Raw genomic sequence first — 72,089 nt, 5'->3', positions numbered from 1 at the left:
AGAAGGAGCCATGCAAGTGTCCAAACCTTAATAAGAAATTACAGGGATCGAGGAAGTGGGGAAAACAATGCTAGATGTAGACGACCACCAAAATTATCTAACAGGAAGCGCCGACACATCATTAGACAAGTGAATGCGGCCCCTAGAATTACAGCTACGGAGTTGGCATTAGATGACGCAAATACTAGTAGATATAATGTTCATCCCTTAAAAGTATGGAGTAGAACAGCAAGTGAGAAACCGTTCATAAGCAGAGTAAATTAACAGAAGCACCTAGAATTTGCAACTCTGCAACGAAATAAAAATTCCACATTTTGGAATACAGTATTTTCACGGATGAAAGTAAGTTTAACATCTCCCGGTGTGATGGACAGCAAAAGGTGGAGCGAAAAAGGAATGAAAGTTGGAAGAAGAGAAAGCTTGTCCCATCAGTGAGTCTGGTGGTGGAAATATTCTTGTGTGGGGTTGCATGTCTCGTGCTGGTGCTGGGAATTTAATACTTATTGAAGGTATTATGGATAAATGGAAGTATCTCATCATCTTAAAGGAGAATCTGGAGGAATCTGCAGAGGTGTTTCAGCAAAACAGCATACGGCCATTGTTGTAAAAGAATGGCTACTTTAAAAAGGTACCAAAACAGTTGCATTCGCCTCCCCAGTCACTAGACATTAACCCAATTGAACATCTTTGGGCAGAACTAAAGAGTAGCATGAAAAAATACAACAGCAAAAGCAAAGATGATTTAAAAGCAGCCTTAGTGAAATAGTGGAATAACTTTACACCTGCGTACACACAAAAATTGGTACAATCAGAGATGTCGGGTGACCAATGGCCAGGTGTTGCCTCTGTATGGTTGGGTCCGGGGGAGTATATCGGTCGGCGACTTTTCATGGCGTATATCTTCAGCCTTGGTTAATGAACTGGCCGTTAATCTAATTATGGGGTGTGATTTCATCAATAAAACTGGTTTGGTCTTGGATTATTCCGGACACACTCTCTTCTCTGAATTCGATCCTGGAGAGAAATTTGGCCTTGGCGAATGCAGGAGACCTAGTGTTCATCGAACTGTTGGGGCGTTGGCCGTTGAGGCCGTAGCTAACGAGTTTGATCTGGTCCATCTCTTGCCCCATCAGGCTTCTCAGTTATGCGATTTGTTTAATAGTTTACCCCAGCTCCTTAGTGATAACCTGAGTGTTACTAACGTTCTTGATTATCATATCCATCTGTCCGACAATGTTCCGGTTAGGCAGTCCCCATACCGCCTCTCACTCCCTTAGGTGAAGATATTCAAGGCTAAGATATCTCAGATGCCCCAACAAGGAGTGATTAGGCCCTCTACACCTTCTTATGCTTTTCCAATATTTCTTGTACCTAAAGATCAAGGGCGTGATTTCAGACCTGTAGTTGACTACCGCCGTTTAAACGCTAAGGTTGTCCTTGAATACCCCTACCTGATCTGCATAATTCTTTTTCTTGGTTTGCCGGCGCTAATTGGTTTACGGTCATTGATTTGAGTCAGGCCTATTATCAGATGCCGTTGGTTGAAGAATGTAAACACGTTACCGCATTTTGTACTAAATGGGACTTGTTTGAATTCAACAGAGTTCCTTTTGGACTAGCAACTGTAGCGACCGTGCTTACTTGTTTGTTGGATAATATCCTTGGCGACTTGAAGTCAGTCTGTGTGTATAATTATTTGGACGACTTTGTTATCTATAGTCGTTCGTGTGAGATTCATTTGGAGCATATTCAGCAAGCTCTTTTGACATTACAGGGAGCCGGGCTGAACGTCAAGCCTAGTAAGATGACAACAGCCAAGCAGCAGGTATCTTTCTTAGGTCATATAGTGTCGGGTCAGAGTATTCGCATAGACCAAGAGCGAACTAAAGTCTTACGGGCTTTGCATCCACCTACTGATAAGCGGGGAATTGCTAAATTCATGGGCATGGAAAATTATTTTAGGCGTTTCGTTCCCAATTTTGCTCAGTTGGCGGCACTCTTAAATCAGTTACACCGGAAGGGCGCGCATTGTGAATGGGGACCCGCCCAGGAGGCTGCCTTTGAGCACATTAAGGCAGCAGTAGCTAGTCCTCCGGTTTTTGGAGTACCCGATTTCAATAAAAGGTTTGTTGTTCAAACTGACGCTTCTAATGCTGGTATTGCAGCTGCTCTCCTCCAGGAGTTTGAGTGACAGAGACAGCCATTAGCCTACGCGTCTCGTCGGTTAACTGATGCCGAACTCAAGTACTCCGTCTACGAATGCGAGGCTTTGGCCGTTTTATTTGCACGAGAGAAGTACCGCTTCTACCTTGGACATCGGGTTTTCCAGTTAGAAACCGACAATCAGGCTTTCAGGTGGGTATTCGCCAGGCCACGTAAAACTGGCCGTATTGCCAGATGGGCGATACGTATTTCGGCATTTCAGTTTGAAGTTAAAGCATGTGAGAGGCTCTGAAAATATCCTTGCGGATGTCCTCAGCCGGATGTTCGCCGAAACTACACCTAGTGAGAAAAACCAGCTGGTAGAAGGAGACAGTCTTAACTGTATGGTGTTGGGTGAAATTCCCCTCTTGTTTGAAGATGTGGCTCAGCATCAGGAACAGGACCCTGTCTGGGCCCCCATTAAGCAACGTGTGTTGGCAGGAGAGTTGTCGGGTGAGTATACTGTTAAGAGTGGTATTCTCTGTAAGAGGGTGGGCGAGGCTAAGCAGTGCAAGATCTGTTTGTGTGAAACTTTGGTGCGCCCAGTTTTTCGTTATCTTCATGATTCGTTGGTGGGTGGCCATGTGGGTACTTATAAGACTCTCCAAAAAATAACGGAGCATTTAACTTGGCCCTCCACGGACCGGGATGTGAGAGAGATGATATCCCAATGCCGCTTGTACAATGTAATACATTATACATCTATACCTATACCTATGTACATCTTACTAGGCCTAATTTAAGGAACTGTTTTAAGTAACACCTTCGCTTTTTTTTTAATTTAATTTTGTTGAGTCTTAAGTGATGGGCCTTCGGCCAATTTTTAAATTAAATTTGTTTTGCTCTTAAGGTGGCAGATTGTTCGGGCCTTCAGCCTAATTAAATAACTGTTTTAGGATAAGGCCTTTTAAAAATTCTGATTTTGGTTTGAGTCTTAAGTTATTGGCTTTCAGCCGATTTTAAATTAAAGTGGTCTTGCCGTTAAAGCATGAGATTGTATGGCGTATTCATCCGGTAATTAAGTTCCAAAAATTAATAATGTGTTTTTTAAATAATTTTCTTGGCTCTTGTAATGTTTGATCAAACAAAGTTATATGTCCGAGTGTAACTGAGAGCCGCTTATTTTGGCCCCTTTCCACAATTTAAACCACCTGTCCTGTCCTGCGGGTTTAGCAGGGCGTCTCATCAAATTTGTCTGTTTTTTGGTTTCTAGAGTTCACTTCAGAGAGAAATTTACAACCTAATCTTACTCTATTCCGCTATCAGTTTTCCAATAAGTATCGAAAGCGAAACCTAAAAGCGGAAAAACAAACAGTCAATGGAGCTTTGTTCGAACATATAATCTTATATTACCTCTATGTGTTGCATTAATCAGTTCTGGATTCTTTAAAAATGAAACAGTGGCTCATTTCTTGCGTCTCTGTCGCTATATTCTTCTCACGAGGTGTCCCACAAACGCCTGCAGCCTTAAAATTTCTCCAGAAACTCTGTCATCAGAATTTCCTCCCCTTTGCACTCTGCCACGCTTGCCAATTTGAACAGTGTTTAATCCTGCGCTCAGTGGCAGAATACGAACTTCAGTCGTGCGACTGTGACGACAGCGCTGGCAACCTGGCAACGGCACAGTGTGTCGCGAGAAGCGGTGGTGTGTGTGTGTGTGTGTGTGTGTGTGTGTGTGTGTGTGTGTGTGTGTGTGTGTGTGTGTGTGTGTGTGTGTGGAGCGGTAGTGGTTGGAGGGGGGGGGGCGGGGGAAGACTGACATGTAGTCATATCCAAACGTTCTTGGTTGACAAAACGCCTATACGCGACTAGTTCGCCGGTCGGACGATTGGTGCGTGTGTAGAGCCTTTAAGGCCCGTATCATATTATATCTTTGCCAAATATCCTTTGCAAAACACGTTTTATAAAACTTTTGACGGTTTAATGGTGTATTTTATCTTATCTTCTATGAAACAGCGCTGTCCTACTCTACATACAAGATTTGTCAAAATACTCTGGCCCAGTAACAGCGGCCTATGGGAAATTGGGTATGGGCATGTCATGGACAACTGTCAAGTGATATGAGACTCAAGCTGGAAATGGAAAAGGTGTGATTGGGTAATGGGCGTGGTCGTTTGAAAAGAATCCTTTTAGTAATAACTCGACTGAATTTTGGAAACGAAAATTCTAGTAGGCTTATGCGGAGTACGATAACCGCTCCCATCGAACGCACGTCCGGTTGTAATACGAGATATTAGTACAGCGGAGCAAAAGGTAATTCCTGTGCCTACATAAAATGTACTAAGGCGGTGCCCATCGTGTTATGTTTGTTACACTGCTCTCAGGGCATAGTATACCGGTCGTACAAATGACGCCTCTAGTACCCTAACAGTGAATACTTTCATTTATTTACCAGCCAAAAATGTTCAACGAATGAGCCACAATAGCTAAATAGTTCCTTCAACAGAGAAAATATCATACAGACGTTGGAATCAACAGGACACCCACAAGGGATGCTAACTCGGAAAAGCTAATTCTGTTGACGCGAAACTAAAAATCAAATTGAATACTCATGTTAGCAATCTTGTTAGAGGTTGGGTTGTTTTGAGGGACGATACCAGACAGCGAGGTCATCGGTGTCATCGGATTAGTGAAGGACGGTGAAAGAAGTCGGCCGTGCCCTTTCAAAGGAACCATCCACGCATTGGCCTGGAGCGATTTAAGGGAATCACGGAAAACCTAAATCAAGATGGTCGTACGCGGGATTGAACCGTCGTCCTCCCGAATGCGAGTCCAGTGTGCTAACCACTGTGCCACCTCACTCGGTAAACTCGTTAGAGGCCACTGGGACTCAAAAGGAAGCGTCATTATTTAATTTTCCGCAAGTTAAAAAAGATCTTGCGTATCATATTACATTGATGCATTTACCATGCAACATTTCGAATCGTGTGTTTCCGTTGTCGCTGGTATAGACAATAACGTATATATTTATAAACATTGCCGGCAAGTCTGTAAACGTAATCGTTTTTAGGGTTTTATCATTTATGGTTTCAAAAAACTTAGAACACTTAAAGAAACCGCACAGTATTTTATATTGGGTGGATGCGATTAGAAAATGGAGAATTATTAAAACCAGTTTTGCTAACGCTGAGAACTATTCTTTTCTGGGTATATTTTTCTTCGTCCTTTTCAACCCCAATGGGAGCTCTGTGACATGCCCAGCTGTGTTTGCTCAAGCCAATTGCAAAGTTGCACAGGATGAATTCCGCCAGTGACAGGTAAGTTCTTAATCTTTTGGGACAAGTTGCGTGGACTTGCTTGGTGTTCTGTTTGGTTTCTACGTTAACGCCTCCACGTTCCACGCTAGTAGTTTCAACATTTAAAGAACAGGTTACCCAGCTCGTTATGAAAAAACTGACGCCGTGGGAGAGAGACCCGAAAACTGCCAGTAAAGACATTCTCAACAGATGGTCGCCATGTGTTGTCACGGTGTCCCTCTGGACCAGTCTGCTTTAGAAACGTGACCCAACATGACTCTTATTGCGAACATCAGATACCTCTGTTGTCAAGGTGACCAATAATGCGTGTATAATCTTGTCACACGAACCCATTCCTAAAAGCTCGATAACTATCCCCATACCCTCGAAAGTACTTTTAACCGTGCAATACTGCAAAATTATATCAAATTGCGGCTGCAGCAGCCGAAAAGGCGATGTTTCCACTCAATGAAATGTAAAGCTCTTGCAGTGTATTATTGTTCTGGAACGCAGATGACTATGGAAGACAAGGCATTGTGCTTTCTATGCTAGTGATACATTTCGTGGGACACATGACTGTGAAGCGTTTTCTATTTTCCACAGTATGCACAAATTTTACTTTTACATTAAATCATGGACTCACTGGTTTAATGAAACATTTCAGCTATCGATCTTTTGGAGTTGATGCTCAGGTGATTACAGATAAGGGAAAACATCCTCACGACACCGGTTTTGGCTATAAACTGAAACTATACACAATATAAAACTTTTAGATAGAATTTAATGAGTGATTACACACTTTTGTGTATTCTACCATGCTACTATGCAAATTCACCATTGTTGCACATATATTAAGTAAAGGTGTGTGTTCTGTGACTATTTCTTTAACCATTTGCAGTCTGATCGATTTAAACTCGTATAAAAGGGTATAAACAGTCATGTTATAAGCGTCGCTTAACAGTTCATGGCTTTACCTAGCTACTAAAGTAGTTTTTTTTTTAACAGTACGTTGCATAGAAAGTAAGGGGGTTGCCGGGAGATCATCCCAGTACCATAAAATATCAGGGAAGCTAATTTGATAATTATTTTCTGTTAAAGTGTTAAATTGTTATTAAATTATTAAGAGAAATTATTTTATGCCCCTCTGGTGATAAATGATTTATCTCAATAAGCAATTCCAATCCGATGGGACTGAATGCTTCGCTAGTTGATTTCTTCACACTACCACCGGGTGGACAATAGTATGATTTACTACCTGCACGCCTTGACTCTTGGCGGGTACTTCAACTACGTCTTGTCGATCTGTGTTCGACTGAGTCGTAACAACAGTTCCTCGCGGCAGTTCCTCTTATGTAAGTTAGTCGGGTTAGCAGTGATTACTGGAACATGATATTGCCCACTCGGCTCTTTTTTAACGATACTGACAGTTCTCATTACATAGCAATGTACGTATATTGCTTAGCAAGTCATCGTTTGATTATCTATTCTGTTAACAATAAATCTACTTCTCCTGTAGGCAGGTGTCTTCACGTTGACGAATATAGTTTATCCTTTTCTCGGGAGATACGCTCACATTCAGTAAAATGACTACTCGCAACTGCTTAAAAGCGTCGCTGTTCGAACTGAGCGATACCTCGGCGACACTAAGGGTTCTGTGAGTCTGGCCTGTAGAGTTTCCATTGACCAGTAATTTCTCTTTATGTCAAACTGATGTTAACGTGGTTAGCTATCTGGAAATATCACCCCAGTACAACTAGGTAGCGTTTTTCTCTGCTCTTTATGAAATGAGTTTCTGCCATATACTCGTCTTGCCTAGTCAAGAAGCAAATCACAAATTGTAAACAGTCTTCACGAGTTTTCCGCCGGATCACATTGTGCAAATTCCACAATATTTCCTCGGAGCAACTGTCTGACATCTTCAGGTGGCTCAACCTTTCTGGTGGCTAGGTCCGACTGATGGTATCCTCACGTCAACGCCCCGTTTCTGGAATTCGCGCGCGAAGAATGCGCAGGCAAGGAAATCGCGCATGCCCAATAATTTGCAGCTGGTGCCATAATCAAACTCCCTCTGCCGGAAATCGCCGAGGGGTTCTACTGCGCGTGCGCTGTACGCTGCGTTTGCCATCAGTGCGGCCAAACATTACTCACCAACGGACGTACTAGACCAATGTTATGAAGGGTCTGTTATCGAAGAATCTTGATTTTCGCGTCGTGGTTTAATAACAGCCAATGTATGGTTCCTGGCTGTGCTCAGCTGAAATCCCTCATCCTTGTTGGTGTGATTATCGGCTGAACGGATATATATTGCTTCCTTAATGACGCAGTCCCAGAAAGATGATGCTGGGGATAAAACTTCCGTGACGTGATCCGGCGGCAAACCAACATAACCGTCGGGGAAACTTTACGAGTCACAAATCACAAATTCTCCGTAATTGTACTCCCAGTTTGCGATTTAACTGTAATTGTACAGCATGACTGCTGACATCTTTTTTCCTTGATACACTGCAGCACACCGAAGAAAAAATAAGTCACCAGCTTCAGGTGGAGTCCCAGTTCCGTGTTACAGAGAGTGCTCTTCGGTTTTGGCCCTCTACTCAGCTTGCATTTATCACTTATCTCTCACCCAGTGAGAAGTCACAAGCCACTAGGAAAGAAGCGAAGAAGAGAAAATGATTTGGACAGCAAAATTACAGAACAATATCGTAAATATCCGGTTACTGCATTGTTCTTGAGTATGTTTTGAGTTCGTAAGTCACAAATTTCCTTGAGAGAAAAGCTTCCATCTACAAATGACTGATTTACGAACCTCAGCTCTCCCTCCTCTCGCACGATATCTAGTGAACCATGGATGAAAACAAGACAGGTATATACGAGGGTTGGAACTTAAATAGTCGCAACTGTTTATTCACAACCGATACAAAAGAGTTACATGTTTCCACCTGTTACTGTCCTTCAAAGTAGTCACCTGCATTGTGTAGAACCAATTGCCAGCGAAGTGGAAGGCGTAGTATACCGTTAGCACAGCCGGTTCTGCCGATGGTGCGAATGGAGCGATCTGTTGCTTGTCGAATCTATGGAACACTTCTGAAGCGAATGCCATCAAGTGGTTCCTTCAACTTCGGAATCAAATCAAAGTCACAAGGACTGAAGTCGGGGAGTATGGTGGATGGTACAGTACTTGCCAGTCCCGTCGACCGAACAGAGCAGCCACAGCTTGCGCTGTATGCGTCCGCTCATTGTCGTGGAAAATGATGGGTGGGTTTCGGAAAAAGTGTCGCCGCTTCTTTCGCAAAACAGGCCGCAGGTGATGCTCCAAAAGCGAACAGTAATACCGTGCATTGGCGGTCTGCCGTGGAGGAAGGTAATGCGTTAGGACAACACCATCACAGTCGTACACGAGAATCACCATAACTTAAGACTGATCCATTCGTGCCATCAACAGAACAGGCTCTGCTATCGGTGTACTACGCCTTCCACATGGCTGGCAACGGGTTCTACACAACGCTGGTGACTACTTTGAAGGACAGTGACAGGTGCAAACATGTAACTCTTTTGTATCGGTTGTGAATAAATAGTTGCCACTATTTAAGTTCCAACCCTCGTAATATAGTCCAAGATTTCCGAAAAGCGTTTGACACAATGCTACACGCTAGACTATTACCAAGGTGCAAGCACACGGAATAAGACATATAACTCGGAGACTTCTCAAGTAACACATCCCAGTGCACTGTCCTGGATTGGAATGTTCATAGGAGATAAAGGCATCATGGGGGGCGCTCCTGGAAGGTGTGATAAGACCTATCTTGTTCTCTATACACAGAAACGATCTGACGGATATGTTGAGGAGCATCTTGCTAGTGTTTGCTGATGACGATGCAGTGTACACGAAAGTGTTTTCGTTGAGTGATGGTCGGGGGATAGAGATTGACTTGGATAGAATTCCTCTTTGGTGTGATGAATGGCAACTTACCCTGTAAGTAAAAAATTGTAGATAAGTAGGAAAAAATCTTATAATATTGGAATACAGTATTTGTGGTTTGCTGCCAGACACAGTCACTACGATTAAGTACGTAGGCGCAACGTTACAAAGTGACATGAAATGAAACGATCACGTGAAGTCGGTTGTGGGAAAGCCAAATGATCGACTTCGATTTATTGAGAGAATTGTAGAAAAGGGTGGTTCACTTATAAAGGGAGACTGCATGCAAAGCACTTGTGCGCTACAGCCTTGAGTGCTTGCGATCCCCAGCAGGTCGGATTATAAGAAGACATCGAGGGAAGTCAGAAGCGTGCTGCTAACGTTGTTACCGGTAGGTCCGATCATCACGCGAATGTTACAGAAATGATGCGTCGCGTAAGACCCCTGAAGACAACGTAAGAGAAATAAAGACTCGTGCGGAAGCTCACTCCATTTGCGGGTAGAACAAGAAACGGAATGACTAACAGTAGTACAAGGTACGCTCCGTCACGGTTCGTATGGTGGCTCACATAGTATGTACGTGGGGTGGACAAAAATACTGAAACAATGTGAGAAATGCATTTGTGAACATAAAAGCAGGTTCTAGCCAAGCCTGCAGGTTGCCCTGTCCCGTCTGACCACGAACGGTACCTGCGCAGTGTCCACAGTAGGTTGCAAGTGTCTGTCGTGATGAGAAGAGTGTTTTATGCAGTTGTGAGTGCTTTATGTTGGAGCAAGTGAATTCTAACGTGGGAAAATTGTTGGTGCCCGTCTGGTGGTTCCATAGCCAAGGCAGCCGAAGAGTTTGGCGTTTCGAGAGTCACCGTATGGAAGATTTATATCGTATACAAGGAAAGCGGAAAAACGTCATTCGCTAAGCCACAGTGTTGACGAAAGTGTGCATTAAGTGGTAGTGACGGATGGTCACTGGAGAGGAATGTAGAGAATTATAAGGACGACAGCTGCAAAAAGCCAATGCAGAAGTGAATGTCGAACTCGCGAAGTGTGTCAGCATTAAAACTATACGAAGGGAGTTCCATAAGCAGGGAATTGAAGGGCAATCTGGAATTGCAAGACAGATAATCCGAGATGGAAATGCCCGTAACTGTAAAACGTGATGTTGAGGGCATAAAATTTGGGCTTTGGAGCAATGGATGAAAGTCATTTGGTCGGATGGGTCTTGCTTCCCATTGTTTTCAACTTTTGGCCAAGTATGGCCCCAAGAATGAAACACAGTGGGAGTTCGGTGATGATTTGGCAGACATATCGTGGCATTACATGGGCCCATGTTTACTCTGAAAGATCACATTACCGCCGAAGGATTATGTGACCAGTCTGGCTGATCAGACCCATCCCATGGTACAATTTGGCGGTGCTGTATTACAGAATGACATGGCTCCTGTTGACACAGCTCGCGTCGTCCAGGGCTGAATTTGTGACCTGGACACCGCAATGACGATACCTCTAATTAAGGGTTTGTCGTCTACTTATAAGAGAGGAGTACGTGATCGGTATGCACCTCCATCATTGTTACCTCAACTTGCCACTATTTTGCGTCGCTTGAAACCCACACCTGACCTGTGTTTATCCGTTCCGTGACGACTGGAAGCAATTTCAAAGGCAAACGGGTCTTCTACACGGTATTACGTAAGATAATATGTTGTGTTCCTGGTGTTTCCATATTTTTGTCCGCTCTCCGGGTGTAGATGCAGAAATTTGAGTGCCTGTGTCTGCTAGGACACTGTCTTTCCACAAGCAGTAAATTGCGTTAAACAGCAGAACTTTGGAGCTGTAGTAAGTGGAGCTCGCAGCAATTACTTTCCTTGGGGGAAAGAGTAGCGGCTGGCGTTCTGTCGCTTCTGCCGTCTTACGTATTCCTCCGAAAGCTCTCCACTCTCGGCTTTGTGCTGCCCTTCTTGCAGTTTCACGTCGATTGTTCAAGTCCGCAGGTAAAACATTTTAACTTTCACTTATAAAACTTCTTGTCTGTTGTCTGTTCCCACGATAGCTTGTTCCCGAGCAACCTTCGAACAAGTGGTGGTCCGATTTACGTCTAACCTGAGGTCTCTGTATCTGGTGTGCCTTTTTTAATCAGTTTTTTTTAGGTATATCGCAATATGCCAGTACACTTTCACCGCCAACTTCACCAAGAAGGCGGTTCAAAAATGTATCTGATGCCCTTTCTAACAGTTTCAAACAATTCTGCTTCGTTCTATGAACTGTGCTGGCTAAGCCCATATTAATTACCCTAACTCGGTCTGCAAAATGTGCAGTGGATCTTCTGTTCAAAATACACAATCTTTAGAACTGCATGCTATGAAGCCTTGCTGTGTTTTACCTTTCGTATCGTCGCAAATGAGACTGATTAAATTCGTTGCAGGTACCTGAAATTTAATTCAGTGGCAGCTAAGAGTGGAAATGCCACTGACAGCAAAACTGTCCACCAGAAGGCCTAAAACTGCCCTTCATCCAGGAGAAACTCCCTAGATTTCACCAGCGTCGGGCAGTTTTAACTACTCTAAACGATATTCGAATGGCCTTGGAAGACATTCTCCAGGTGTCGAAGAAACGTTTATCACCATCTTGTGACTGTAGTTCCGAGCGACAGAGATGCTCACCTTGTATCAACATGTTGTGCATGTGCCTGCAAACGTCTCTTAGAAGATATCTTGACATTGACGAGTGGAGATATTAACTACATAAAAGACCTTGATATGCTTCCGTAACTATGGTCATTTGTAAAACATTATAGCGGCGAGCGGTGTTGAAGTGTTGTGCGTAGTAGTTTAGCAATGTTATACAGGGTGTGCACAAAGTCTTGCCCTGGTCATAATTTATTACAGATTAACCGTTTGACATAATAATTTACATTTGATGTCGTTACATAAGTTAGTGTTACTAGTTTTTTTTTAAGACCACTTACGTTATTAAACCTCAGCATGTGCCCGGAGAATGTCGACCGTATTCCAGTTTCCGCCAGGTGTCTCGTGACATGTGCTCTGTCACAGCACCCACAGCGGTTTGTATCCTAGCCTTCAGCAACTAGTTTGACGAAGACTCTGACCTTGATATAGGCCCAGGAAAAAAGTCAAGGGGCGTAATGTCTGGAGAGCGGGGTCGCCAGGATGTTGGACCCTTTCTTCCAATCCACCGATCCGGATATGTTTCATCTAGGAAATCACGCACTATCAAATCCCAGTGTGTGTGTGTCGGGGGGGGGGGGGGGGGGAGGTGGAAGGGGAGGCAGGGGTGGGGGGGGAGAGGGGGATGGTGTTGCTCTATCTTGCTCCAAAATTATTCATGGTTGATACTCTTCCAACTGTGGGTCAATTAACTGTTGCAAAACGTCTAAGTAAATGTTAGCGGTAACGGAATTTTTCGCGAAGAAAATCGGTCTAAAAACCTTGTTATGCATGAGGCTGCACCAGCCATTCACTTTTTCACTGTCTCGCTGTAACTTTACTGTTTATTTGTTTATTTAATCATATGGTCTAGGAGTAGCGTCTATGATTCATAATCAAAACTTCTTCGGTCCCGGGTTCGATCCCCGCCACTGCCTAAATTTTGATAAATAATCAGCATTGGCGGCCGAAGACTTGCGGCGTAAGAAGTCAGCCTCAATCTGCCAACGGTCTTGTCAAAGAGGGCGGAGGAGCCGATAGAAGTTCAGGGCACTCTGTTGTCCTAGGGGTGGGAAATTGCCCCTAAAGGCGGAAGAATCAGCAATGATCAACGACATGAGGATCCAGAAGGCAATGGAAACCACTGCATTAAAGACACGTAACGTGTATCCACAGGACATGTGGCCTGTAATTGAATAAGTGTCATGATGATCTCTCCATTGGCAAAAGATTCCGGAATAGTCCCCCATTCGGATCTCCGGGAGGTGACTGCCAATGGGGAGGTTACCATGAGAAAAAGATTGAATAATCAACGAAAGGATAACGTTCTACGAGTCGGGGCGTGGAACGTCGGAAGCTTGAACGTGGTAGGGAAACTAGAAAATTAGAAAAGGGAAATGCAAAGGCTCAATCTAGATATAGTAGCGGTCAGTGAAGTGAAGTGGAAGGAAGACAAGGATTTCTGGTCAGATGAGTATCGGGTAATATCAACAGCAGCAGAAAATGGTATAACAGGTGTAGGATTCGTTATGAATAGGAAGGTAGGGCAGAGGGTGTGTTACTGTGAACAGTTCAGTGACCGGGTTGTTCTAATCACAATCGATAGCAGACCAACACCGACAACGATAGTTCAGGTATACATGCCGACGTCGCAAGATGAAGATGAACAGATAGAGAAAGTGTATGAGGATATTGAAAGGGTAATGCAGTATGTAAAGGGGGACGAAAATGTAATAGTCATGGGCGACTGGAATGCAGTTGCAGGGGAAGGAGTAGAAGAAAAGGTTACGGGAGAATATGGGCTTGGGACAAGGAATGAAAGAGGAGAAAGACTAATTGGGTTCTGTAACAAGTTTCAGCTAGTAATAGCGAATACCCTGTTCAAGAATCACAAGAGGAGGAGGTATACTTGGAAAAGGCCGGGAGATACGGGAAGATTTCAATTAGATTACATCATGGTCAGACAGAGATTCCGAAATCAGATAATGGATTGTAAGGCGTACCCAGGAGCAGATATAGACTCAGATCACAATATAGTAGTGATGAAGAGTAGGCTGAAGTTAAAGACATTAGTCAGGAAGAATCAATACTCAAAGAAGTGGGATACGGAAGTACTAAGGAATGACGAGATACGTTTGAAGTTCTCTAACGCTATAGATACAGCAATAAGGAATAGCGCAGTAGGCAGTACAGTTGAAGAGCAATGGACATCTCTAAAAAGGGCCATCACAGAAGTTGGGAAGGAAAACATACGTACAAAGAAGGTAGCTGCGAAGAAACCATGGGTAACAGAAGAAATACTTCAGTTGATTGATGAAAGGAGGAAGTACAAACATGTTCCGGGAAAATCAGGAATACAGAAATACAAGTCGCTGAGGAAAGAAATAAATAGGAAGTGCAGGGAAGCTAAGACGAAATGCCTGCAGGAAAAATGTGAAGACATCGAAAAAGATATGATTGTCGGAAGGACAGACCAGCATACAGGAAAGTCAAAACAACCTTTGGTGACATTAAAAGCAACGGTGGTAACATTAAGAGTGCAACGGGAATTCCACTGTTAAATGCGAGGAGAGAGCAGATAGGTGGAAAGAATGCGTTGAAAGCCTCTATGAGGGTGAAGATTTGTCTGATGTGATAGAAGAAGAAACAGGAGTCGATTTAGAAGAGATAGGGGATCCAGTATTAGAATCTGAATTTAAAAGAGCTTTGGAGGACTTACGGTCAAATAAGGCAGAAGGGATAGATAACATTCCATCAGAATTTCTAAAATCATTGGGGGAAGTGGCAACAAAACGACTATTCCCGTTGGTGTGTAGAATATATGAGTCTGGCGACATACCATCTGACTTTCGGAAAAGCATCATCCACACAATTCCGAACACGGCAAAAGCTGACAAGTGCGAGAATTATCGCACAATCAGCTTAACAGCTCATGCATCGAAGCTCCTTACAAGAATAATATACAGAAGAATGGAAAATAAAATTGAGAATGCGCTAGGTGACGATCAGTTTGGCTGTAGGAAAAGTAAAGGGACGAGAGAGGCAATTCTGACGTTACGGTTAATAATGGAAGCAAGGCTAAAGAAAAATCAAGACACTTTCATAGGATTTGTCGACCTGGAAAAAGCGTTCGACAATATAAAATAGTGCAAGCTGTTCGAGATTCTGAAAAAAGTAGGGGTAAGCTATAGGGAGAGACGGGTCATATACAATATGTACAACAACCAAGAGGGACTAATAAGAGTGGACGATCAAGAACGAAGTGCTCGTATTAAGAAAGGTGTAAGACAAGGCTGTAGCCTTTCGCCCCTACTCTTCAATCTGTACATCGAGGAAGCAATTATTGAAATAAAAGAAAGGTTCAGGAGTGGAATTAAAATACAAGGTGAAAGGATATCAATGATACGATTCGCTGATGACATTGCTATCCTGAGTGAAAGTGAAGAAGAATTAAATGATCTGCTGGACGGAATGAACAGTCTAATGAGTACACAGTATGGTTTGAGAGTAAACCGGAGAAAGATGAAGGTAATGAGAGGTAGTAGAAATGAGAAAAGCGAGAAACTTAACATCAGGATTGATGGTCACGAAGTCAATGAAGTTAACGAATTCTGCTACGTAGGCTGTAAAATAACCAATGACGGACGGAGCAAGGAGGACATCAAAAGCAGACTCGCTATGGCAAAAAAGGCATTTCTGGCCAATAAAAGTCTACTAATATCAAATACCGGTCTTAATTTGAGGAAGAAATTTCTGAGGACGTACGTCTGGAGTACAGCATTGTATGGTAGTGAAACATGACTGTGGGAAAACCGGAACAGAAGAGAATCGAAGCATTTGAGATGTGATGCTATAGACGAATGTTGAAAATTAGGTGGACTGATAAGGTAAGGAATGAGGAGGTTCTACGCAGAATCGGAGAGGAAATGGATATGTGGAAAACACTGATAAGGAGAAGGGACAGGATGATAGGACATCTGCTAAGACATGAGGGAATGACTTCCATGGTACTAGAGGGAGCTGTAGAGGGAAAAAACTGTAGAGGAAGACAGAGATTGGAATACGCCAAGCAAATAATTGAGGACGTAGGTTGCAAGTGCTACTCTGAGATGAAGAGGTTAGCACAGGAAAGGAATTCATGGCGGGCCGCATCAAACCAGTCAGTAGACTGATGACCAAAAAAAAAAAATTGCTAGGGCTCCCCATCGGACAGGCAGTTCGCCGGGTGCTGGTCTTTCAATTTGACGCAACTTCGGTGACCTGCAGTCGATGAAGATGATAGAATGATGAGGACAGCACAACAGCCAGTCCCTGGGCGGAGAAAATTCCACGACCCAGCCGATAATCGAACCCAGGCCCAGAGGATTGACAATCCTTCTTACTGATCATTCAGCTACCGGGGGCGGACAACTTTACAATAGCATGTGGAGACTCTGTGCCCCACATGCGGACATTGTGCCTATTTACCATTCCACTGACATGAAAGGTGGAGTCATCGGTAAAGCATATGCGATTTAAGTAATCGTTAGCGCCATCAATCCTGTTGAGAATGTCAGTTGCAAATTCAGCACGTGTCAGCAAATCATTCGGTTGCAAGGCCTGCACGATTTGCACTTTGTAAGCATGCAACCTAAGCCTTTCATGAAGAATCTTCACCACATTTGCTTGCGGTATTTGAAGTTCACGTGATGCTTGACGTGTTGATTTAGACGGACTCCGTTGAAACGATTGCCGAACACGATCAACAGTTTCATCAACCACACGAGTCCTGCCACCTAGAGGGCGATCTTCAATGCTTTCTGTTTCGTTAAACTTTGCATACCATCGCATTATTGATTTAATGTCAGGAGTGCTGCGTATACGAGAAACCCGAAATTGACGCTGAACACTGATGGGCGATTTCGTTTCGTGAAACCAAAGGACACATTGCGTTTCCTGCTTCGACGCCATTTCGCCAGCAACTAACGTGACCTAACAGACCGCGTCGGTGTTGTGGAGGACTAGCGCCTTGTATTGGTCACAACAACTAGTAACACTAACCTATGTAACGGCATCGAATGTAACTTATTATGTCAAACGGTTATTCTGTTATAAATTTTTATATTCAGGGCAAGACTCTTGTGCTCACCCTGTATATAGACAGTGAGGTAACAAAAGTCATGGGATACCCCCTAACATCGTGTCGGACGTCCTTTTTCTTAGCGCAGTGCAGCAACTTGATATGGCGTGTAGTAAAAAAAAAAAAAAAAAAAAACGTTGGAAGTCCACTACAGAAGTATTGAGCCATGCTCTTCTATAGCCATCCATAATTGCGAAAGTGTTGCAGGTGCAAGAGTTTGTGCATGATCTGACCTTTGTTTCATGAATGTTCCACGGGATTCACATCGGGAAGTGTGGGTGGCGAGATCATTCGCTAGAATTGTCTAGCATGTTTTCCAAACCAATCCGAACAATTGTGTCCCAGTGATATGAGTTCGTTGTTTGGGAACATCAAGTCCATGAATGGCTGTAAGTGGTGTGCAAATAGCCGAACATTGTTTACAGTCAATAATCGGTTCATTAGGGCCAGAGAAGCCAATCCATTCGATGTAAACACAGCCTACACCACTATAGAGCCATCTCCAGCTTGCACAGTGCCTTGTTGGCAACATGGGTGCGTGGGATCTGCGCCACACTAACCTTATCACCTGCTCTTACTTGCCATGTGAAATCGGGATTCATCTGACCATGCTACGATTTTCCAGTTGTCTACAGAGGCACTCGCGTCGGTCGTCTGCTGCTATAGCCCATTAACGCCATATTGCGCCACACTTATCTAACGTACGTTCGTCGTACGTCCCACAGTGACGTATGCGCTTAATGCAGGCAGTGTTACTAGTCTGTTAGCCCTGACTACTCTACGCGAGCATCCCGTTCTCGGTTAAGTTAACGCCTTCGCCTACTACGTTGTCCATCATGAGAGGAAATTCCTGATATTTGGTATCCGCGGCACACTCATGACACTGCAGATCTCGGAATATTCATTTCCCTAACGATTTGCGAAACGGAATGTCCCATGCACGTAGCTTCAACTACCATTCCGCTCTTCAGAATCTGTTAATTCCCGTCGTGCCGCCATAGCCACGTCGGAAACCTTTTCCCACGAATCAGCCGAGTACAAATGGCAGCTCCGCCAACGTTCCGCCCTTTTACACCTTGTGTACGCGACACTACTGCCATCTGTACATCCCATGACTCTTGTGCAGTTAACGCTGTGCAAGAAAGTCAGTTTATATGCGTGAATGCTTGTGTTTATATGCGCACATGGTCGCACAGCGATAACCACGTACATTGAGAACGCGGTGAATGCAGTATATAAGCGGAGAATAGACATTATAGCGAAAACTCACCGAAAGAGGTCAGATTTTATGGCTCAACGCCTGGGAAATATCTCGGAAACGTGAAACTGGTCTACCATCTAGAAGGTCTAATATCGTCAGCATCTGTGCAAAGTGACTGAAAGAGGGTGAAATCACGACCAGGCGACGAATCGTTGCACGTCTTCGCCTCGTCACAGAACCAGGACGCCGGATGCTCTCCCAGGGTGGGCGGCGATACGTGGCGGATCTGACGACAGTCTGCAGTGTTCGGGCACGCACGAAGTTTCCGAGCACCACGTACAGTACGCGAAACCTGTAAGTTCCCACTTTAACATAACGACATCGTCAGATACAGTTGTAGTGAGCACGATATCAATGAGATTTCTGCGTGGATAAGACGAAACGTGTCAGCATTCAAGTGAATGGCTGATCGAAACGTGCACAACGCCACTTACACGGCCGCTACGGGCAGTGTTACTCTGTGGGCCACAGTCACCTGGGCTCGTCTAGGACCTGCAGCAGTAGCCGAAGGCACAATTATTGTGAACTGCCTGCATCCCTTCACCCCTTATATATTCCCCTATGGCAATGGAATCTTTTACCATGGTAACTGTGCAGGCAACTTTGCCACTATACCGATACAGTGGTCTGAAGAGCACTACAGTAAACTCACGTCATTGGCACCAAATTCGCCTGATCTGAACCCGATGGAAGACATCTGGGTGCCTATCAGGTGCAAGATCGGCGTTCACAAAGCACCGGTCCGCTGATTACGGAAATTTCGTCATCTCTGAGTTCGCACCTGGTGCCACATGTCTTTGGAAACCAATGAAGTACTTTTCGAATCGATTGCACTGTAAGGTATCACATAATAACTGGATGTGTGAGGACATGTTCGCAGTACGTGTTTCAGGTGCCTCAGAGAAATGTGTTTTCGGTGTCTGTTCCGAATTCACTAAACAGTCTTAAGAAAACATGTAATCTCGAGGACGCTGGGGGCCACAAAGGTGCGGACTAGCTGAGTTGCAGAGTGCGGTGAACTTTAAGGACAATCCGTGCTGTGGCGAGACTGGCCTACCTGGTTGCAGAGATGGCAGCCCCCCGATGTCGAGGGTATTAGGCGGTCGGCGGCACGTGCGGATCCACAGCAGAGAAAATAAAGGCAGGCACCGCGACGGCGGCGGGAACGAGTTGCCTCGCCTCAGTGTACTGATTCTGGTACCACGCGCAGCTTAATTTGAATCCCCGCCAGACGTCATGCACGTCGAAGACCCCTAGAGGCCTCTGCACCATCGCGCCGTAGGCTGTGGCGGCGCGCGCCTCCTGGCCTGCATTTAGTGTGAGGGCGCAACAGTATAACACGTGGTCCCAGCGGCCAATAGCGGCGCCCCCGATAGAGTAATTAAGCGTCTGCCTCTAGCTCAGCCAGCCAGTCTAACCTTGCGTGCTTCTCCGGACACATCGCCTCGCCTTAGACAGCTTATTTACTTTCTAGTTCTGTGTACGAGTGGACGTGGTTGTTAGGTTTTCGTGTGACTCCGTAGTTTCGACCTTGTTGTTGTTCGTTCTGTCCTTCGTTGGTCGTGTCCGTCCTCTCCCGTTGTGTTGTTCACGGGCCGCTCCGCGGGTCCCGCCGCGTTTTCCGTCTCTTCAGCCCCGCGACCGTTCCGGTCGCCGTTACAACTCTGATGATGTTCTTTACGATCGGTGTAGCATCCGAAGATCTGCAAAGAAACTGATGTAAGAGTCAGCGTCCTGCAGTAGTCGTGAAAGTCTAGAATTTGGCAACAGTAGGCGACTCTGAACCCCAGCTATAGCTGTGAGGGAAAGCCACAAACAGTTGCCACTTACAAGCTGAAGGACTGTCAGAGGAAGAGAGAGCACTTCAGCGGGCAGTGGGGGAAGAACGACCCATTGTATACAGTGCGGATCTTCCAGACTGCTCATTCGCACTGACCTAAACGGATCCGTCTGCCTGCGAAACATGCTGCCGACGCTGTAATTCCAGCCAACAGTTGACCATTCACCGACGCGACTGGAGCGAATACTACACAATTCACGACACGAGCAATGAAGTTAAAGGCAGGGGACAGTCCTCCTTATCTCACGCGGGAAACACTTGCGATGAGTGCTAGAAGGCGAGTTTCGTAAACCAGAGCGGGTGATCAAAGCATACGGAAGTTGATGAGTAATGAGGTTGGCCTTGTGGACTGAAAGGGACAAAGACCTCTTAATGAATGAGAGAGGACACAAATAGACTGGAACTCATTCGTTACGCTGAACTGCGCAAATATATTTTATTTTATGCCCACTTGAGAGTGATGTTTATATATGTCTATCTTGTTACGAGTTTTATTACACCTTCGAATTAGATGAGTAATTAGTAGCAAATTCCGTTTTCTAGATAATGTGGTGACGAACTATGTGATGTACTCACAAAACCCTATCCAAGACCGCTCTCTGCTTTCATTCCTATAGCGTAGGCTACCTGACACGAGTGAAATATCTTTACTGATCCTCTGCTCTCTCCCCCCATGAACCATGGAGAGCAGCATCTAACCAGTCTCAGGACTGAAGACCACAACAACAAAACAACAATCCTCTGCTCGTTAAAATGATGTTTAAAGCTTGTTTCCTTACGATAGTTTCTTGTGTTGTTTGACTGTGAAGACATGATTTATTAATTGTTGTGTTGTATGTCAGCGTTTTTCACGTGTAAGATACCACTGTGAAACATCTGTCGTATACAGAGTAATTGCTGTTTGTTGTAAAGGGCGATTCACGATATTGGACTAAATGAAACAGTGATCTGTAGTTATTTTAATAAGAAACGGTACATCATTAAGGCCTGCTCGATCTTTATCTTGATGAGGAAGAATAAGGGTAATCTACCTCCGCAAAACTTTATTTATATTTATTTCTTGTATCGTAGTGAATGTTACAATTTGTCCACCATCTAGATGGAAGTAGGTCACAATCTGAAGTATTACCCACGTTTTGTGACTCATGTGTAGGTGTAGTTATGCTAGAGAGTGTATTAAGAGTTCATGCCTTTCAAAGTCCATCAAAGCAGATAAAAATGAAAAAGAAAATAAATTTTTTGAGGCAGACATCAGAGGAGGGAATATGTCTATACCTGTGTCATGTAATGACTGCACAGATCAGACAGAAATTCTGTAGAATTATTAAGTAGAATGAATGAATAATGATGAAAATAACTAAGAGAGAATACGAAAGAATTAATTCTTAAAAATTACATCCTACACAAGAGGGCTACACTCCAGGATAGGCCATAGGGTTGGGCGAAACATACCACCATCGCGGCAATTTTTGAGGGCCAGCAATATCTTAAATTTTATTATGGTTCAAAACAGACGAACTAAACAAAACAAAGAAAGTTTCATATTGTTGCAGAAGAAGATAAAGAACCGAGTATTAGTGTCATGCAGTGGGTATGGTATTCGACTCCTACCAAAGAGTCATATGTTTGAGACCCATTACACTGTGTAATCTTCCAGCATAGGCTGTTCGCTCCACGCTCTTGTGTACGCGTGTGACTTCAGTTCTCAATAAATCCTCGTTGAGTTCTAACTAGTGTTCGTTATTCAGCTAGCTACTTCTATGGACACCCGATTATCGCAGTCTACGTGACATTATTCCGGTGGAGGCCCTGGGTATCTGAACCTGTGATCGCGTGCGTCGTTGTCGACACCATGGCTCCCATTAGGTCATGACAGAGCCGTTGTTTACGTGGCGAGAAGACCGAGTCCGAGGCATACTCTTCTGACTGGAAGCTCTCGGCAACAGAAGAACTCTAGAATTCCGAAATGGAGCCAGCCGTTGTCCAACGTATAAGACACACAGCGGTGTTCTCTGGACATGATGACCAAGATACAAACAAATGGTTAAAGGGATACGAACGTATCGCCAACTTCAACAAGTGGGACGGAACAGTATGCTTGTCTAATGCAGTTTTCTACAGGGAGGGGACGTCCAAGCAGTGGTATTAGAATAATGAGGATAAATTGACAAGTTGGGGAGTATTCTAAACGGAATTAAATAAGTATTTCGGAGACACCCAGCGACAGAAGCTCCAAGCAGAAGAAAAACTTAAAATGCAGTACATAGCGTTAGGAGAAACTACACAGTCGCACATTCAAGATGTCTTGGAGCTGTGCAAAACTGTCAACCCTGAGATGGAGGAGGAAGAGAAAGTTGCACACCTTACGAAAGGGGTTGATGAGGACATGTACCAGGCCCTTCTACTGAAGAAGTTTCCACAGCAGATGATGATTTCATAAAATGGTCATTACATTCAGACGATGCATCAAATCTAATTGGCTGCAAGAGGCTTGAACAACTTCCGAACGTTGTATCGATGGCTGTGATGGAAGAGGAAACAGATTTGACAGTCTTCATTTGTCAATAGTAAGAGAGGAAGTTCAAAAGGTATTGGGAGAACCCACCGAGAAAAAAAAAAAACTGAGGCACTGCAATGGCTCATAAGAGAGGAACTGCAACAGACGCTAGCTCCAATCTCTCATCGTTCAACTCCATTGAAAACACAGACTCGAGGTCAGGACGAATGTATTCTCCTACAAAGCTTCGTGAGGACTCTGTTTATTCCTCAAGGAAGACTGGCCTCTCGAGAAACCGGCAAATGTGCCCACTGTGGGCGACCAGGACACGTGTGCACTACTGCCGAGAAAGCTGGCACGTAGGACTAAACCAACGCCAGTCCCAGGACGACGAAAAGGGACGATGTGTTTACAACACGGCATAGATCACCGTCACCGCAAGCTAGCCGCTGGAGAGGACGTTCTCCTTGACACAAATCAAGGTCTGTCTGTTTAGAAGCTCCAGCCAATCACCTTAAAAAATAACTGTGTGACCTTCCTTGGGGGGTGAGGTCTCTAAAGAGAAATATCCTCTGCCATCGATCATTACAAAAGTGATGGGGAACTACGTTGATATCCTTATGGATGACTGACCAGGCCGAGCTCTTGTGGCCTCTGGAGCATCGCATTCAGTCATTTCAGAGAAGCATCGCCACCAGACAGCGTAGTCTGCACTGAAGGTCGCTACTGCGAATTATGTACAACCTACTGGAAGATGCATTATTTATGTCGGAATAAATAGCCATACACAGCTCTTTGACCAGCAGCAAATGCTGCTCCGTTAATTGAAGAGCAGCCTGAACGTCTTAGAAACCTTCTACGGTGAGTCTGGAGATCAGACTCACACTACCAGTACGAGAAAAGATCGTCTAGATAGCTGCACTTTCAAGAAATGTTTTGTTTTCGCAAAGGCTACCAGTAATGTATAAGACTATCTTTAGGCCTATGTCACTATAATAAGCCATTTCATAATGTTGTTGTAACTATTTCTGAATAAAAAGAAAGTGGTCAGCATGGCAGAATGCCATGCAAAGGAGCCCGGGTTTGATTCCCAGATGGGTCGGAAATTTTCTACGCTCAGGGTGTTGTGTTGTCTTCATCATCATTTCACCTTCATTGACACGCTAGTCGCCGAAGTAGCGAAGATATGCACCAGGCGACCGGTCTACCCGACGGGAGGCCCTAGCCATACGACATTTTATGTCACTACGAGAAAAGATCTTCATGCTCAGCTATCACCAGATCTAACAAAGGGACAACACGAGAAGCTACTTGTTATCCTTCAAAAATTCTCTGAATGTTTTGATCCACAGCTGAAAAGCAAATCAGACAATTCGATTGTGAGCCACCGAATTTACCCTGTATATCACCAGCTAATCAACCAGAGAGCTTACCATGTGTCAGCAATGGAACATCAAAAAAATGGTTCAAATGGCTCTGAGCACTATGGGACTCAACATCTTAGGTAATAAGTCCCCTAGAACTTAGAACTACTGAAACCTAACTAACCGAAGGACATCACACACACACACCCATGTCCGAGGCAGGATTCGAACCTGCGACCGTAGCAGTCCCGCGGTTCCGGACTGCAGCGCCAGAACCGCACAATGGAACATCAAATAATTCATGGAGAGATTACAGGAAAGTTAATAAGATAACTGAAAAGCATGTTTACCTCTTCCATGAATCGATGATACACCAAACTGTTTGAAGGGAGCTAAGTTTCTCTCAACCGTAGATCTGTACTCAGGGTGGTGGTAAATCGATCGTGAGAAAACTGCATTTATTACCTCTGAAGGCCTATATGAATTTAAAGTAATGCCATTCAGTTTGGGTAATGTACCAGCAACTTTTGAACGGATGAGAGATAATCTTTTAAATCACCTCAAGGGGCACTGTATCTTTGCTTATTAGATGACAGTATAGTATTCTCTGAAACAGTTGATTAACCCATAAAAAGATTGAGAGCTGTTCTTAAGTGTCTCACACAAGGTGACCTAAAACTTAATTCAGGAAAGTGTCTCTTTATACCAACAGAAATCAACATACTGTGTCAAACACAGGTGTGTGGCCAGATTCAGATTTATAAGGGAATTTCCTATTCCTAACAATAATAGTGATGCGAGAAGCTTCCTTGGGCTGTGTTCGTATTACCAATATTTTATTGAGGACTAGATGCTAGTAACCACAATCACCCAAGCAGAGTCAGCGCAAATCACTGCCAGCTGCAAAACATTTTCTGACAGGAAACACGCACCTGTTTTTGGGTGGGCCTGTAGGGCATTTGGAGGATGCTTTCTGCAAAAGCCAATTCCCCCACAAAGAGCGCTGCTCGCTCAAAAATTTGCCGACAAACTATATAGCGTAGAGTAGTGGTCTATTCAATCCTGTTCAAGTCATTCCTTTCTGCATTACTACCGTACTGCAACCTCCACTCTTTTCCACCTGCTTCCTATAGTCAAGATTTGGTCTCCCTCATCGATTTTTAAATTAATTTCATCAAGCTATGCGCTTTTGTCTATTGCCATTTAATAGCTCTTTAGATTTACCGGAATGGAAGCTCTGCAATATAAAAGAACGCTTGTCAACAGAGTTTGTAGAAGTGCCTGGCGCCATTGGAGTGAAACATTCCTACACAGGCTGTGCGCTCTCTGGCTGTTGGGCAGGCCTTGCGTGGGTGGGAGAGCGGCGCCTGCTGCCATTGGCCAGCCTCCCGGCCAATGGCGGGGCCCTCCGTCTGACGTCACAGTCAGCCACGCGGCGTCCTGGTATTCCACAGGTTGCTAGGCGCTGCCTGAACGTGGAATCATCGACAGGTCTTTCGTAGATGAGTGGCTCCAGTTTCCAATCTTACGGAGTGACTCGGCATATCGACAACACTGCGAGGACGAATGTCTCTGGGAGTACTTGGCTGCTTGCGGAGAGAAATATGGAATGAAAATTACACTTAGTGGTCATTAGAGATAGAGCACAAACGCGCGGTTGGAGAGTAAGAGGGACAGAAATGGTCTGCGATGTAAGAAACCACCTCAACAAGTCGTAAAAATGATGTAAGGATGCCAATAAAAAGAAAAATTCCGGATGTGTGGGCGGTGATTTGAACCACACTAATGCCAGATACGAGCCGAGTATTTCAATCTGTCCACAGACCCTCTGTTAATGGCAGTGCACGCACATGTGTACTGCGGCTAAGCAAACCCTTTAGAAAGCGATGTCGTGAGAGTACACATCGTAGAACATCGAGTGAAGTTCTCGTCTTCATAGACGAAATACGCAGGAGTAGAAGTCCTTCAGTAGTAGTTCAGTAGTTGATCAGAATGAAACTATTTGTGCTTGATAGCGAATTATTATCATTCGTGAACAGCTTCCAGTAAAGATAATTGCTAATCGAAACGAAAACATTAAATAAGACGTCAAACTGTAAACATTTTGTACTAGTAAGCCAAAAGGATACTTAACATTTTGCTATAACACAAGCGCATTTAAAATTTTTACGGTTTTGCGTGTACGTTTGTTGCAAGTGGCAAGGTTTTGAAGCAGAAACTGTTCAAAAAGGTCCTCTGTATTCGAACTGCACTGGAATGCGTGAACGTATAATGGAAAATGAACATTTAATAAGACTTCAACAATTAGATATCCTGTCGTCACAATTCCGTACTTAGGCAAGGTGTTGGGTGTCAAGAAATTAAAAAAAAATACTATAATGTAACTATAAAACTCGAAACACTCTTTGCAAGCATGTGTTTCTTGTAGCTTAAATTAACGTAAAAACTAAGTAAAAGCAGGGCAACTTCGTACGAAAAATTCTCAGGCCGAAAGGATGGAAATTCAGGTAAGAAGCTATTATTGGCGTAGGCCAGGGTAGAGATTTTTTGAGCCTAATTTTTTCATTGACTTAAAATGTTGCTTAGAGAGTTTATTTTCAAGATTCGTTCATATAAAGCGTGCCATAAATGCTAAAATATGTTAAAACCGTAATTTACTGCGTGGAGGTCTGGCTCTTCCGAGGGCTCGAATGCCACCGATGTAATACTGTAATAATTACCGAAGTACTAGGGGTCCTGCTAGTTTCGGACAGCATGACAGAGGGCATTAGTATCAACCAAAACACTGCTCCAACAACATTTCCCTTCTCAAATTCATCCGTTTATGGTAAAGAGTCTGACACCGAGTGCTTGTATTGCGTCTGCTTAACTTTTCTTTTCGCTTGCTTTTTATACGAAGTAAAATGTGTCGTTGAAAGTGGCAAACATATTTGTACGGATACAATAGTTTCGAAGCGTAATCCCAATCGTACAAAAAACACTTCGATTGCTTCACGGAAGCTAGTTAATCGATATAATTTCGTCAAAATGAGTGTGACATTCTGCAAGAAGAATTTGACAGAGCTCTCAAAGAACTACGGGACAACAAAGCAACAGGTATTGCTGACATCCCTGCAGAACTAATGAAGAATGCTGGTGACAGCATATAAATCATGCTGCTTAAACTTATTAGGTCCACCTCTAACACAGGAGAGCTACCGACAGACTTCCAAGAATGTATCATTGTTCCTATACCAAAGAAGGCAGCAGCTACGAAATGTGAACAGTACCGAACTGTAAGCCAAATATCATATGCATCAAAAATTCTCATAACAATAGTTGTGAAGAGTTGAAGAGAAGGTGGAGGATATGCTGAGTGAAGATCAGTTTGGTTTCAGAAGGGGATTGGGAACAAGTGAGGCGATTCTGGCACTGTGACTACTCGTTATCGAAAAGAAATTACAGAAAAATAAACCAACTTATATTGCCTTTATAGACATGGAAAAGGCATTTGATAAAGTTATCTGGCAAGAGGTGCTCAGAGTGCTGACGAAAAGTGGAATAAAGTACAAAGACATCCGTGTGATACTCAGTTTCTACAAGAATGAGGTGGCAGTGATTAGGAACTGTCACCATGAACAAGATGCAAATATTAGAAAAGGGGTAAGGAAAGGATGTGCACTCACTCTCTCTAATATTCAATGCTTACATCCAGGAAGCTATAGACCAAGTTCGAGAAACTGCTGAGGTGGGGATCAAAATTAATGGGTAAAAGATAGACATGCTACGCTATGCAGATGATATTGCTATAGTCACGGAGACAAAAGAAGATCTAGAGGAAGTCCTCAGAACATTGGAAAAAATTGTATGCAATCAGTATGGAACGGGAATTAACAAGGAAAGGACTAAAGTGATGGTATGCATTACAGGAGCAAAATATGTGAGAGGTGGCAGAAGCACCCTCTCATATTTCTATCTTACTCTGAGTAATTCGATTTTCCTCTCTAATTGCATGCGGTGAAATGTTGCTATTCCTTCACACGCGGACTTCCCACGCAGCGTCTCTCGTCACCCGGGTGGTCCGGTGACAGGCGCGCTCTGCTGATCTTGAAATGGTTAAGCTGACGGGTGTGAGGAAGTCGAGTGAATGCTTTCCAGACGCCGACATTGTCAGTAGAGCAGAGGAGACACGCCCGCAAGGACCTGAAGGAGCGGCTGGGCTAGAGATTCCACTACTTCGCAGAAACTTAGCGAAAACACTTTCTGGCGGGCTACCAGCGAGGCGTGGGAATGACTTGTGTCTCCAGGCAGTCTGGGCGGGCAATTTCCCGCGTTTTCTGCAAAATCGTAACTGATTGGCTTGCTCAGGACATAGCTCCGTGACGTAGCAATATCAGCAGAAATTGGCGCCAAGAATCTCCATTGGTGGAATGGTATTGCTTCGGTAATAGAGTGGAATTTTCCGCCAGTTTTCGAGTTGCTGATTGGAGCGTTTAACCACGGCCACTGTCGTGGGGGCGGGAATGTTCTGTGTTCGGTTTGTAAGGGTGCTCTTGTGGGAGTCGGCTCTCACCTTTCGGTCGGAGTAGGTTACAAGACTGAGCTCTCGCTGCTCTGAACAGCCTGTCTTCCGTTGGCTGTCTGATACACTTTTATTTGATTGTAACTGTTTAACGAAGTTGCTGAAGTTTCGACTTCAACGTAACTTTCCGAGTACAGTTGGCAATTGAGCGTTCTGCGTACAAGCGGCCTATGTTGTCTGTCTTGGGCAGTTTTGGCTAAAGTTGACTGTATCGGAGTTGCTGTGTGACTTCGCTTGTTAATATCAATCACTGTACAGTCAGTGATTGTGTGACGAACCTTCTTCATCTCCCTCAGAGGCGCATTTGTATTGATAGGAAGTCTTTAGTCTGGAACAACCAGACCAGGACAATTTGTTTCGGGCTATACTCGCGACATTATCATCACCACGACGGGACGTCGAAGCAACCAGCCATCGCTTCTGGTACGCCAGATCGTGTCCCTGCAGTTAAGAAGACAGCTTGGTAATGTATGTCCGCAGCACCGGCAGATTAGGGAATTTGCACTATGATAATCAGAACTCAGCAGAGCGCGCCTGTTCGTCTTTCTCTAACTTTGTTCTGTCTTGGGTGTTCATTGTCTCACTACCGTAGCAGCAATTAATGTTGGGTTGGTTGTGTGTTTCTCTTAAGATTTGAGTTGCAAGGGATTGGCTCCACATACCAGTTCGTCATAAATGTCACAATCTAGTTTATGGACAACTTCACCTTCACAGCATTTATTTGAGTATCCAATTTGATCCATTTTGATGTATTGTAAATGTTTCATGTGTTTTGTTTATTATTTTGAGTTTAGTCATAATAAATCAAATTGTTATTTGGGACAGAACTTTCATTCTGTTAATCGGTAGAGCAACCCTTCCATTTCTCACTACGTTAATGAAACTTTCCTTTATTTAACCTATTTATCAAATTAAATTATTGCAGGTGCCAAACTCTTTTCTACTCCACTTGCAGGGTCGATTATAGTCAGTTCGCGGTTCTTCTTAACCCATGTGCAACAGCAAAAGTAGGAGTTAGAAAAGGGGTGGGGGCTTAGAGCATCATTTCCATATGAAGATTCGAGAAGAATTTAGTGTTAAATACACTGCTAGCCCCGGCACGTCGCATATGAACCTTTGAGAATGAGAATTGGAAGAGAGGAGCTGGAAGTGACAGAGGAATTTACTTACCTGGGAAGCAAAATCACAAGAGATGGTAGAAGGCGGAAAGAAATTGCGACCAGCAACAACATCAGTCTGAAAATAAGGAAACGTATCACGAAAGGATTCTTTTGGAGTGTGGCCCTATACGGATGTGAAACTTGGTCAATTGGAAGAGAAGATAGAAGACGGGTAGAGGCCCTGGAGATGTGGTGCTACAGAAGGATGAAGTTCAGCTGGAGAGACAAAGTAACAAATGAAGAGGTGCTTAGGAGAGTACAGGAAACCAGATCTCTGTGGAGGCACATCCAAACAAGAAGAGAAAAACTTGTAGGGCCGGCCGGGGTGGCCGGTCGCAGATTCGAATTCTGCTTCGGGCATGGATGATGTGATGTCCTTAGGTTAGTTAGGTTTAAGTAGTTCTAAGTTCTAGGGGACTGATGACCTCAGAAGTTAAGTCGCATAGTGCTCAGAGCCATTTGAACCAAACTTGTAGGGTACATCCTACGACACAACAACATCATTGGAACAATAGCAGAAGGAGCTATTGACGGAAGGAATGGGCGGGGCGACAAAGGGTATTATACATGCAACAGATCATGAATACATTGGATGTAACACACACGTGGAAATGAAGAGGAAGACAGACAGAAAAGAGGAATGGCGCTCTGCTGCAAACAAACCTCACGGTTGAGCACTAAAATAAGAAAGAAGGTGTATGCTTCCAGTCAAGGTCAGTCAGTGAAGTCACCGAGCAATATTGCATTAGAATGGTACCCAATTTTTCAAAGGGCTGTGGTATTTCATTTAGGCTCTTTTAACGTCGTGCTGCGAACATGTGGCAAGGGTATTCGAGAGTAGACACGTACCTGCAGACAAACAAAATATGGAAGAACAAAGTAAATGACGTTTTCACATGCTTCGCGGACCAACGTGATCGCATCCACACTGCGGCGTCTGTCAGATGTCGTGAAGCTGTGGGAATTGTAAGACTAGCGTCATGTCAGAGGCTTCCGCCTGATAGACCGGCAACTCACCGACCAGGTCCACCACGCGGGGAGCCGCCACTGCCCCTGCACGCCTCAGCACTGCAAGTGCGACACGATGCCGTCAAGACCGACCACCAGGAGGCGAAGCCGGCTCTTACAGAGGGCGCTGCCAACACGGAATCTACTCGCGTCCGCGAGCCATGTGACACAGAAAGAGTCCACACAGTATTTTGCCGCAGGCAGCTATATTAGCCGGCGACCGGACAGCACCAGTCAGTCAGGTCCGAGGGCTGTCCTTGGTCCAGGCAACAGGTGTAGCTCATCACATCAAACGGTATTTCTCTCAATGTCCATCGTTAGGGACAGCTGCCGCTGCCAGAATTCATCTTCGGTATTTCTCCCGGACTCTCTCGCTACTAATATCAAGGGACGTTAACTTCTGCAGCAGCATAGGGTGCTCATTATACTGGCAAAAAAAAAGGGCTTTTTGAATATTTACTGCACTTCATCAGTTAGTCCTACTAAGTTTGGGACGAAATAAACGAACATGACAATGAAAAAATTTCCTTAGCTCTAGTTTCTGTGATAGACACAAGGTGTAAAATTCATAGTAAGGAATTAAGAGAAAAAGATACATTTTCATTACGTATGCTAACAACATTGAAAGTGTATTTGGATTTTTTAAATGGTAGTTACGTTTTAAAGGTTCTAAATTGCTGGAAGAATACCTCGCAGGTGACTGGGTCTGAAGAAAATCATGTGGTGGCTGTGCAAGATCGTCGTCTTTTAGCTTACCTCTCGTAACTGGGTTCCAGAACATCCCTACACAAAGACCAACAGTAATCCACAAGTATTGCTTCATTCTAACGGCCCTGATGTCTGTTTCACGCCAGAAATGTCCTTAGGGAATCTTTCTCCATGTTAATCACTGACAGCTCCACAACCAGGAGGGAAGAAGTCTAGGTGAGAGGGGAGAAAATGGATTTTAAAGGACATATTGCATCCAGGCTATAGCAGAAGCACTGTCACCAACTGAGTGTAGTTATCTCTTTTGCTGGCTAAAATTCAACGAACAACTCCAGTGAAGGCTTACCAAGCTTCTTTTCCTTTCCCTCCAAAGCTTGGTCCAATGCAAAATCCTTTACCTATTTTCGAATTTGTGGCCCCATAAAAATACCTTCCTTAACTTTTGCATCACTTAATTTCTGAAATTTTTCTCTCATGTGCTTAGAGGTCCGTCCTTCTTGGTTCATACCTTTGACATAATATTTCATCAAACCCAGCTTCATTTGCAGTGATGAAATGAGAACGACTTTTAGGTCCACGAGAGGCTCGGCAACGATATTTTTCTCGCTAGGGTTGATTTCTTCATAGCGTCTGCTTTAATACAATGCGATTTCCTATCCCTACTCTCCCACATATATAAGAAGCAAGAATGTTTTGTGTACCCCAGTTGTATTCCAAAGAGTATGGCAATGACTTCTGGATCACCATCGATTTCCCATTTGTGTCCACCATATTTGATTGAGTTCAAGAGGGCTGTCATATTTTCATATGTCTCCTTGATGTGAACTGCATGACCAACAGGAGTAGATGGAAGATGGTGGCCATTGTGAAGTAGCACAGCTTTCAAACTAAACTTGGAGGAGTCTGAATAGCCTCCATTCAGTTAGATCATAGTTAAAATTCGAATATTTCATCAAGTAATTACTGTCGCAGGAAGCAGCAAGATCGTTTTTCTTCTCCTAAAAGGGAAGCAGTTCCATGTGACGTTTTCTGTACTGAGAGACTGTGACATCACTTTTGAGAAGATTCCATTGCTGTACTCGAGACCCAAGACTTTCTGCCTTCTCATTTGACAGGTCAAGGTCTCTAATGAGATCACTCCATTCCGCTTAACTTAGTCTGTGCTGTTTATCATCTTTTCCCTCAAAATCAGAGCATGGGATTTTTAGAAGACTTTTTTGGTTTTTCTACTGCTTCTTGTTCCCCACGGTCTTTATTTTCTATTTCAAATGCAAAATTTTCGTGTTGAGTAAGAACTGGTGAACTATCTGAATAAGGAATGGGTCGATAATAAGAGCGAATATTCGGGTAGTGTACTGTTTTTTTTCTTTTTTCTTCTTTTTCTTCATAGACAATCCTGCCTTTATAGATGGAGTCAAGCAGAAGTAGCAGTCATCTGTACTGTTTGTCGGCTCCCGCCAAACCATAGGTACAGCAAAAGCCATAGGTCGTCTCTTATTTTCTAGCCATTCTCTGAGTGTAACTGGACATGCGTTGCGACGTATATATGGAGTTCAAGACTTATCCTGGTCCGCTACTTCCATGGCGAAATAATGCTGACACGCAGTCTTCACAAGAGGCGTCAGATTGCATTTCTGTGAAGAAAACGTTACTTCGCCACAAATGTAGCGAAAATTATTTGCCGTATTTACACATTTTGGTGCGATTTTTACAATTTTACACTACAAAAGCACACTCAAACCAGAATTACAGCAGAAACTATATGAAACTTGCAGTCACAACAACAGTATCGCTGTTTATGACTCTCGAAGAGCTTAAGAACTAGTGACGTTGTTCTCTGTACGACGTCCTGGGCCTTTTGGGCAAGTTCTAAGTGCTTCCTTTTTTGAATTTAGACTCGGACAGCTGTCATCCCCGGATTCAGGCTTATCAACCATGAACTCAACATCCAGCCAGTGATCATTGCGAAGCCAGCGTCCAGCAAGTACTCACTCTCGACTTGGCTCCACGCAGTGTTCTTTTTTTTCGCGGGGATCTTTCCCACCGACCAGTGCCATCGGCTCTAACCGCCAGTGTGTCCCCCTTGTGATCCACAGTTTTTTTGTACCTGCTGCGTGACGCATGTTGTTGTACACTTCCCTTTTTGGTCCCTACCGCCGAAGCAGACCTTTTTTTGTCCAAAAGGTAGTTACCTATGTCTAAGACAGCGTTTTTTTTTTTTATCGTGAGACGTGACACACTTCAGGTAGTAAAACACAATACTGAGGAGCCCGGACGTCAGATTAGTATAAAACGTTGAAATGTGATGAGGCAGCTGAACGTCAGGAGAAATGCGGTCGACAAACTAATTTCAGATATGTGCTAACGCTAGGCGAGGAATTACTGTTTATAGATGGACAGTCCCAGAAGCGGGTGAGGTTTTCTTTCTGTTAAAGATGATGGCTATAGGCTTCCAGCTTCGTGTCTTCCCGCCACTAACGAAAGTACACACCCAGCCATGATGCACGAAGAATACAAACAACGACTAAGAAGCCACCTCTGTCGCAGGACAATAACATTATCACAAACATTGCCCGTCCTTTCCTATGCATATTATTATACGTATCCAATGACGGTGATGCCCCAATTGAAGGAGGAAATATTTCAACCAGAAACCCCACGTCTTAAGAACAAGCGCGGACAAACTCATTTTAATAAGTGAACGCGACCCTGGTTTTTGACGTTGTTCAAATAACTGGGGACACCGAAATATTCTGAAGAAGGTACCATTAGAGGTGTCGAGATGTCAGTCGTATAGAAGAAACTGAAGAGGAACATACTAGAATATTCTACGTTGCATGGCAACAGCCACGAAACCCTGCTCACTTAACATAGGAAATAATAGTTACGTGACTATTTTTTCAAGATGATAATTGAAACTTTAGGGGCCTTGTACGTAAATGATAATTAGAGAAGCTTTGCTCTTCAATCTCAGGAGTCTTCTGTGACCCTCGCGAATATACGGAACACGAGGTATTGTGGAAAGTCATTAGAGCTTGCTTATTTGTGTTACATTTTTAATGTCTACTACATCTCAGAAACTCTTCTACTACATTGTGGTTAATTGTTATTGATTTTTACTATCCACCAACTGCCAAACATTTCTTTAGCAGACTGCTCACAAAGACGCATAGCATTAGGCGTGACTGCATTTCTTAGATGACAAAGATTAGAACAGAAGACCATGATACGCGTTATGTGGGCAAAGCCACAAGATATCGAGCTGCACTTATTCGAAGTTGAAAGATGACATGGGAACCTGCAGTGGTGTTTGCACATCCTCTCCAGTCCACAATATATTGTTTCTAACAGGACTAGTAGGACCCAGATTAGCAGCGATATGAACCTGTAACTGAACGACCTGGTCTGTAGATGAGTGCAGGCAGCGCTCGTGAATGTGGAGGAGAGAGACTGGTTCAAATGGCTGAGCACTATGGGACTTAACATCTGTGGTCATCAGTCCCCTAGAACTTAGAACTACTTAAACCTAACTAAACTAAGGACATCACACACATCCATGCCCGAGGCAGGATTCGAACCTGCGATCGGAGAGACTGGGAGAGGTAGAGATGGAGAGTGAGTGAGAGTGAGAGCTTGATATGAACGAGTGGTATCGACATCCATTCCGGAATATAAGTGCCCCAAATATTATCGAAAAACTGTAGACGGTATTCTGTCCCCGCAGCAGCAAGTGCGATAACGTGGGGGTGGTGTACATTGCCTGGGTACGGGGCCTAGCTTTTACGCAGTTGCAGCGATCGCTTCAGTTATTGGACAGTGAAGTCCTCCCTTAGGACGTGACCACGACCTTCGCCCGCCCCACTTGTGCGCAGACCGGCAGAGTACAGAGCTGTTCGCCCCGGCAGGCAGCGCGGGCAGGCAGCCGCCGCCGTCTCACGCCTGGCGCATACGTCTCACGTGGCACCTCGTGATCCGCCAGCGGGTATCCCGACCTGAAGAAACCGATCCAGCCGCGCCACCAACTTGCCCTTCTTTATCTGCGTGTTACGTCGTTTCGCACTGCCAGCTGAATTGCAGTTTTTTGCTTTTAGTGGCCTGTTTTTTGAAACTGGCGCCATCACAGCTTCTTCAACACGGCTGACAAAGTGTGCGTACACTCTCTGAAGATCAGTTCTAATTGCAAATCCAAATTTCTTTACGTTTCCCCAATCTGCTATTCTGATGATACACGTGTCAGTACCGTGGACGACAAACGAGTGTAGGGACCTTCATGATGAGGATTCTGTTAATGGGGATTGGGATGATGGCGACAGGGATGTTGGGGACTGGTTATGACGATAATTTCTCCGTGGCTATCATTTTTGTTAGGACGAGTTGTGTTCTAACCTGGGATTGCAAAGCATTCATTTGTATCCATCCCCTTCCCCAGTATAACAACTCTGGTTGCCAGCTACCTGTTTCGATATGTAGTATGAAGCGAGAGAGCGCATACGAAGACTTAGCGTAAATCCTGTAAAACAGGCTGTTCCAACCGAGCTCCAGGAAGCCTGAACTCTTCGGACCGCTCGCTGCGGCAGCTCGGAGCCCGCGTGGAGGGGGAAAGCGAACTCACTGCCGCGTGCAGTACCAACTGACGCAATAATCCCTGTTCAATGACAGCTATGAGTAGCCGCGGGAGCCCTGTATTGGAGGATAGTTTTCTATTCATTGAGAGGGATGGTCGTCCGCAGTGTCTTGTATGTCATAAAGTATTTAATTCTGCGAAGAGGTACAATATACGACACTATACACGTCTTCAAGTAGCGCACTACGATCAGGTAGAAGGCGTTGCACGCTGACGACTGGTAGCCAGGCTTAAGAACGACATGCCAGGAGACAAGTTTAAAAGCGGTTTCGTAATATTGAGGGTATCAAAACATGCAACATAAGTTCGTGTTCTGTAATGCGTTTATAATTTTCAGGTGAATGAGAGCAAGCCGTTTTCGGTGGGACCACTCGTAAAATCGTGGATGGTAGCAGTTTGCAGAATGTTTGTTTCCAAGGGAGGTGTAGCAAGTGAAGGGGTTTGCCTGTCGAGGCAAAAAATTTCTCGTCGAATCCTAGACATGACAGCGGGTTTAGATACACAGCTCAGGAAAGAAGCGGAGAGCCTTGTTGCATTTTCACTAGCGCTTGACGAAAGCAACGACACACCGGACTGTGCTCAGCTTGCAGTCTTTGTGTATGGTGTTGACATGGAGCTGCAAGTAACTGAAGAACTCTTGGATGTGGTACCACTCGATTATACCGCAACAGGACGTGACATTTTTGAAGCTGTTTGTGAATCGGTGGACAATATGAATTTGCCGTGGGATAAGCTCCATTCTGTAGCGACAGACGGTGCATCACAAATGATCGGGCGTTACAAATGATCGGGGGTCACCAAGGTTTTGCTTCTCGTTTGAAAAATAAACTCAGGGACGAATTCGGGAAAGACAGTTAGACTCTTCAGTGTTTTATTCACCAGGAGGCACTGTGTGGTGAAACAGTAGAGCTAGGTGGCGTAATGAAAGATGTCGTGAAGTGTGTGAATTGTGTGCGGTGCCACGGTATGAATCATCACCAATTCAAAGGATTTCTGAAATATATGGAAGCGGAGTATGGGAATGTACCTCACCACAGTACAGTTCGTTGGCTGAGTCGGGGAAAAGTTCTGGATGTTTACTTTGCCATTCGTGGGGAAATATACCTTTTCTCGAAATGAAAGGGGAAAAGTGCGTTGTCTGAAAGATATAAAATGGGTATCAGACCTGGCGTTCCTAGCTGACATAACTATGCATCCGAATAATTTAAATCTGTCATTGCAGAGCAAAGGGCAGCTAATCGTTGACATGCGCGACCAGATCAAAGCGTTCATGGAAAACTTACGTTTATTTGAGGGGCAGATGAGTAATGGACATTTAACGTTCTTCAATCGTCTTGCTTCTTTAAAACTACCTGAAGGTACTACTTTCGACGATTATCAAGCAAAGTTAAAGCGGCTCATCACGTCGTTTGAAACACGATTCCGAGACCTCACTAGTTTGGAAATGGAAATTAAGGTGTTTAGCACTCCTTTTTCAGTTTCCCCCGATGACTTGTCATCGTCACTTCAATTGGAGATTATTGATTTGCAAAATTCAACTTTGTTGAAAGAGAGGTACTACAACACGTTTGATTTGTCACGATGGTATCGTTCATTACAGCAAAAACATTTCCCAAGCTTCACAACAATGCTGCTCGGATCATGTGCATGTCTGGATCTACGTATTCTTGTGAGCAGCATTTCTCAGCAATGAAAAGAGTAAAAAGTAAGGAACGATCGTTTCTTCAGGATGCAACAATGAAGGACATCCTCCGAATAACGCTCCGAACACTTTGACGCCTGATATTTCCGTTCTTGTAATGAAAAGAAAATGTCAACCTACAGAGGCCCAATAAATTTAGTATGCAATTTCTTGTAAAACAGTTGTTTCTTATTTATTTCCTGAACATCGTATTTCCTGGTGTAGCATGTCACCACGTCTTAGCAGCTGAAGTATGAGGTTGTCGATCTTGTAAGACGCAGCTGGCACATCAAAACGCTTGCCTTGCCGCCTGCCTCAGCCAGCCGTGCCACGTGCCGGCCCACTTGAATGGTCACAGCGAGCGACACGGCTCTCAGGGAGCGCTCCGCGGCTCACAACGCAGCCGACGAGCTGGAACAGCCTGCTGTAGAAGGATAAGTGCTTAAACAAATGTTTGACACACATTTGTCTTCATGTAAAAACATCACTGGAATTCGTTGAATTATGAAGACAAGCCTAGCCTACCAGTTTACGACTGGCTTAAGAAGCTTTTATTACAATTTTAAGCCAATGGAGACAATGAAGGAGTCACATTAACACTTATCTATCATAAACGCGTGTGTATCCTATACTAACGTAGAAAGTGAGCGTACTTGTTCGTAGCTGGTATACAAACAAACAAATTACGAAATAGGAATCTCTTGCCGACGCACCTTATGTGGCGCATGGTAAGTGAGTGGGATATGCCTCCTTGCCCGATATAAATGTTCGTATGAACAAATTACAAGAAAGGGAGTATTATTCTGCCTTTTATATTGCTGTAATTTTGGTTTCTTTTCCTTGTCATTTCCTCCACAAAGAAAATACGTCTTCTAATTTTAACATCTTCATGCAGCTACAGTTAGCACACTACACATTGTAGCCAGCCGGCCTTCGATCGAGTTTGATAGTGATGTTTCAGACTTTTTACACAATCATGTTCATTGAACTCCTCTGACTCATCATGACGGTGAAGAACCATCTCCTGATGGTTGTCGCCATCTAATGATCACTCTTAATGCAGTTTTCTCTGTGTCTTCTTGGAAACTCCTCCACATTTATTTGACAACCTAGATTCATTTCTCCATGTTTCATGAGAGAATTTTTCAGCTGTCCTCTCATTATTTGGTTTTTACTTGTTTTGTTCATTGATTTTCTCTTTGAAAATGAGAGCTAGATCCATTATGTAATAGCACTTTGTTTCCTTTTTGAACCAGGTGTTTTTAAGCCTGAGTGAATACGCCAGGTATTCCAAAGAGATATGGATGGTTTTACCTGCACATTCTGGTTGGCATTAGATGCATTTACGAAAGATTTATTAGCAGAAGTCGATGTGCTTGTTCTTTTATGATGAGACACAGGATCAGGAATATGAAACTTGGAACTCACATTAGGAGAAGCTATTAAAGTACTGTATCTGGTTGACGAGAAGTGGAAACAGAAAAATGAGATCGCCAACGTGTGTTTGGAGGAGAATGAACAGGATGGTTTTGGTCTCATGACACTGGTGGACTACGATAAATTTCAGACAGCTACGTCAGCCAGTAGGCGAGAAAATTCCCTTCTAAACTTGAGAATATGCTCACAGTTTCTACAGAATTTGTGTCACTCGTTTCTTGTGCATCTACTAACAGGCTAGTGCTGCCACAAACCGCGAGTGCAAAAGCGGAAAACGTATCGTCTCTCCTACCCGCGTCAACTCTATTAGCTTCGGACGGAGGCAGAACCGCGATTTTATAAATCAAAATACTCTAAAGGTTCTGTGAAGTGCTGAAACGTGGTTGTGTCCTGTACTTATCGCCTTTGCGAGATGAACAATACACTGCGCGTTGTACTCACGGTTATCAACCGCCAACATTTCATTCAGGAATCCATTGGGGTTGTTATGTTCCGCCAGACTGATGCGCGTCGTCCGTGTATTTGTGAAATACGTCTTTTATTTGGGATTCAACAATTTCTGGATGCGCGCTATGTTGAATTATCAGGGATTGTGTCTTAGTCATGTCGACCTCTCGCATATAATCCATTCATGTGTTGCTATGGAAGGATCTGGCAAGTTATTTAGGGAGATACCAGCAGCCGCGCGGGATTAGCCGAGCGGTCAGGGGCGCTGCAGTCATGGACTGTAACATGCTGTAACATGCTGAATGTGCAGTGCGTAACAGACAAATGGCTCTGAGCACTATGGGACTTAACTTCTGAGGTCATCAGTCCGCTAGAACTTAGAACTCCTTAAACTAACCAACCTAAGGACATGACACACATCCGTGCCCGAGGCAGGATTCGAACCTGTGATCGTGGCAGTCGCGCTGTTCCGGTATCTGTAATCAAAATGTCAGTTCCAGCTCAATTGTATGTTAGAAACTGTAAGAACTGAGTCTTAGCGTAAGTTTGTTGCCTACAAGAAGACTGCGGTCGTCGTCGTCATGGGGTTGTGGACCACTGCGGCTGCGGCGGGGTCGGAGTCTCTCCGTCGTTTCTAGGTCCCCGGTTAACATACAACACAAATCTTGGGAGAACATCTGTGGCAATTACAGATGTGAAAGTGCGCCAATTGAGAGGATAAGACACAGTACTTGTGCAAGAGGAATAGTTTGTTCACAACAGAAAATTGCACAATAAACTTCGAGCTGTGGGCTCCTCCCTCATACGTTTTACGCGGGCGCTGCACTTACCTTGTGCTGCACTGTACTTTCAAACTGCCACATCACAGCTTGATTCGCGTTTGGTGTGAGCAGTAATCAATCTGCAGGCTCAAGAATAATCGTGGTTTCCTCAGTAAATAGAGGCAATACAATAAGGGTGACTTACACGCGACCACTGCCGATTGCCATTCTATATTCACGAAGATGCAAAGCTGGTACTTTTTGCCGGTGATACAAGTATAGATATCACACCCAACAGACAAGAATTAACTAGCGAAATTGTAAACGATGTTTTTCAGAAAATCATCAAGTGGTTCTCTGCAAATGGGCTCTCATTAAACTTTGACAAAACACAGTATATACAGTTCCACACAGTAAATGGAATGACACCATTAATAAATATAGACTTCGATCAGAAATCGGTAGCTAAGGTAGAATATTCAAAATTTCTAGGTGTATGCATTGATGAGGGGTTGAACTGGAAGAAACGCACTGAGGATCTTCTGAAACGTTTGAGTTCAGCTACTTATGCTATTAGGGTCATTGCAAATTTTGGCGATATACATCTGAGTAAATTGGCTTACCACGCCTATTTTCATTCTCTGCTTTCGTATGGCATCATATTCTGCGGTTACTCCTCACTGAGTAAAAGAGTGTTCATTGGACAAAAGCGTGTAATCAGAATAATTGCTGGAGCTCATCCAAGATCATCCTGCAGGCACTTATTTAAAGAGCTAGAAATCTTCACTGTAGCCTCATAATATATATATTCACTTATGAAATTTGTTATTAACAATCCGAACGAATTCAAAAGTAATAGCTGTGTACATGGCTTCAACACTAGGAGAAAGAATGATCTTCACTACTCAAGGTTAAATCTAACTTTGTCTAAGAAGGGGGTAAATTATGCTGCCACAAAAGTCTTTGGTCACTTACCTAATAGCATCAAAAGTCTGACAGACATATAGCATTTAAAAGGAAATTAAAAGAATTTCTTAATGGCAACTCCTCCTACTCATTAGATGAGTTTTTGGATATAATAAGTGGGTACTTTCCCAACCTCCACAAAAAAATAAATAAAATAAAAAAATATTATTGAGTGTCATGTAATATTTTGTGTAATGTAATATCTTGTATAGACACATTTTATTAACCAGACACGTTCCACATTATTACGAAGTGTTGTATTCATGATCTATGGAACAAGTACTAATATAATATAATCTAAGAGAAAAGGGCAAGGTGAGTTTACTAGGAGCGGCGCTTTCTAAAAAAGTACTGATTTGTGGACGTAAGTTGTTGCGTTGGAATATAAAAAAATTCCTTGGCGGCTTATTTGTTTTCAACTCTTCTCTACGCCAGGGCTTTCCGTTACTATGTCCTCTGTGCGGGAGTCAGCGTGATGGTCAAACGACGGTATGTTTTTACTGGCCTCCTGCGTGAACGATTTCCAAATGCGAAAATTGAAACTACAGCTTTCCCTTTTCCTGTCTTCTATTGCCCCACCAGACCGTTGGCTGAGTCTTTGTTGCCAGCCCCCACTTGCATTTCCTTATCAGCTGGCGCGATCAGTCGTTTACATAAGACAGACAATGCGCCGGCCAGCCGCATACCTGACGCGCACACTGCGTGGCCCAGAACGCTTACTAAAAGAGATAACGAGGTGAGGTTGCCGCCGCGGCTAATGCGATGACTCATCTTTCGACACGTGTTACTTACTGGAAACTGTTGCTGTGCAGGAATGGTGTAACTGGGAAGTAAATGTATTTTGTCTGTTACGTTTTGCACATTGAGCATGGTATTCTTCCACTCCTTGTGGAAGCCCGCACTGAACGCTGAAGACAGGTAGTTGCTGAAACGTATTGGTTGCGTTTCCAGTAGTTTCCCTCTATGCGTGTATGCTTCTTGAACATTTGATAATCTTGGTAGAAGATGTCTTTTACACTGTTATCAATTATTCTCTCTAAAATAAAGTTTCTAGTTACATTCCTATAGTGCAAAACTGTCTGTCGTATATTAATCAAGGGAGGAAAACATTTCTCTGTATGGTTAAAACAATTCATTTTCACCAAAGTTGAACTGAAGCATAATTCCCATTGATTCTAATTTTGCCATGGGGCACTAGAAGAAGAGGAGGTGCAGAGAAGTGCACCTCAGCCACCTCGTGGTATTTTTGGCTTTTTTGTTAAGAAAACGAGAAGTTTTAAGAGATTGTGATAAAATGTATGTGGATGGAGGTAGGCTGATTATTAAACAGCATCATATATGCCTCACTTAGTTTACGAGACATTGAAATGCAAATTTAATCTGACTTTTAAATATACAAGCGGAATATATCATTTATACAGGAACTGGCTACATGTGTCAAATGTCCTTGTGATACCCCAAGAGAACAATTTCTTTGTCTTTTATTGGGGTATACGTACAGTATATTTTCGTAGTGATAAATACTCGTACTTTTGAATCATTGCTAAATTACACATCTAAGATATATTTAAATTCTGGTAAACAGTACAGTAGGTATTCCTTAGAAATGTTAGCAAGTTTCTATTTTTCGTTTAATACGCCTTGTCCAGTCAGATCTACTCGATTTCTAGACCCCCGTAACACTATATTACTTTGATAGATAATTTCTTGGTGTACATTCACTTTTAGTGAAATACTGATGAGAGTCACAAGGATCAATAACTCACATTACAGTTTAATGCAATACACGTATGAGCAAAGAATTACAGAAACACGAACTGAGAATAGTAGCCCTCCAGCAGATAAGATGGAAGGGTAGAGAATTAATCAAGATAAGCAATGGAATTATCCTTTATGGAGGCTGTGGTGAGTGCCATCAATTGCATACTGGCATTTATGATGTGACTCAGCAATGAAATCGATGAAAGAGTTTAAATCCGTTAACAACCAAATCTCCTACAATACAATCGCTTTCCACAAAAGAGGCGTAACGTTCATATAATGCAAACGCTACCTGTGAAAAAAAAAAAAAAGAAGAGGAAGTTGGTCAAGGAGGAATTTTTCGCTGAATTGGACTGCGTGCATCGCTCGTTGTCAAACAACAATGTTAGAATAGTGCTGGGTGATTTTAACCCCAAACTGGTTCAAGAAGGCATGTCTAAGCCGGTGATAGGCAATACCAAACATCATAAAGAGAGCAAGGACAATGGCACCCCATTTGAGCTATTTCGCACTCGCCAATGAATATTTGCATCATGGTTACATTGCTTCAACATAAAAAATGCAGAAAGCGATATGTATCGCCTCAGACAGGCAAACCATATTTCAGATAGACCATCTATATATCCAGAAGTGCTACGCAAACAGCATCACATATATGTAAATCTAGAGAGCAACAGATTGTGACACTGATCTCTTGCTGGTGGTAAGACGAACATTAAATTTTAAGGTGGGTGGAATAGCTAGACAGACCTCATATTATGACACAAACAGATTAAAAGAGGGAGAGTTTAAAAGAAAGTTAGACTCAACAGTGTCAGAAAAGTAAGAGGAAAAGGGCAGTAGACTGTGATATCAACCACGACTGGTCTCAGATTAAAGAAACAGTAAATAGGGTAGAATCCGAAATTCCACGCAAACGATGGCTGTCACATAAGGTGTGGTTCAGTCAAGTCTGCCAGCAAAGCAGTGAAGAGAGAAAGTTTGCGTGGAAGAGAGAAGGTTTGCGGAGATGAGGTGGTTAGAAGATGTGAACGCTCAGGAGTTAAAACACAGGCATATCACAATAAGAATGGAAACGGCAACTACACAGAGGCAGGAGAAACTGAAATATTACAAGGAAGTAATAGAAGAAGCAGAAGATGATTTCATCTATCACAGGACAAGACAAACGTACCAGAAAGTAAAGAAACTGACGCAAAAATATAAGAAAATAGAATCATTTGTTAAAGATCCTTAGAGGAAGATTCTCACGGATGAAATTGAAATAGAATATCGATTGGTAGAACTGTTCGCAATATTACTTAACTTTGATGATCCCATGACAACGAAGTAGAGTCCTTCAACGAAAAAGAAATAAGACAAATAATAATAAAAACCAAAGAGGAATAAGGATTTCGGTGAATTGCAGGAGAGCTATAAATAATGGGGCACCTGTAGTGACAAAATACCAAACTGCTAAAGACCGTTTGAGAATGTGAGAATTTGTCTGACGACTCTAAACTAGCCATAATCTGTCCTGGTATGCGACAATTATTGAGGGATTGCATTCCTCAATGTAAGCTACAAAATTGTATCTCAGTGTCTACTGAAGACAATCATCCCAATTGCAGAAGCAATTATGTGGAAGTAGCATTGTGGTTTCAGAAGGAACAGATCAACTACATACCAGATTTTCGTGTTCAGACATTTAACGGAGCAAGATTTGGAACACATTGATATTCACATAGTTTATGTTGAATTCACAAAATCAGTTTCCACAAAAATTGATACGTCTAGCACAGATGTGTTCTGCGGAGACCTTTTGCAGAGTAAAGATCGTTACGGGAATGTCTGAGCATTTTTATCTCAGAACTGGTTTTGTACAGGGAGAAGCATTAGCTCTAACACTTTTTAGTTTAATTTTAGTAAAGGTAGACAGAGAACCCCAAACATTAAACCAAGCTGAAATGAAACTGCGTCATAACAACAGCCTATTACAGTTATACAGTTATAGTGATAGCTTTTGAAATAATGAACAATATACTTACCTGTATCTAAGTGTCTCGTTTTCGTATTAATGCCCCGGCTATCTGCAGTCAAAAGCTATTAGTAAACAAAAATGCAGATTAGAATCAGTAGGAAAGTGATATAGTTGCAAGAAATAAATGACGTCCTCCTGGACGCATTATATGCGTAGAGACGCACATCATCTCATCAGTGACGGTTCGTGTTTGAGTTTTTATGCGTTGTTTGGTCCTGTTGGGTTTCACGCTGTGAACGTAAAAGATACGTACACAGCTCTGTCTTCACACGAAGAGACGTAGCGTTTGCCGCAACCACGTATCAATGGCGCTGAAATTTTTTATATTCACATTCAGTTCGTTATCATTATCTGGTTGTTGTTTTTCTCCTATAGTATCATGTGAGTTTGTGGCAGTCAAGAATTGTTAGTGAAATCAGATATTTTTAAAATACGGCCGCGTTGAGGACATCACAGGGTAAGGTTCACAGATATTACCTTAACACATTGTGACACTGAAAATTCATTGTGAAAAAAATTCTTCGACGAGCAAAATAATAGTATTGTCCGTGCAACAAACCATAGGTCAATGAAATAAGACATCTTTCACATCTATGTATCGGGCAGAAATGGAATCGCAGGGAAAACCGTTACCGCTGTGCTAGGGCAGATAAGGCCACAGCTGTGGAGCGGGGAGAGGGGGTGAGGGTGGGAGGGGTGAGTGGACAGGGTGACAACGCGCAGCTCCCAGCCTTCAGTCTGCTGCTGGATCCCACGCTGGCAACACCTCCACTATTCTTGTTGTTGTTGTTGCTGCTGCTGCTGCTGCTACTGCTGAGGAAGACACAACAGGTGAGGGGCTCTCTTGTGCTGGCGCCTTGTGCTCCGATTTGTAAACGTATGTGAGTGCTTTACCTGCTATTTTGTCGTCAACAAGTCACTCTTAGTTAACAGTCATTCTCCTGAAATGTGAAGCTATTACCGTCCGTGTCCGTAAATGAGATTTTTTTTATCTATAATTAAAATAGCCTCTCGCTGCAGTGATTCCTTCCAGTTTCTTTTTTGCGTAATCGATAGCGCGACTGCCATTCCCATCTCCATATCTTGTAAGGGACACTATAGAAGCTAATCTTTCAATTACAATCATGTCTGCGATCCAATCGTCATGTACGATCCAAAGCAAAAAAATTTTAGCTTTTACGTGTGAATGTCGACTTTCCTAGCATGGCAGTGTTAAAACACTGTGACGTTTCAAAGAGTGCCGTGCTGATCTTCTGACAAATTCACTTCGCCAGAAGAAGAGAAGTACTACACTTTTCGGAACGTCGAAATTTTAACTCTACCACCCAACTGAAAACCCGAAAGCTTTTCATCAATGTTACGTTTTTGGTTTCTTTTCGTTAATACGGTGATCGCCGCAAACAAAGTGATGGATGTTTCATCGGCAGACCACGGCGTCAGCCGTAAGGATCTGCTCTAGCAGACGTCAGTCAATGAGTTAAAAATACGGTACACGTCTTTGTGGTTTCAGCGTTATTTTAGGCCTGCAAATATAGTGAGCTAAATGCTATAGTGATGTGCCACTGAAATCTTGAATTTAACAGTGTGGCGTTCTCTAGCACAACCCATGACGCGACGGAGATTACTCTGAAAAATAACGAGAAATAATCATTTTCGCCATGTTGCCTTTCCTTGATATGTTTTGTTCGGTAGGTCTCTCAAAACACTCACTCTTGTATTGGAATCTTGGAAATAATTTTATATGTTATGTTTTGTTTCATTTCGTTTAGCTCCATTTCATCTGTGTTATACGTTATAAATTTACTCGCAATGTTTTTTGTATATAGGCAATGTGTCACAGCGTTTACTGCTTTTGCAAACAGAATGGTTCAGTTTCATCACAAAATCGCTCCCTTATTATTTTTTTCTTTCCACCAGCCTATCCCAGTTAAACTAGTGTTTTCTGCAATTAGAAAATTATCTTACTTTTAGTACAATTTATTTCAGTTGTTCTGCTTATGTTGAGTTCTTTATTAATGTTGCCGCGATTTTCTTAGTATAAAATGCATTGTGATTTGCTTTTCTGCATCTCAGCTACATGCATGAAGGGTATAGTACTTTAATTTTTTTCTTCTAATGACCTTCCCAAGACATACAACTTTTTACCACAAATTCGGATCGTCATCATGTAAGTTATTCTAACACATTGCTTGGAAAGGATTACAGTTATTCTGTGCTCGGTTAAAGTCAGATACTATTCCTCATCTCCAGTTTGCTGTCCGTTTTTCCTTGCACGTTTGTAGATATTTGTTTTATTTATTAATCGTCAGTTTTCTCCCTGAAATGTACTTTATGAAGTCCAGGCGCGTTTGTCTTTCACATTAAGGCATCTTCAGTCGATTTCATATCGACTACTAACGTTTCACTTTTATAAGCGATACTCATCGATTAAATGACAGTCAACACCGTAATTTTCGCATAGCCATATTATCACTGTTTTTATTTCTCCGACCGAAATAAACGTTTCCTCTCATCTGGTCATAGGTTAGAGGTCACACTATCACTTCACTCATACGACATCGAGACATTTTCACGTCACGAACTTTGTTTTGCAGTTTTCTTACAATTCTTAGAATAATTGTTGTGGAACGCCACAAAAGGTCTCCCACTAACTGCAGATCTTTCTTATGAGATTTGTGAATGATATCAGTCGCAACTTCGTGTTCACTTAGTGTCTTAGAAACTTAAGAACGTTTCTTATTAGCCATCTAGAATGATTTGATACAACTAGCCTTGTCAGCACGTAAGAATCAGCTGTTACAAACAGTATATCAGCTATATATATAAAAGACGTTTAGAGTAAATTAAAGCGCATAATAGATTACAGTGGCCAGTTGCTAGTACACTTATTAACACGTAGATACATACTTATCGGAATACTTGATTATTTAAATGAATCTGTAAGTACATTGCATACTAGTTACTTGTATATACATAATTACATACATTCACAGTGAACACTTACTTATGACTAGTTGAAGCAAGTCTTACGTAAGTCTAATTGTATAAACCTAATATCCAATTCTATTGACACACACAGATACAGTTCTTTAACATCCCTCTCCATAAATTCTCGCTCTCTCAGCAAAGTTCCTAAAACTTAAGAATTTAAGGTTCATGTTTTTATGGGTTGTGTGTGTGTGTGTGTGTATGTGTGTGTGTGTGTGTGTGTGTAGTCACAGTAGATCTACCATTTGGCTATTTTTTGCACTGGGTATATGAGCATTATTTCTTAGACTACATTTATTTATGTTTTCTTTGCCATAAATTAGGCATGTAGATGTAAACGGTGGGGAATATGAAAATGTTTAAGTGTTCTGATCTGACTTCTGCATGTCTCTCTAGTAGGCAGAGCTAGAATACATTTAATGACTTTCTTCTGCCAGTCACGAATGTTAGCTGACTGGTGCATTTTCCCCACAACAGTATTCTGTTACTAGACACATCAAAAAGTAAGGATGTATTCGAAGTTTGCTGTAAATCCACAATAACTAGCATTGTCATCTCATCGAACCATCCACAAAAACAAGCTATTCGACATTTGTTCTATAGACTCGGCAAATTGCTAATCAACAAAGAAAACTACCAAACGGTAGTAGACGTCAGAAAGCAGATAGCCACAAACAATGCCTACAGTATTGAAACGTCCACACAGTATGCAGTAGTGTCCCAGCTGCAGCGCACACTTGTGGAAAAACAAAAGACAAGGTTTCGTTTGTGTGTCAATTGAATTCCCACTTAAGAATTTGAGAATGTTGGTGAAGCTAAGTAACGTCAGTCGATTGCTGCAATTATATGGCAATGAGAAGAAAGAATTTGGAAAGGCCATTTAAAACTGCGAACAAGAGAGATTGTGCCGTGAGCAGATGCTGAGCTGCGAGAAATGGGAGAGGAGTGTGCATCTCAGCACTGGAGGTTATTATTCAGGTACATTATGAGAAACTGAACTGAAGATTGGATGAGAACTTGGCCGGGTTTTAAAGACATGGACAGATATTGACTCATATTAATTTTGAGAAAACGCAAATCCATTGCGAAATTATGTTGGAAAAGGTCCGTTGCAGTTACTTATGCGCAAGACCTTTAAATGCAAGTACCTCATTAACTTTCTACCGCTCAGTGCTACCACTGAATGACCGCACGTTTTCTTATCTTTCCCCCGTGACCACCATCATCTAAGTGCGGCCAGCAAAGCCCTCGCGTTGGTCTGACATTCTGCCAGATTGCAGGGGAAATGCATCTCCAGCTATTTTGTTTTTTGATCTTCTACTTCTTTCAACTGATTATCTGCTATACTGTTACTTTTGTTCATACTCGTTCGAATCCGCTTCAGTGTTTCTCTCAGAACCCACGTGCGTCGTAATAGGATGCTTGTAGGTTGTGTGATAACACACTAGGTTCCGATATCCTGATTAACTACATGTGTTCGTAATTTACAGATTGTATTTAATCGAAGTAATGTGATGTTATGGAGTCTTTACCGTTCTCCGTTTGATTCACAATAGCTTTGAGCTTGTCTGCTATCTCGTGATACAAATTTGACCATGCAAGTAGAGTGCCATGTTGTGTTTTTGTTTGTTGGCCATTTTAGTATTTGTTACTCAGTCATTTCGTTCCTGCGTCTATGTACTGCCTCCCATTCCTTTGATTTGCTGCCCCCGCCATCTCTTGCAAATATAGCGTTCGTGTCCTTTCTTCTGTAACTTTGAAATTTCCGTTATAATTGTGTGTGTACAACATTTACTGCACTGTTCAGTATTCAGCGACATTCGTCTTTGCCGTGCAGTGTCAGTTCTTCAGTAGATGCTATACAGCCAAGGCTCGTTTTGTGTCTCTCAGTTGCGAGGAACAATTTGCATTGCCTCTACGAACTGTCAGTTTATTTACGCTTGGTAAGTGTAGTTTCTACGTCTATTCTCGTGATTGGAAATATCCTGTATATTTTCAGTTCGTGCCACTATGTAACCCTCATACCCTTTGTTTGGTACTGAATTGTTCTCATTTGGTAGTTTCTTGTAATTCCACACGTACTTCATTCCATATCGCACTGTTTTTCAGTTTTGTTAGGTACTTCACGTACAGTATCTGTACTTGCAACTTAATAGAATGAAGGAATTCGTCATTGCAATAATTTTTATCTTCGTGTGGTGTTACGCTCCATGGACCTTGAATGAGCCTGTATAAATCTGTTGTCGCTAGCTGCTTCCTGGTCAGTTATTTTCGGCTTAATACAGTAAACTTACAGCCTGCTCCGTCCTCGTGAAATCGACCTTTTACCTGTCTTCGTGCATCCGTCTTTCTTTAGGTATACATGGTCTATTATATATGTGACTATTCTTTCTGCCCTTTCTCTTTCACTAAGCTTCTTCCGTTTTGTCAGACAGAATTCTATTCTTTCAGCCATGCAGAATGTATTTAATTCTTTCTCCATTTCAGAATTATTTATTTCACCTCTCAGGGCACATCCTTTTACTTTCCTTAAATATTTCATTTTAGCTGATCTCGTCCTTGTTTGGTCTTCATTAGTTACTGTGCAGGTCTCATTTCTGCATGTGAGCAAAGGTGCTACCAGTACTTTGAAGGAATCTGCATCTGTGTATTGGATGATGTTCTATGTATAGTGCCACTGATTCTTAGACCTGGTCGAAAGTGATATTTCTCTTAACTTTAAGCGAATTTATTTTTCAAATGGTTTTGAAGCCCAGCAAACTATGTAGAAAATTCAACTATTTTGTAGAATGTGCGGTCTGTGAGGAGTGTTTTCAAATTTCTTCGACACGTGCAGTGGGAGTACCGCAGTACGCCGTTGTTCGGGCCAAAAAAGAATGACGCGTGCATCTACAGTTTAAGATTGGACTGCGCTGTTCTGTTTTTGGTCCTGGAGTGGCGTGCTGCTGTACTCTGTCATTTTACTATTAGTGGAATTTAGTCGATGCCTTACACTTGTGATAGGTGCATGTAACTGCTACTTTGTATTGATAATGTTTAACTGATCTTGTTTTTCATTCGTCAGGAAGCAATGAGCCCGCGACCAGACAAAACTTCCGCTCGTAACAGCCTCGACAAGAAGGCGTCGAAGCGGCAACGCAGTGCAGAGGCCTCGGAAGGCGAAGAGCCGAGGAAGAAGGTCGCTCGGAGGGCGGACAGGCGGCCTAGCTCTACCGAGTCGAGAAGTGCGGAGGGGGAGGTGGGGGTGGTAGTGGTGCGGCAGGACAGCAGCAGTACCTACGACCCGCGGCGCCAAGAGGTGGAGGAGTACGTGCCGGAGGTCGTGCCCGAGTGGCGGCGCCGCGAGTTCCGCACGTACTGGGCCGACGCCGACCAGAGCTGCGGGGGGGAGGAGCCGTGGGGGCACCTGGCCAGGGACTGCCCCAGCGACGACTGCCCTTTCGTCGAGGTCTGCCTGCCCGACGACGACGACGACGACGACGAGTCCGTCGCGTCGCTCGTCAGCAGGTGGCGCAGGTGGGGCCACCTGGCTAGTGAGTGTCCGGGCGGCGACTGCGGCTGCGTCCCCGTCTTGCTGCCAGACTAGGGCGCGGCCAGCGAGTCTGCTGCCGGGGCTCTCCTCCCAGAGGAAGGGTCGTGGTAGCTGGGAGCGGAGCCCACTCTGACTGCACCAGGGCACCAGGTGAGGCTCTCGCTGCATTTGGCTCTCTGCTGCTAGCATAGCACTGTGTCTGTTTCCACACGTACTGTTCTTTTCCTGTGGCTGCAGTCATGATCTTTCATTTGATATACCCACTGTTTTTATAATCACACGGTTTCACCAATCAATTTTTCTTTTGACTGTCCCACATCAACACAGGGTCGCCATTGTTATGAACACAACTGCGATGGTTAATTTTAACATGTAGTCAAATGCCCTTCCTGTCACCTGTTACCACCCATTTTTAACGGACCACATGAAAAAACTTTAATTTGTGTCAATGTGCTAATCCAGTAAGTTAGACGACGTTTCTTTTGCCACTTGCTCGGTACAAATTAGTGTGAGAAGATGGCAATGTCCACTTATGAGCCATACTAAGCTAAATCCACGTTTCTGTGCAGTCTGCCTATTCATCCCATTAACAGGGCTCGCCCTTAACTCCAAATACTGATAGCAACTGTTTCAGTTGTTTAGTAGAGATCTTTATATTAGTGCTGTGCTTGTTTTTGATATTTTAATGACAAGACGTCCGCGAAACGGGACAGTGAAATTTTTTTAAGAGGTGGAGTCTCCTTACTGAGGTGCTGTTGGGGACGGCTTAACGGTGTAACGGTCGGCTGACATTTGACACAACGGAACGTTGTAACATTACAAATACAAATAGACGGATGGTTTCTCAGGAATAAAGTTTTGACGTACTTAAGGGGGAGGGGGGGGGGGATAGGGAGAGTGAGGGTGTGTCTGTGGCGTAGTCTGCGAAGACATCATCTGGACCGATTCCCAGCGCGCTTACTCATTCTACAGTGGTTGATTTTGCCTTTGGGTTCTTACTCCTTGTCTTGTTTGCTTAGACGATTTTGGTGAACTTTGATATTTTTGCTACGGATCCTTTTCCGCGAAAGCGTAAAATATGCGAAATTCAAAACGATTTACAATGCCTGGGGTAAGACGCAGCCTCCTCTATGGATTAATAAGACTGTAACTGACTGAAACATTTTTCTTAAAATTCAAAAAATACAAAAACCTTCATACCTACACTTTATTTACGTAAGGGAGTGAAGATTAATACCTAGTTTCACTGTCTATTAAGAACCCTATTCAGATCATGAACATACTAAATGCCGATTGAATATGAACTTCGTGTAACAGTAGTAATCATAATGCTGTAGCATGCATTCGTCTAGAAAGCAGCTATAGTAAGAAATATTTTGGAAGCGCTAGTAACAACAACATTTAGCCAAGCTGTACATAATGTTCTCGCGAGGCTCAGATTCAACAAGCCGGCTGTATCAGTAAAAATCGCAGCAATCATTAGCGTGATTATGTTTTGACTTCTAATGCGGTTTTTGCAATTGTTTCACTTTTCAGCAATTCGTATGGTAGACTTTTCAAAGAATACAATTAACCAGTATTTCTACTTTGCCACAAGTAAACTTTGTCATGGGTTTTCCCCTAATTCTGATAACATAGTCGGACTTTTTTGTGTCGTGGATGATACTGTATTACCTATCACCATTCAGCACTATGGTATGCGAAGAGGCGTCGTCTTGTTGCACCGCTATTAGACGATTACATCGCGTTCCGTTGACATCCACCTTCAATCGGCTTTTAATAGTCGCAAAGTCTCTGGGGGCGACCTCGTGTTGCGTGGTCTATACTTGCCCCAGGTCATCTAATAGAGCTTGAACTTGACGGAGATGTTATGTATGAACTTACCATTGATTGTATCGGACGTGTCAAGGCGGATGTCTACTTGTGAACGTGAGTTTTCCTTGTGATAAGGACCACTCGGTTTCAGGGCTTTGTCCTCGCGGTGATACGTGTCCATTAGCAGTATGTCGCTGGCCCCATTAACATTCACTTTACCTAATTTAACACACGCCAGAGTAATTCATAGTGTGTTGCCTCAAGCCTGTGACATATTTTCGCTAAAAAGCAGCGAAATCGCAATTGACGCGTTGGTTGCACGTATAAATAACTCTCGTTGCGAAGTTCCTTTAGCCGTCAACGGCTGTCCCTGTCTTGCAGGACTAAATCACTCCGCCGCTCTTTCAGGACCCGACCTGACGTCTGAGTGAGGCACACCGGCTGCACTGCGATGCTCACCGTCGTTCTTTGGTTTGTTTTATGTATAAAGGCTCCCCGTGGATCGTCCGTTAAGTTGCTGTTTACGTTTTCCTTTCCATTATTAAATTTGGAATAAACTTCTACAGAGTTGGATTGACCAGCGTTTTTTGCGTTCACCTTCGGTTGCACGTATTTTCCCGCAGCCAGTGCTAATATCAGACTTACGTCCACACAACTGATGCTCGTAACTACGTTCTGTCTCCATTCTCATGTGAGAATTGATGCATGAAATTTTCACTACTACGGGCGCGTTCATGCGTTGCGTGGGCTCTCCCAGTCTACTTCGTTGTTCTCACACCTTCCCCCTGCCTCAGAGCTTCTGCTTTCGATAATTGCGTGTTTTCATGATAAATCCTTCAACCGAAAATTTAGCAACTCCTGTCCTTTACACCTGCAGCTTCCGATCCACGTAATTAAGTATAATTAAAAACAGTAGGCGCTAATAGATCATCATGATGCGCGGTTTATGGAATGCGTCAACGTTTCCCTTTTCGGTATGAAACTGTTTTGCCTAGCGGACATGACTACGTCTAATAACGAACTGTAACAAAATTACTCATACGCCTCCTTTTTACGTTACAGGTGCCTGGCATTTTTCTTCTAGACGAAGACTCCCCGGAGCTGACGTGAGAAGATCTTCACTTCTGATATGAGTTCACACATTTTTATTACGTATTTTATTATATTTTATTCATTTTATTACATTTTATTATAAATTTCATTATATTTTATTATATTTTGTACCATTTTATTAATTTAAATAAAAAAATTTTGTTTGTAACTTTGTGTCTCTTATTTTAATTACACATTTTCACCTTTTTATGTCTCTACAGCGGAACATGACGTTCATCTGTCTGACCTAATAACGTGCACAAGAATCCGGCTTCCGAGCAGTGGGAGAGTTCATTACAAATTTATATGGACTGCATATTTTATTTCTACGTAACGTACAATAGTTTCAACACCTATGACTTTCTAAGTTGTATTAGTTACCTGTCCGACAAACACGATCGGTTTTAAAGGTAGTTAAGATACATTATTAACTAATTAATGAATATGCACTTCGACGAATTCAGTCATGTACAAATGCATCAGACGTGCTACAAATGATTATAACTCACACCTGCAAAATGAAGGATCGTCTAGGGTTCCCCATAATATTTTGTATGAACATAGATCTAGTAATCATGGTGTGCACATCGACATTCTCGGATGGTCTCTTATTTAGCGTACTATGACGGCATGTCAGTCTACAACACAGTTCCCGAGCCAAAAGAAATGATCTTGTTATAATTACTGTTTTTCCTGCACCATTTCAGTGCCTACAGATTTTTTCAGTCGACAAAAGACTTACTCAGAGGACATTTCTAAATCACATATAAGCCTATCTTTCATACAGTAAGCTGCTATTCTTTTTATTGACGATGTAATAGTTTGTACCGTATTCCTGCTGTTGGCTAACTTGCTTTGTTTTCCACCTACTAAGTCACGCTTTCATGCTACGGCTACAAGAAGACGTAATTTCCACACATATCCGACACAATACTCTCAGCACAATGTGATTCAAATGTACGTTAGAACACTTAGTTGTTAATCTGATGCAAGTACCCATGTGGTCACAGGGATGGAATGAACATTACCCATTTGTTCTATGGGAATCTGCTGGACGAAACGGAATTTGTCCAGTAGTGAAGTTGTTTGTAATCGTTGAAGTCTGGTATACTAAACTATGTACAATAATTAAAAGTGGTAAACGTCACGACAACGAAAGTCTTTCAGTTAACAGACATTCTTCATGAGTAAGATTACCCATCATTACTCGAGGGTACTCGTGTAATTAAAGATAACAAACAGTAACAGAAATTAAGTCAGTAAGTATACATGCACTTTGTGTCTGCACCATACAAGGGAGTATCGCTAAGTGTTGAATACGTATTCTATTAGTGTGATAATGACACTAAATAAAAATGAGACTATTTTAACACATTATTTCAGGCGTAATAATTATGAATATGTTATCTTCAACCTAGATAATTTGACATCGTTCATATTTATTTTGAAAGTAAGTTTTTAAGCTACGTTAAGAGATTTTCAGTCAGTTTTGTATGTCGTGAACCATTAAGAACCTTCTTACATGATGCATTAGAATACGTGCTACCTTGATGTCATTGCACTTTATATGTTGCTATATTTTATAAGGAATGTGACATAAGCGTGGTCACGTACAATGTGCGCTCACGTACAGGAAAATTATTGAACACGGAATTGTCACTGATACAATGAACTTTCTTTTCTGTCGAAATTAAACTTTAACTATCTGGATAACAGTGAAATATGTGTAACATAGAACTTGAAGGTACGTAATTGCTTAATACTGTACAGAAGGCGACAATGAGCGTGATAAAGAATAGAACTTAATCCTACTTTCGGAGTGAGACGTCTGACAAAAAGTTACATCACACTACAATACTCGAGAATTCCTGTAGGACGTCTTTGACTTTAAAATGTGTGCTAACCACTGTTTTCGTTTTTAAAGTGAGATTCTGACTACAACAGCCAATGAAATCATTGCGAAGGAGTAGCTGCTCATGGATCACAAATACGTGATGTACTTCAACTTTCTTTCATTACCAGAAAAGAAGCAGAGTGCTGTCCCATTTAGATATTTCATTCTATACACGTTACGCGTATCCGATACATGGATGACTTGTGCAGTATGGATGGGACAGGATTTCACGATTTTTGTGATTTCATGTTTCTTAGGAAAGTTTCACGTCTTACATAAGGCTTCGGTTGACGTATTTTTAATTTGAATACGTAACAGGTAAGACCAGAATATGTAAACCAAACTATGTCAGTACAAGACCGTCGCAAACTCTCAGAGACAGTAGTTGTATCCCTTTGGTTGAAATAATATTTGCTGGAAATAATTTGTAAAAAAACGTTAAGGAATAATGCGCGCTCAGCAACACCTCGCGTCTCATGTTTGCGCGTGATTCCTGTCAGAACACACGTGGAGCTGGATGCTGCGATATGCCGAAGGGGCGTATTACCTGCTGCTGGTGTGTATGCAAACCACGGATCCTGTCTGCTCGTAGTGGTGCAGGACACGTTTAGCTCCAAGCTGGAAGACTGGAACCGCTTTGTGAACAAGCCAATATTCGTACAATGCACAGCTACTGTTGTGTATCCCAGGTTACCCCTAGACACAAATAATCACCGACTGTGTTACAATACATGAATACATAATTTATACATAGGTAAGTCACAGTTGTGCTTCTGATTTTGCAAGACTAGAATTTTTCAACCCCTTCAACTATGTAATCGTCTACCACTAAGAGCAGTGAATTATTGATGCAACAGAAACATAAAAATAAATAGTGTGACTGATCGCCCATTTTCGTCAAGGGATTACAGAAGCGTCCGATTCCAACCGCCTGCTTTGACCAATGACATCAATGGGGCGGAAACGACCATTCTCAGTGTCTCCAATATAGCGCCTATGACGGCACTGCATAAACACGAAACAAACACGAAAATACATATAAATACGACAGTAATATCTCCCTACAAAAATATAATCAAACTAACGCGAAAACCGCGATAAATTGAGGGTTTAGGGTGGAGTCAAGCTAAATACAAGCACAAGCACAAGATAACGCACGCAACGATCCCAAACTACACAAAACGACAAAAAAATTACCAAATTCCTCTACATTCACAAAATCTACACAAATCTATCACTTCCCTTGTCTAGGTAGCTCAACCGCAACTGTCGATCCCTCAAAGAAAACACCAACAACTACATAAATAGAGGTCTAACACGTCCCTTGACTTGCATAGCTCAACCGCAAATATCGAAGTCACAAAACCAACAACTAAAATAACAATTGGAATCGGACGCTTCCCTGAACGTATATAGGTCAACCACAGCTGACGATACCAAAAATGAAACACCTATGATATATAAAACCAATCGCCCAAGACCTCAAAACTCAACAAAACAGTATAACCCGCGAACAATAGACACAAAAAAACTACTTACCACCATCAAATTCCGATGCTACACACAAAGGTGGTCACACCAGTCAACCACGCAAACACACAGAAAAAAAGCTTCCCAACCACCCACAACCTACCAATCACCCTCCCCCCCCCCCACAAAAAAATCCGCCAACAAATAAAACCCAGAAAATAAACGAGACTCAGTCACACATTACAACTCAAGAACAGCTGCAAGAAAATAGATCCTCTCCAACAATGATAATACAAGCTCTCCCCCCCCCCCTACTCACCCATCTAAATCCACAACCATTACCCACAACCGATCTGCAGCACGTTCTGAAATTTTATAGTGTGTGGAGTAAAAGTTGTTTGATGCTCAGTAAATGATTAAGCATGTAGCTACCGAAACTGGACAAGTCTAGTTGTGCAAAAAATTTCAATTTCTAGTGTGCCATTTTTTATTTCACGTTACGTACAAGTAGAGTACATACAACCCTACATACGGTATTTTTAGCAGATAACACATTAGGTGGGATGAGAGTTGGACCAGTCCAGGCATATTTTCTCATCAGCCGATAGAGTCTCAGTTGCATGCAACGATGGGGAAGCATAGAATTCAAATACACGAGGAAGATATTCAACACAAATGATGATTCGCATACCTCATGTGAAGGTTACAGAGCCTCCCACAGCAGTCGCAGGGTCTGACATCTGCGAGGCTCTGCCGATGGTATCCCAGCTGGCCCACACACGACAGGCGCGTAGCACGGCCGACTGCCGAGGCAGCCATCTCAACACTGCTCTGGCCAGTTTTCACAAACAGCACACGCGTGACACAACATAGGCGCTACATGATAGTGAGGCAGCACCGCAAATCGGCCTTGAAACCACATGCACTGTGAGATTCGTTTCTAGCAATAAGACTTACACAGACGCTTTAATTAGCCGTAGTAGGAAGCCGGAACGCAAAATTACGGACACGCCTACACTCACGAGGAAGGACAGCAAACTCTTCGGCGGTAGCACAATACAAACAGAGGCGAAAGCGATGCAACTTACGATTCCCAACCGTGACAGACAGAGGGAAAACACCGTCCCCTGTAGATGGTTGATGATTCGCTGCAGTCCACCAATCATCGACGCAGCAGGACAAATACAAAGGGCCCTACACATGCACCAACCGACAGACCGACAAGCTGGACATGTGCAGGAGTTTTGGACAACAGATCGACCAATTTTTCTCGTTGGGCGGTTTGTCGAGTATGACCACCCGACAGCCAAGTACACAACCGACACAGTTGTCTATGTTCGGTGGAAATGAAGTACTGGAAATGGTGAACTAGGTTGTTATTTTCTCAATTCGTTTTCAAGGTGACAAGGAGGCCCCATAATCACTAACGGAAGTCGGTCGAGACGTGTGTAGACTGCACAATAAATTGGTCGGTCAGTCGTTTGGTGTGGGTGTGGGGCTTCTAGTTCTACACGGATACTCTGCAAATCACATTTAAGTGCCTGGCAGAAGTTTCATCGAACGATGACTGCCATGTCGCCGGCGGCGGCTACAGCAGGACCGCTCGCTTAATGTAGTGTGGCTGGCCTGACCTGACGCTGGAACATCTACATCTACGTGATTACTCTGCTATTCACAATAAAGTGCCTGGCAGAGGGTTCAGTGAACCACCTTCAAAGCTGTCTCTCTACCGTTCCACTCTCGAACGGCACGCGGGAAAAAAGAGCACTTCAATTTTTCTGTGCGAACCCTGATTTATTTTATCGTGATGATCATTTTTCCCTATGTAGGTGTGTGCCAACAGAATGTTTTCGCAATAGGAGTAGAAAACTGGTGATTGAAATTTCTTGAGAAGATCCCGTCGCAACGAAAAACGCCTTTGTTTTAATGATTGCCTCTACAATTCACGTATCATGTCTGTGACACTATCTCCCCTATTTCGCAATAATACAAAACGAGCTGCCATTTTTTGTACTTTTTCGATGTTATCCGTCAGTCCCATTTGATGCGGATCCCACACCGCGCAGCAATACTCCAGAATAGGGTGGACAAGCGTGGTGTAAGCAGTCTCTTTAGTAGACCTGTTGCACTTTCTACGTGTTCTGCCAATGAATCGCAGTCTTTGGTTTGCTCTACCCACAGTATTATCTATGTGATCGATCCAATTTAGATTATTTGTAATTGTAATCCCTAAGAATTTTGTTGAATTTACATCCTTCGGATTTCTGTGGCTTATCGCGTAATCGAAATTTAGCTGATTTCTTTTAGTACTCATGTGAATATCATCACACTTTTCCTTATTCAGTGTCAATTGCCACTTTTCGCACCATACAGATATCTTATGTAAATCATTTTGCAAGTCGTTTTGATAATCTGATGACTTTACAAGGTGGGAAATGACAGCATCATATGCAAACAATCTAAGACGGCTTCTCAGATTGTCTCCTATGTCGTTTACATAGATCAGGAACAATAGAGGGCCTATATGACTTCCTTTGGGAACGCTGGTTATTACTTCTGTTTTATCGATGACTTTCCGTCTATTACTGCGAACTGTGACCTTTCTGACAGGAAATCACAAATCCAGTCACACAACCGAGGCGATACTCAGTAGGCACGCAGTTTGGTTAGAAGACGCTTGTGAGGAACGGTTTCGAAAGCCTTCTGGAAATCTAAAAATATGTAATCATTTTGACGTCCCCTGTCGATTGCACATAACATGGGTCACTAGGCGTGCGGCAGAGAAAGTGTTAAGGGAGATCGGGGTTTAACAGGCAGTCGACAACAAAGTAATAAGAGATTGGAGCCAGACTTGCGTTGGACGGATATGTGAGTACACGAAATATATTCGCAGTTGCGGATATGGACTACCGTCAGCTGTACAATAGTATGATGACAGTGAAAATATATGCCGGACCGGGACTCGGAACGAATTTTGCGCTTATCTCGAAATTTCGCCTTACCGTTTGGCTATCCGATCACGACTCACCGCCAGACCCAAACCTCCATATATCGTCAACCATGTGTCCACAATCTGTACTCGTACGTACACCGGGTATGTATATTCCTGTACAGGAGAGACATTCTAGTCTAAAGTCTGACCGGTGTCGGCGGGTGAAGAAGATATTGCAGTACCTGCATGTCCGATGAAACTTTGCATCGTCATTCACACACTGTAATGTCGTAAGTAGATATGTGAATGGGAATCGGCGGTGGTCGTGTGCAAGTCACCATTGTTGTAGGACCTCCATTTATTTAGGAAAATCCACGAATATTCTTGTGCCTGCAGCTTAATTACCACCCACACTAAACGCGAGTCCAGCTGAGATGTGACACAATGAAAGTACGGTGTAGCAGAAGCTGACGGCAGTGCCCGTGGAAAACGGACCATGGCGGAGCCCACAGCTCTATGTTTCTTGTGCAACTTGCGCTTGTGGACAGCGTACTCCAGTTGCCCAAATGCTGTGTCTTATACTCTCATTGGGCACACTTTCACATCTGTAAATCCCACTTATGTTCTCCAAAAAGCTATTCACTCTAGTTAGATTCTTTAACAGGGGAAATTTCAGAGAGATATCGGACTGAACAAGACAAGGTGATGGTTGCTTACTGTGGAAAACTGATTCCTTCAACACGAAACTAGAAAACCAAAATGACTGCTGGAGTTATCAAACTGGTTAAAGACAACAGATAGCCGGCCGCTGTGGTCAAACGGTTCTAGGCGATTCAGCCCGGAACCGTGCTGCTGCTATGTTCGCATGTTCGAATCCTGCATCGGGCATGGATGTGTGTGATGTCCATAGGTTAGTTAGGTTTATGTAGTTCTAAGTCTAGGAGACTGATGACCTCATATCTTAAGTCCTATAGTGCTGAGAGCCATTTTTCTAAATCGATATGGCGTTCCTTTAGTGGGCGACAATGCTCTGCAAATAGCGGGGTAATGAATCCATTCGCATATGCCCGACAACGTGCTGAAAGAGGAATAGACAAAAAAATCTGATGCTATATATTTTATTTGGATCTGTAAATTTGACGTCAAATAGTTGAATGTAATGTCAAAGATCTGAAAAAGATACTACAAAAAGATAGTAAAATGTATCTGGTCCCCACATTCCAAATTCCAAATTGATATGGTGTTCCTTTTGTGGACGACTATGCTCTGTACGTACCAGAGTTTGTGGATCCATTCGCAGATGACCGTCAACGTGCCGAGAGAAGAAATAACAAAGAATCTGTTACGACATTTCGTATATGTACCTTTAAATTGGACGACAAGTAGATGAACATAATTTCAAACGATTAAAAACATGTAAGTACTCACCAATGAATTGTAGGATGTTATGGACGCCACAATTTGAAATTGGAAATCAATATGGTGCCTTTCTAGTGGGCGATATTGCTCTGCAAATAGGGTAGTAAGTGGATCCATTCGGAGATGCCCGTCAATCTGCTGTAAGAGGATAAGACAAAAAATCTGTTAGTACAGTTTGTATTTTTATCTGTAAATTTGAAGGCAAGAAGGCGAATGAAATGTCAAGGAGCTAAAAAAGTTGTAAGTACTCACCAAAAGAAAGCAACATGTTTTCGGTCACTACATTCAAAATTCGAAATTGACATGATGTTTTTTTAGTGGACGACCATGCTCTGAAAATAGGAGAGTACATAGATCCGATCGCAGTAGCCCGTCAACCTACTGACAGAGGGAAAAACAAAAAAAATTGTTACTGTTTTTCGTATACGGACCTGTAAATTTGACTTCAAATAGGTAAATGTAATTTCAAATATTTTAAAAAGATGTAGCTATCGATCAACAGCTTGTAAGATGCGTTCGGGCCCCACATTTCAAATTTGGAAGCGCTATGGTGCTATTTTAGTCGGCTATAATGCTCTGTAAATAGCGGAGTAAATGGATCTATTGGCAATCGCCTGTCTACGTGCTGAAACAGGAAAAGGTAAAAAAAATCTGTTACTACATTACGTATTTGGATCTGTAAACTTGACTTCAGATAGGTGAATGTAACTACAAGGATCTTCAAAAGCCGTAAGTACTCACCTAAAGATAGTAAGAAGTGTTCGGTCCCACATTCCAATTTCGAAACCGATATGGTGTTCTTTTCGTGGGCGATAATGCACTGCACATAGCACAGTGTGTGGATCCGATCGCAGATGCCAGTCAACATGCAGAGACAGGGTAAAAAAACAAAGAATCTGTTACAACATTTACACATGGATGTGTAAATTTGACGTCCAGTAGGTGACAGTAATTTCACACACTTAAAAAGTTGTAGCTACTCGGCAAAAGATAGTAAGATGTGTTCCGATTCCACATTTCAAATTCGAAATCGATATGGTGCTTTATAGGGGACGATAATGCTCTGCAAATAGCGGGATACGTGAATCATTTCGCTGATGCTCGTCAACGTGCTGAAAAAGGGAATAGACAGAAACCTAATATTACGTTTTGGATTTGGATCAATAACTTTGACGTCATATAGTCGAATGTACTATCAAGGAGCTAAAAATGTAGTAAGTAATCCCAAAAGGCCGGCCGGTGTGGCCGAGCGGTTCTAGGCGCTTGAGTCTGACACAGCGTTACCGCTACGGTCGCATGTTCGAAACCTGCATCGGGCGTGGATATGTGTGATGTCCTTAGGTTAGTTAGGTTTAAGTAGTTCTAAGTCTAGGGGACTCATGACCTCAGATGTTAAGTCCCATACTGCTCAGAGACATTTGAACCATTTTGTGAATGTATCATCCGTCTCCGGCTAGGATGTTCAGACATCACAATTCAGGTCTTGAATATTCCTTGATGCCTTACAATCCTAGCTACGTTATCAGCTTATCCCTTCTGGTAGACAAGGTTTACGGTTACAGCTCATTCCATTTTGTGGCTCTTGAGATTTAGGGGAATGGCAGTGTTGCAAAAACACAAAGCCGAGACGAATGTTTGGCCGCTGAGTTTGTGGTGTTGATTAGCGCCAGTGGAGTGTAGAATTCCGCCCCAAGGTGTGCGCCCTTAAGGCAGGCAGTGCGTGGGTGGGACAGCGGCGCCTGCTGCTACTGGTCGGCCGCACGGCCAATGGCGGTGCCCCCCGTCTAACGTCACAGCCCGCCACGCGGCGACCTGGCTCGCTCCAGCGCTGCCCTGTAGCCGTGTAGCTGTCCCAATGGTCTGCAAAAGGCTGCTGTGTGCAAGGGAGAGAGGATCTATTAACTTGACTTCAAATAGGTGAATGTAACATCACGGATCTAAAAAAGTCGTAAATACTCACCAAAAGATATTAAGATGACTTCGGTTACCACATTCCAAATTCTAAATCGATATGCCGTTCGCTGTGGCTGAGCGGTTCTAGGCGCTTCAGTCCGGAACCGCACTGCTGCTACGGTCGCAGGTTAGAATCCTGCCTCGGGCATGGATGTGTGTGATGTCCTCAGGTTAGTTATGTTTAAGTAGCTCTAAGTTCTAGGGGACTGATGATCTCAAATGTTAAGTCCCATAGTGCTCAGAGCCATTTTTACTCCATTCGCAGATGCCCATCAAGCTGCTGAGAGACGAAAAAACAAAAAATCTGTTACAACATTTCGTACATGGATGTGTAAATTTGACATCAAATAGGTGACAGTAAGTTCAAACACTTAAAAAAGATGTAGCTACTTAGAAAAAGATAGTGATATGGTGCCTTTAAGTGGACGCTAATGGTCTATAAATAGCGGATTAGGTGGATCTATTTGTAGATACCCGTCTACCTGCTGAAAAAGGATAAGACAAAAAAATCTGTTTCTGTATTATGTATTTGGATCTGTAAAATTGACTTCAAATAGTTGAATGTAATGTCAAGGATCTTAAAAAGCTGCAAGTTCAAATGGCTTAAATGACTGTAAGCATTATGGGACTAGACATCTGAGGTCATCAGTCCCCTAGACATAGAACTATTTAAACCTAACTAACGTAAGGACATCACACACATCCATGCCCGACGCAGGATTCGAACCTGCGACCGTAGCAGCTGCGTGGTTCTGGGCTGAAGGGCCTAGAACCGATCGACCACAGCGGCCGGTAAGCCGTAAGTACTCAACAAAAGAGAGTAAGTTGTGTTTGGCCCCACATTCCAAATTCGAAATCAATATGGTGTTCTTTTCGTGGCCGACAATGCTCTGCACAAACCCAGTGTGTGGATCCATTCGCAGATGCCCATCAACCTGCTGAAAGGAAAAAAGACATATGCAGGGAATAATGAGAAAGTAACAAATATTTCAAGATAGAGAAAACACAAGTAACGAAAATTCACGAAAAGATGTGAGATATAGGACTTGTTAACCAGAATTGACCTATGGCCTATAAAGGTCAATTCTAGTTACCGATTCCAAGATTTATTATTTTCCAAGTTTTGAAAGGACGTGTTTGCAGTGTTCTTTATAGGGTTCTTGTTTTTGGTGTTACTTTCTGTACTACTGTTGTGGCATTAGGTGCCTACAGCACATTCATCGAGAAATGTCATGCATGATATTATTCTGTCATTTCTACGTTTCGTTACTGTTCGTGATTTTTATTGGATGCGAATTAATTAAGGATTTAACTTTTTGTCTCTCTCATGTGGTACCGCAAAAACACGAAAACTAAAAAATCTTGGAATCGACAACTAGACTGACCTATACAGCTCAAGTACAGAGACAAGATGCAAAAAGTGAAATCGCAAAAGAATTAACGAAACATACTTAATGAAAAGTCAGAAGCTTATTTAATATCACAAAAATAGAGAATAACTATAAAATGGCACCACATTTGTTTCTCTTTAGTTTCTTAAGTACCCTGCGAGGTACGAAACAGTACATCACAGAACAGTTTATTTACAATTCTCTTGAACCTGCAAATATTAACTGAAGAAAGTCATTTTCTTTTAAGAACAAAGAAAAAGGTCTTGTTTACATTGGAAGACCTCATCTTTTGCAGAAAGACGTATTTGTTCAACATCTGAAGTCTTCTTCACTCCCAGTCAAATCAGAGGATATGGGTCGTAGAAAACTTTTATGGCATGCAATGTCTGCATTATTTAACGCATCAAATAAGCTATCACAACTGCAGCGAAAGGGAAGACCACACAGATGAGATAATATTACATTGAAAGTAATAAAATGTTTCGCAACGCAGAAGAATCCAATTCCAGTTGTTGCTACATCTTAGCCACAAACGGCAAGAATCATCAACTTATTCGCTTTTGAAACCAAAATGCTTACATTTACAAAAATATTCGTGCACTGGAAAGTGGAGTGAAGTGTAAGAATGTGCGAATCGTTAGACCTAATACAAAATTATTGCGTGTCAAGGATAGCGCCTATCATAATAATAGAAAATAACAGAAGTATATGGTCCTAACGCATGAGATACGTGTTTATTCCGTCTTAATTTCAGCGGTATAAGGTATTATACGCATACTCTAAACTATTCTCGAAACTATTTCTTCATAGAATGAATTGTAGCTTACGGCTCAGAATCAAATGAGATTCCGCTGTTTTCACATTTATTTCATTACTATTCATATCTCTCGATAATTTTACTAACGCTTGGAGCGCTAAAATATAATAATTATGTACCTATTTCGTAAATTAAGTAGAAAAATAATAGAAAACAAACTACCTTACCGCTGCTTTCTCGTCGCTAGGAGCGCTAGTTGAGTTCCAACTGTCAGATGATAATTTTCACAGCAGTGTTGTCACGGCCGTGTGTGTTAGACTGTGGTTTACGTCGGTTACTAAGGCAACCACAAATAAAATTTAATGACAGCCTACTTACCAGTTCCGTCCATACTCTTACATCCTTCGCATCGTTAACTCATGATTTTACACAGGACGTCACCGGTCAAAGCTGATAGGTGGAATTGGACACTAAAATCAACACAAAATAGAACGCACGGCTTGAAATTAATCCATAAACGAGTACAAATTATTATAACATGTATTATTTCTTACCGATGTTTCATGGAAGTCGCGTGTTTCTAGACAGCATGCAGCTGTACTAAACTTCTCGATCATTATCTAAGCGACCGAATACGGCCGGCACTTTGCACAGCAGTTTCGAAGGAAGATTTATAATTTGTAGTAGCGCAGCCTTCCTGCAGTTACAAGATTCACAAAATTAATGTTTCTCCTACTGCCTTAAACCAACAGTTATAAATAGTTGGACGACTAACTTGCAAAATTAAATTACTGATTCTTTGAACATACACGAATGCGACAATTAATGTTATGCATTCGCAGAAAGTCGCAATCGATTCGATGCCTGTTTTTTTTGGCAGAAGTAAGATGCAATTTGCTGGCTCACCGGAGTCTGGTGTCACTTCCCCGTGCCCTTACCGCGTTTCACGGTTTTTTTTTTTTTTTTTAAGACTGCCACATGGAGACACGAACAGTCGTCTTACTCGCCATTCGGCTCGTCTCAAACCGTTGCTAAGCTACGGCGTGGGCCGTTGAAGAGATCCCGGTATTGTTGATAACTACGTCACGACGCGATTTGCCTTGTTTACGCGAAGAGGGTATGAGGACAGTTACCACGGGAGCGATGGTAGCATGGACGTACATGGGCTGTGGCATACTGGTCAACCCCGCCGAAAACAAGGCACCCGGGGGAAAGAAACGAAAGAAATAAGCAAACATTAAAACAGGAAGAAAAACTGGATATAAACTGTAAAATCGATCAGTCAAGACTAATAAACTAGGTTAAAGTAGTGCAATCACTTAATTGTTTTTATTTTATTATACACATCTAGTTCCGTTTCACCAAACGGACGTTTCACCAAATCTCCATGCTCATGGCACAAAGCAGTACATCAAATTAACATCAGGAACGTTAATAATAGACAAATTTTACACGAGCTCCTGAGTAACATCAAGCATGATCAAAAAGCTACAACACTGGAATCTGCTTAATTTTTATCCAGGAACTCTTCGACAGTAGAGAAGTGCTGAGCCACGAAAAATCTTCAGCTTGGACTAGAAAGTACGTAGCTTACTGCTAAGATTTATTTATTTATTTATTGTAATTATTGTGATTGCTTATTGGAAATGAGAAATACTGCACGCTGTTCTGCACAAGAATCGAGGAAGTGCGATAGAGATGCATATTGCAATTCTCCCTAATATTAAGTGAGTGAAGGCTGCTAACTCTTGGAATAAGTTCGTGTTGTTGACAACACGTGGCATAAAAGAAAATATATTTAGAATGGCCAGTCGCAGAATTCCCAGACTCTTGTGTGGGCCGACAAGAGTTTCACGAACTTACGCCACACTTTGCCCGAACTGCTCTTTCGTGAGCCGAAAATACTCTGCGAATGGGAATAGTTACACCAGAAGAACGTCGTATGTCATAAGACAACGAAAATAAGCAAAGTAGACGAATTTGGCTATTGCTTGTTTGATATTCTGTTCCAATGGTAAATACAGCAGCACAAAGGTTTTGAACAAGAGACTGGACGTGGGCCTTCTATGACAGCTTACAATCCATTTGAACAACTAAGAATTTGAAATTTTTAGATTCACTAATCATATGTCCATTATGTGTAATCAAATGGTTGAAATGGCTCTGAGCACTATTGGACTTAACTTCTGAGGTCGTCAGTCCGCTAGAACTTAGAACTACTTAAGGACATCACATACATCCGTACCCGAGGCAGGATTCGAACCTGTGACCGTGACAGTCGCGCAGTTCCGGTATCTGTAATTAAAAATGTTAGTTTCAGCTCAATTGTGTGTTAGAAACTGTAAGAACTGAGTCTTAGCTTAAGTTTGTTCCCTACAAGAAGACTGCGGTAGTCGTCGTGGGGTTGTGGACCACTGCGGCTGCGGCGGGGACGGAGCGTCGTTTCTAGGTCCCCGGATAACATACAACACAATACAACTCTTGAGAGAACATCTGTGGCAATTACAGATCTGAAAATGCGCCGATTGAGAGTATAAGACACAGAACTTGTGCAACAGGAATAGTCTGTTCACAACAGAAAATTACACAACGAACTTCGAGGTGTGGGCTCCTCCATCATACGTTTCACGCGGGCGCTGCACTTACCTTGTGCGGCACTGTACTTTCATACTGCCACATCACAACTGGATTCGCGTTAGGTGTGAGCAGTAATCAATCTGCAGGCTCAAGAATAAACGTGGTTTCCTCAATAAATAGAGGTAATACAATAAGGGTGACATTCACGAGACCACTGCCGATTACCATTCTCGTATCTACGATATTGCGGTGGCTGTGTTATTCCGAATTACGATGCAAAGTTCCTTTGATCATGCATGCATATCCGAAGGAACTTCACAACGCAATTCTTACTAACAAAGACACTGCAATGTCGTATTCGTGCGCCGACAAGGGGCAAGCGAGTTTCAACTGAAGTGTCTCCCTTCTACGGGTATACATAATGCATGTACGAGAACAGGTTGTGGACGGACGGTTGACCACATATGGAAGTTTGGGTCTGGCCGTGGTTCGTGCTTAGATGGGCTTATGGCAGGGCGACCGCTCGCGATAAGCGGGAAACGCAGATTTGAATCCCGGCCCGGCACTAATTTTCATTGTCACCATTTCGTTATACAGCTGATGGCAGTCCATAATCGGAACTGCGAGTACAGTTTGTGGACTAGCATATTTGTCCAACACAGGCTTGGCTCCAGTCTCTTTTGTCTTTGTTCTCGACGGGGTGTTAAACTCCGATCCGGCACTAATTCACATTAGTTGCACGGCGTCCGGGTCTTTGTAGTAGGCATATGGTGGCGCCAAGGAGTTTGATAGCCTACCTCGTGAGTGTATCCGTGTCCATAATTATGCGTTGCAACTTCCAACTCCGATCCACTAATGCAGCTGTGTGTTTTGCTGCTAGGAACTAATCCTACTAATTGTGATTTCCCGGCATCGGCCGATTCACAGCGCTGCCTCACTATTAGTATAGTGGCGATGTTGTGCCACGCGTGTGCTTATTGTGCAGACTGTAGAGAGCAGTGTTAAGATGAACCCCTCTTAGTCGGCAGTGTTGTGCGCGTGTCGTGTATAGACCAGCTGGGATACGATCAGCAGAGCCTCGCAGATGTCTGAGCCTACGACTACTGTGGGAGACCACCTAGCGAAGCACCTCGACTGTGTGGTCTTTGTTTTGGTTGGCAGGAGAGCCAACACCGTGTTACTAGAAGGAGGCCGAAAGGCACGCGTTTAGCTCACGCAGGCTGGCGTGAGGTCTGGAACAGGACAAGGAAATTAGAATTTAGAAAAACGGACGTAGCTGGTGGAATACTTAACTTTAATCCGTTAATGAAGAACGTCGGTCTTGCCGGTACATGATTCACATTATCAATGGTAACTGTTAATGGCACCTTGCTAGATCGTAGCAAATGACGTAGCTGAAGGCTATGTTAATCTATCGTCTCGGCAAATGAGAGCGTATTTTGTCAGTGAACCATCTCTCTAGACCTGCCGTGTGGCGGCGCTCGGTCTGCAATCAGTGATAATGGCGACACGCGGGTCCGACGTATACTAACGGACCGCGGCCGATTTAAAGGCTACCACCTAGCAAGTGTGGTGTCTGGCGGTGACACCACAATCTTCATATGAAGTACGCCAAGGGGGAGGTTACCATGAGAAAAAGATTGAATAATCAACGAAAGGATAACGTTCTGCGAGTCGGGGCGTGGAATGTTAGAAGCTTGAACGTGGTAGGGAAACTAGAAAATCTGAAAAAGGAAATGCAAAGGCTCAATCTAGATATAGTAGGGGTCAGTGAAGTGAAGTGGAAGGAAGACAAGAATTTCTGGTCAGATGAGTATCGGGTAATATCAACAGCAGCAGAAAATGGTATAACAAGTGTAGGATTCGTTATGAATAGGAAGGTAGGGCAGAGGGTGTGTTACTGTGAACAGTTCAGTGACCGGGTTGTTCTAATCAGAATCGACAGGAGACCAACACCGACAGCGATATTTCAGGTATACATGCCGAAGTCGCAAGCTGAAGATGAACAAATAGAGAAAGTGTATGAGAATATTGAAAGGGTAATGCAGTATGTAAAGGGGGACGAAAATCTAATAGTCATGGGCGACTGGAATGCAGTTGTAGGGGAAGGAGTAGAAGAAAAGGTTAGAGGAGAATATGGGCTTGGGACAAGGAATGAAAGAGGAGAAAGACTAATTGAGTTCTGTAACAAGTTTCAGCTAGTAATAGCGAATACCCTGTTCAAGAATCACAAGAGGAGGAGGTATACTTGGAAAAGGCCGGGAGATACGGGAAAATTTCAATTAGATTACATCATGGTCAGACAGAGATTCCGAAATCAGATAATGGATTGTAAGGCGTACCCAGGAGCAGATATAGACTCAGATCACAATATTGTAGTGATGAAGAGTAGGCTGAAGTTCAGGACATTAGTCAAGATGAATCAATACGCAAAGAAGTGGGATGAAGTTCTCTAACGCTATAGATACAGCAATAAGGAATAGCGCAGTAGGCAGTACAGTTGAAGAGGAATGGACATCTCTAAAAAGGGCCATCACAGAAGTTGGGAAGGAAAACATAGGTACAAAGAAGGTAGCTGCGAAGAAACCATGGGTAACAGAAGAATTACTTCAGTTGATTGATGAAAGGAGGAAGTACAAACATGTTCCGGGAAAATCAGGAATACAGAAATACAAGTCGCTGAGGAAAGAAATAAATAGGAAGTGCAGGGAAGCTAAGACGAAATGGCTGCAGGAAAAATGTGAAGACATCGAAAAAGATATGATTGTCGGAAGGACAGACTCAGCGTGCAGGAAAGTCAAAACAGCCATTGGTGACATTAAAAGCAACGGTGGTAACATTAAGAGTGCAACGGGAATTCCACTGTTAAATGCAGAGGTGAGAGCAGATAGGTGGAAAGAATACATTGAAAGCCTCTATGAGGGTGAAGATTTGTCTGATGTGATAGAAGAAGAAACAGGAGTCGATTTAGAAGAGATAGGGGATCCAGTATTAGAATCGGAATTTAAAAGAGCTTTGGAGGACTTACGGTCAAATA

The sequence above is a fragment of the Schistocerca nitens genome, chromosome 1 (genome assembly GCF_023898315.1).
Source record: "Schistocerca nitens isolate TAMUIC-IGC-003100 chromosome 1, iqSchNite1.1, whole genome shotgun sequence".
Taxonomy (NCBI): domain Eukaryota; kingdom Metazoa; phylum Arthropoda; class Insecta; order Orthoptera; family Acrididae; genus Schistocerca; species Schistocerca nitens.
This window is presented reverse-complemented; position numbering follows the sequence as displayed.